The sequence below is a fragment of the Heterocephalus glaber genome, unplaced genomic scaffold (genome assembly GCF_053883595.1).
Source record: "Heterocephalus glaber isolate CG9 unplaced genomic scaffold, H.glaber_assembly_v1.0 deba00001577, whole genome shotgun sequence".
NCBI lineage: Eukaryota > Metazoa > Chordata > Mammalia > Rodentia > Bathyergidae > Heterocephalus > Heterocephalus glaber.
This window is the reverse complement of record NW_028258358.1, coordinates 27,785,323-27,853,717: the sequence shown is the minus strand read 5'-3', so window position 1 is coordinate 27,853,717 and position 68,395 is coordinate 27,785,323. Positions and strand designations below refer to the sequence as shown.

Sequence of the window (68,395 nt, the reverse complement as noted above, 5' to 3'; positions counted from 1 at the left end):
TAAAACATGTTATATTTAAAATTATTCTAAGATCAACTAATCATAAAGTATTTAATGAGCATACATATTCAAAGCAGCTATATAGGACTAGGCTATTGTTCCTACACATAACTTCTACTAAAATTCCACACTCATTAAAGGCTCTTAAAATTTTTGGCAAGACTAGTACAAGGAAAGCGTTACTAATTTAAGCATCAAAAGATTAGCTTACTCCTCATGGAAGAATCAGACAGTTTAAGGTAGGTTTGTGAACTGTAGACCAAAGTATTAGGTCACTGGCTTGGTCTATTTGGTGGGGAACGCAGCACTGTTTGAAATGGCGTAAAAGACCATCATTGGAGCTAATGGCAATGGGAAGGGGCTAGACAAGGTATTGAGATGCGTGTGGACTATAGAGGTTCAACGAGGAGGACTGACTTGTATGGAGTAGTAAGATCTGATTTCCATAGAAAAGTTCCTTGAAGGGCTTGAACCACAGCGATCTCGTTTACATTGAACTGTTCACAGGAAGACAAACGTTAGAAAGCTGAAGAACATCAATCACATAAGAGGAAGCAAACAAATAGAAGCAAAGAAAGGTAAGTAGGAGACACATGGTAAAGGTTTTTGGTGATTGAGACTTAACATAGGAGAAAGGAAAATGGACACTATATGAAGATAAATTGAAAGAATTAGAGTGATAAGCTGTTTGATTCAAACACAAGATGAGACATGAATATATTTAAGATTTGTGTCTCATTGGGTAAATAGGGCATATTTACTAGATAGGTCTTCATATTTCATACAGCAGTTTCACACCCCCAGGTTAGAAGATTGTCATAATAGTCTTCCCAGGCATAAAATGAATGTAACCGCACAGTCTTCAAGATACAGAAAGAAAAAGACTTTGTCTGGAGCAGACATAGTTGGTAGTGCCACAGCCCCTGTCCATCAGTGTCCAAGTCATCCTCACTTCTTCCTTGCTCACCAAAGGCTGACTGTGTCACCACTGTGCCCACCGCCAAAGGATGAGTCATAACTGGTTTCAATCTGTGTTGTCACTCCCTGTCCTTTGCCATTGAATATTGTAGGGGTGAGTGTAAGAACCATTGCTGACTAATGTTATTTGAGAAGCTTTCTAAGAAATAGTTTTTCCCTGATTAAAAAAGCAGAAGGATCTTTTTGCCTGAGCCTCTCTCACCTTCTTAAAGCTAGATGACCATCTTGCCAATCGGAAAGAAGACACTGCCAACAGGGAGACGATAACAGGGGAAGGCAGACAGGAACCTAGAGGCTTGGTTTCTTTTTTTTTGGTACCGGGGATTGAACTCTGGACCTTGTGCTTGCAAGGCAGGTGCTGGAACCACCGAGCTAAATCCCCGGCCCAAGGCTTGGTTTCTTATCTGAGTTACCAAACTAGGCCTGCACTTCTTGTTAAGTTACCAATAGATATCCTACAGTTCATACAACTCTCATTTGGTTATTCTCTTATTTACAAATGAAAACTCTCTCAGCATGCTCACCAAACTAAAGGATGAGCAAAAGAAACTGAAAGCAAGAAACAGATGAGTTGCAAATGTAAGAAAAGAACAAAAATTAGGTACCACTATGGAATCCAAGTTAGAAGACTTCCAAACATGAAACAAATTGCAGTGAACATCAAAGACAAGACAGAAAATGATGCTTTGGACCGTGATAAAGAGACTCACGTACTGGAAATTGGGAGAGAAACATTTTAGTAGAGTACTTGGACGAGTGCCAGACCACGTGGAATTGTGCGTGCAATGGGTGGAAAGAATATGGAAACGTCAGGTTGAAGTGATTGCAGTGAAGTCACTGTGTGCAGAAGGGGCAGATGGATAGCCCGGCATGTTTCCACCGGAAGCTTCTCAGACTTCAGGGATATCTTGTGAGATATGAAAAGAGCTTCAAACTCAATATGATATCACTTGTTAGGTTAATTTTAGATTTCCTTCTCTTATCCACATTCTGCATGTTTTCTACAGGAAATCTCAGGGTTTGTTTTTTTTTTTAATCATGAAAAAAATTATTTTGAAATGTATGTCATACTTTTATAGTATAAATATAAAACTTGTGTCACAGTTTCCGAAAGTAAAGGTTCTTATTGTTATCTCATGCATGAAAAACAAATGTTTGTTAATAGTTTTCTGAACAAAATTGAAATAATATTTTTCTGAACAACTTTGGGACATGACATTTTTTGTTAATTTTTAAAAAGCCTTGAGTTGCAATAGAAACAAAAAAGACAATTACAGGATTTACTATTCTTTTGCTCAGCTCTGCTCACTCATGAATGAGAAACTGGATAATTTTAGTTCTTTATGCTTTTTAGATCAAAGTAGGACAAATAAGTTCAAATGAAACCTTATGAAAACAAGAGAACAGACTTCAAGTGTCTATTCCACATTTCAGCTTGGCACAAATCAAAATTGCTTAGTTAACCTGCCTCTTGAAAAAACAGAGCCTGTAATGAAATTGCTGTCAGAAATTTAGCAGCAGCAGCTCCACCAGGAGCCTGGATAATGGGAAGGTTGCTGAGTTACAGAGGAAGAAAAGGTAAAGTCTGGTGAATAATGACCAGAAATGATGAAAATATTTCATTTTGTTTGATGACTTACATCTAACTAACTCCTAATAGTTGACTTAACGTTCTTTGAGGAACAAACTTATACTTACTGCTGATGTAAACCAATCAAAATCATATCTTTAGGGCAGCTGAGAACCAATGTGCTTTCTTAATCACTGGGAGGAAAACTAATCCTGAAGGACAACAGCTCCTTCTTGTCTCAGAAGTATTCCTCTAATACTCAAGCCAGTGCTGTTTTGCTTCAGAGAAGGAAATCTTGTGAACTGCTTAATCTTAGTCATGACAAGATTTAGCCAAGAGAACTGAAAGGACTCTATTTAATTATGTTTAGTTTTCATATATGCTGGAAACTTATACAATGAGAGTATTTCACATATTCATAAGCACTACTCATTTATTTGAAATACTGCTATCAATTGTGAAGAAGGTATAAACAGAATATATTGAGACATTCTAGTAATTTAAAACATCATGTTCAATTTTTCATATTTATTACTGATCTGTGAGTCTACCCTCCATTGATTCTAAGTGTTTTTTATGCCTAAAAATGCATTAGCTTATTAAGTACATTAAATATTAAATAACAAAATTTTTACTTTCAAAACCTAGTATTAAGTCCACATCATGGAAAAATCTCATCAAATGTAATACTTGCTAAGCATCATTTTATAACATCGTTAGAAAATCTTATTGCATAGCAAGAAAAGTTTCATTTTGATTTGATATCTCACAATATTAATAGATGTCTTTGACAATATCACAAAAAATAAAACTCACGCTTTGAAGTCTTTCCAAATCAGATATGCAAATATGAGTGACACAAATTACACTTCTACTGCAGATTAAAACAACTTGCATTTTTGTAGTTCATAAAAGGAGATCATTTAACCTTGTCTCACTCATTATAAATTCAGATATTAATGTTATAAGAGATGATTCTCCAGCTAAGCAATAAATTTGCCATACCTTGATTATTGGAATCATACATCTTGGCAATCAAGTTCTTTTGTTTCCGAGAAAGATGAATGGAGCTTTGCATAGTTTTCAGATCATCTGGCACCAGAAACAATGACATTCCTTAAGGCAAGCTCTTCTCATGTTGCTTTCATCAATAGAACACATTTTCCCTTTACTGAAATCATTTCTCAGATTATAAAGGCCCTGGGTTAATTAGCTGTCATTAATAATTTCAACATTAAATAAGCAGTATGACAGACTTGCTTTCTGGAAAAAACTGATGATTAGCCCACAAAATACTGCTGCTATTAACTATTTTACTGTATGCAGGAGTCTGCTCTTTTAACTATTTTTTGTGAAACATAAGTGTAGAAGGTACTTGCTCTGAAAAAGCAGCATGATAAGTAATTTTCTGATTAAGCTATTCTCTAAACTCTTTACATAAAAAGCACATGAAAACAAAGTTACTTAGAAAAATAAATTTTAAAATTGTTTGAAGTGTTTTATTAGAATCAAAATCAGAAGAAATCTGAAGAAATGTTGATACTAATGTAATTAAACCTTTCTGTCTGTGATTATATACTTAATATAAAATTACTTTTAATGACAAAACAATCTGAAATTCTAAAATTCAATAATCAACCTATACAAAGCTTTTAATTTGGAGAGTTTTATGATAACATCAAAATAAAATTATTAAATTCATTCAACTTTTTGTAAATTATCATGGTACCAAGAAAAAAGTAAGAATTCTAAATGGATTCAGCTTCATGTACTGGGAAATACAAGTCAACCAAACATTTTTCTTTAAGTGCTGCATCATAAACAGTAATTTTTTTCCTTGATGGAAGGTGTTAGAAGCAATGATCTTAAGGCCAACCAGACAGTTACCTTTTCTCTAATTATTGTCTACAACCACACCCATCTTGGTTAAGAGACCACACACAAGTGAATATTGGTGCTAAGAAAGGGTAGGAGAAAACAGCCAGGTTGGTTTTAATTTGCTACTCCGGAAAGAAAAACTGAAAATTCTTAATGGAACCAAGTCAGTGGTGTCAATATGGTCATGTAACAATAGGCTGTAGTAAACCTTACATCCTTTGCCAAAGACTGTGATCATGTTATTTATCACTGCATTTGAAGTCTAAAAACAACTGCTTCTTTATTAATGCATATTACCTTTAAGGCTAGTTACTAGGAGAAAGCTTTAAATAATAATTCTTATTAATCTAGCTCTGACCATTCCCCTTCATGCATGGAAATCAGAAGTACAAAGAAAGTTTGTTTCCTCAACGGACTCATCACCATGAACAAGTACAAGAACCAAGCAATAAAATGCTGTCTACTAAGTCAGGAAAACACTTTTGCCATATGTCCTGTAGCCTATTTTCTGTCAGCTCTCCTATTAGATTAAGATTTATATGCATGACTATTTTTGTTGTTGTTGTGATTGTTGTTTAGATTACTTACAGTGTTGACAAATGCACTCCTTTCCTTCCACACACAGTTTTCTAACCATTGCATGATTACATTAAGCCCAAGACTGCGTAACTTTAAAAGATTAGTGAATGCTAAACAAAAAAATAACAAATCATTAGGTCTGTTGCCTACATAACAAATACCAATATTTTAGATCTGTGCTAAGAAAATAGCATTGACCTTAATCTCTGTATTTATTGGAAAGTCAAAGTCTAAACCAACTTAATTTCATCAAATTTACATAAAATACCTATGCCCAACATCTGCATTCTTTATCAGCCACAAAAAAGTTTCATATAAAACATCATTGGCTTTACTTACAGAATATGGTTTTATTTGTCTTCATGGCCTGAACTTAACTTCCAAGCAATCATTCCTAACACTTGCTTCTATATTAACTTCTCACATTTTATTACATTTCAAGGGGAAATAATTAAGTGTTCGTGAGAGAATAAATCTAGTATATTTTTCAAGTTGCTTGGAGAAAAAAAAATGTCAGCGCTTGTAAGTTGGATGTTCCATGGACTAATGACCAGTTTCCAGGGAGGAGTCTAAAGCAAGTGAGCAGAGAAATGGGCAGAGAATATGCCTTCCTTTTCTCCTGATATTCCTTTGCAATCACAGCCAATGAAGGTTAAGGACATCACTAAGAAATCTGGTGCTGTTTGCTTTTAATTGGTAAACTATCTTCCAAAACTAACATCTCCAGGCTTCACAACCCCCTAGCCATAGAGCCATTAGAGAATGAATGTCTTTACTGTACCAGAGGACTTCAGTGAATAATGAATAGAGCTCTATTTTTCCTGGGGAACAAACATGTACCGGCATGTTCATGGTAATAAACAGTATTGTAAGTATGCAGAACATAGAAGGACACTAAATCTGTCCAGACTTTTACCTTAAATTTAAGTTGATAACTGAGTTTTAAACACCAAAGAGGGTCAGACAACCTTATTTTAAACTTGCAACGTGCTGCCTGGTTTATATGCTGTATTCACAAGATTGAAATGATAATTTAATTCAAAAATTGAATATATGAAAGCTCATGTTACAGTCTCTAAGGAGCATGAAAGGCTTACACAAATTCGAGAGGAAAAGAAAAGAACATTTTAACATGGTATTTTAAAAACTAGATTTTCATCTTTATTTTAAACTTGATGAAAGCATAGTTGAATCAAGATTCTCCCTGGCACACATAAAAAATAGTTTGTACTGTACAAAGAATAATCAAATTTAGATATATGTGCAAGAAATATTTCATAAAATAAGTAATGAAAAGTAAGATCTAAGACCTTTAAATGATAATGACCTTGCATTGTGTTTAAAACTATTTGGCTTTTCCTTTAGACAGATCATGAAAGGGCTTAATGTATTTTGTAAATTACTTTCATAATGATTTCACTTACAAAGAATATAATTTGCTAGACTATTTTCATAATGAATGAGAGCTTAATGAATCACACATATTTCACCATTCAATAGAAATGTAGGGCATCACAACATTGAATTGAAATGTTCATTAGGAGAAGGCTTTGGACTTTGACAAGATGATTTCTAGGTTTTTGTTGTTTGGGGGTTTTTTTCAAAGTTTTTTGGTGAAACATCTTCATGTTCAAGTTTACTTAAAGGATTAGTTAGCCATCATACAAAATTATTATGCACTGCAATTGGTAGCAGCTCAAATGGAAAATTTTATATTTGTGTAATGGGCATGCATTTTCACAGGCTACAAACTCAAGTGTAAGGAATGAAACTTTATTTTCCTGTAATGGAACTTAATTTCTATTTCAAGTCTCTCTTCTGCTCAGTAGGAGAAAAGTTAATCTTGCCAATTCCACGTAAATTTAGTTACATAAAAATTTTCAGATGAATCTCTTTTCCCAGAGAGAGTTCTCTGTTTCTATGGGAGTGGGGTAGGCACTGGGTAAATAGCCACAGTTCTTTCAAATACAAAAGGATCGCTTTCCAGTCCCTGGATACCTGGTCTATACCATGTCTCAGGCTGTGCTGTCCATATTCTCAAGTGGAATCCCTACACACACGTCAGTGCGTCCGTGCGTATGAACATCCAGTAGTTGCATTGTTCTCTCAATCTATCTCTGCCCCCTTGTTGACTGCTGTGGGAGAGTTGGGTTGCCCTTTTGCAGCTCTCTGAAGGTTCGTCACTCTGTTTCACAGCTCCCACACCCATACAAGGAACAGCATTAAGGCTACAAAGTAGGAATGTCTTCAGATCAAAGCATGAGAATACGTATGTCTACCCCCGGAAGCTCCATTTCTATCAGGGTTCCGATCATAGAACAGAAGGAAAACTCTACTTGCTTCCTCCAATGTCCTCTTTCCCTTCAGCCCTTATGTCTGCTGTGGGACAAGGAAGTGGCCCTAACCTCCTACAGTTTACATTCTTTCTAATTTGCTTTTTTCCTGTAAAACTAATCTTGCTTCTTTAGATCTTAGACCTTTCGGAGATCCCTTCTGCTTGCAGAACACACCTAGCTGTTACAAATCAAAAACCAGGGGTGAGACTCTCCATTGAGCTTAGGATGCTACTTAGAAACTTTAAATATCAGGTTGTTGCTTTGTTTTGTTCTGTTGGTATTTTTGTTCTGGTGCTTGGAATCAAACCCAGGGCCTCATGCCAGCTAGGCAAGTGCTCTGCCCCTGAGCTCTAGGCTGCAACCCTGAGAACTGACTTCTTTGTTACCTCAGTTGACAATTTGTATCCTATGTCTCCCTATGTGGACAATGGTTCTGAAGGACATGGTAGTATGTATTTATAAAACTTTAAACACATTTAAAACTACTTTCCTATAGAATAAGACTACAAATAATTATGCACTCTGCTCTAATAATTAACAAAACCTGGTCTCCGGATTTCACCAACTAAAAGACTTTAGCAGCAACCTTCAAGACACTCCGGTGAGTTAAGTGGAAATAAATAGGAAAAATAAATGCCAAGCTCCCTCATTAGATACTAGAATTGTGTCTATCTTGTATTTTTCTGCTTCAAAGAGGCATGAGCTTGATATTCACCTCCATCACCCAAGAAATGTAAATTAATATGAATCATTGAAGGTAGTTTTTTTCCATCCCAATCTGTCACTTCTATGGGTGTGACAGGGCCTACTGAAGGTATTTAGGGAAATTGCCTCAGGAAGAATTAAATCAGCTCTTTATGTTTGAGGTTCACCAGGACTGATTTGGCACAGATATGTTTTTATTGACCTATCAGGAGCAATTCTACATAATTTTAGGGAAAAATCATTTGGTTAGCCTAGTTCTCCTGCCTATAGCACAGCTATGGAATTCCCAGACGTAATTCCATTTTGGCCTCCGGTCACAACTGAGACCTCAATGATCCGGTGATGCTGTCTGTGATTCTCCAGGACAAGAAACATCCTGGGAGCTGAAAACATCCTGGGAGGAACAAACATCTACTCAGTTCCTCCTTGCTCTTGGATTGTTACATCTTGTTTACCCGGATGTACTGAACTCTCTGCAAGTCATTTGTTACATTTGTTTCTCCCAGTGTACTGAGTACGGAATAAAAGGTGCGGTAAACTGAAGGCTTTTTGTCTTTGCTGCCCAGAACAGCACTGATCAGACCCAAAGCTCAGCTTCTATTCAGTCTCATTTTTCTACCTTTCCTGTAATTCGCCCTGTACTGCCATGGCTCGCAGGAGACTAGGACTTACTGCAGAGGTTCTCCTAACGTCCCCTTTCACTGTTCCCTACATTGACCTTTACACAATCTGAAAAAGTGTCATCATTTACAATGGAAGGTCACATGAAAGAAATCTAAATGTTGTGCTTTTCTTAGAAGTTTGAACTATGTGGCAGACCCAACATTTGTATAGAGCTGACTTTTCCTGCCTCACCTTCATTTTCTGATTTTGTGAGGCCTGACCACCCTAGAAAGGAGAACACTTTCAGATCCCAGAGCTCTGAAAAAAGAACAGTGGGTTGAATGTGGTGATGTATACAGTGGATCAGACTCTGAGCCACTCAGGTGAGGACTCTGGTCACCTGCCACCTCTGCTTTCATCCGGGTCTCCAAGAGATCAAGGCCTACTCTAAACTCCTTGGTCTCTTGTGTCAAAGATGGATTTTTTTTCATTAAACCAGGCATGGTAGCACATGCCTGTAATCCCAGAAGTAAGGGAAACTGAGGCAGGAGGATTGTAGGTACAAGTCCTATTTGGGCAACTTAGAACCTGTCTCAAAATGAATGGATGAATGAATGAATGGATAGGGCCTAGATGCAGCTTAGTGGTGGAACATGCCTGGGTTATTCCTTAGAACGCTTCTAAAAAAGATCAATTCTCATATCTTAGTTCCAGACCACTCTGCTCTGCTCAGAAGTAGCCCTGCCATCAACATGCCCCAACATGGCCTGCAAAGGGGCAGATACTCGTGGGCCATTGAGTTGTATGGGACTCAGTTACTGCAGGCACAGAACCATGCTATCGTGGTGCTCCCAGTGGGGGACAGAATGAGTGGCTCCAATAAATTATAAACAGCAAAGTCAGGACCCCAGAATGAGCACACAAGTGTAAGTCTTGAGCAACTCATAGCATCTGGTCAATTTACTTAAGTGTACACGTGTGTGTGTGCGCGCACGCACATGCACATGCTTGCGCGTTCTTGTGCGTACATATAGATCCTTATGCACATGTGAGTATAAATTTGGACAGCCTCTTAAATAGGGAACATGCCGTAAGGCCTACGCACAGCCAGGTCCAGGCGTGAGAGTCCATGAGAGCAGGCCAGTCCTAACCATCTGTGAAACTGATGGAGGACTTAAAACCTACAGAAAAGGTGATTCCAAAACCCAGAGGGCTTTGTAGTTTTTAGGTAGTGAACAGGACAGGAGTTCTGCTTGTCAGCCTATGGGCAACACTCTGTGGGTCTCTGTGGATTTCCATGTGTTCTCTTGCCTGAGTGCTCAACAACATTCCTGGGAATGTTATAGCAGGGCTGGAAGCTTCCTCCTCCCATTGTTTCTGTTCCATAATTTGTTACTACTGTGATGTCTCTAAATCCATTGTTTATTCAATTATGCAAAAGCATTGTACTAGAAATTTATTATGAAATTAGAAAAACCCAGGCCAGATTTCTGCCCTCATAGCCTTCAGTCTGGAGTTCTATTGAGTTAAGTTCCTTTAGAATTAAAATTATTTGAAGACAAATTGAATATGTAAGGTATAGTATAGTAGAAGGCGTCAAAAGGGCAAACCAGTAGAGAGATCATGGCTTAAAATTTTTTAATCTCAGGCAGGAATGCTTAAAAATCTTGGTTTTACTATTATTTCTTTAAGAAATTTCTCACTGATTTTTAAAATGTATTTATTATATATTAAATGTAAATATACACCATATCATCATCTGTGTCTTAGGAATTGACAATTGGCTTCTTTATATGATTTTCATAAAGGTAATCAAAGCAGGGTTCTGGCTCCATTTAGAATACATTTTCCTTGAAAGACCATTGACTCAGAAAACTGAGAGAACAAGACAGTAGAATTTGTTTTTGTTTGTAGCACTCCTTAGAAAAGATTTTACCTGTAATTGGCATTCAATTAAGTTTTGAGAAACCAATAAATTTGAGAATACATAAGAAGATCAGTTTAATGGATTTTGCTTGCCCTCCTTAACATTCACCATCTGCTTCATGGGCCCCTGAACCTTACTAACATTAATATAAATGTGTTGAACATTTTTCAGTACATTTTAAGGAAAATTTATATTTTTCCATAATGTCATTTAGTATTTTAATTGGCCATAAAGAGCAGAATAAACATTCATTTCTTAAGTGTTAACCTTGCAAAAGAATCTAAAATTGTCAGTATCCTTTATGTTGTGAATTCTGATATGATTATGACCTTTCAAGAAAATGAAATTTAGATTAGAACAAGAAAACTTAAATTTTCAGAAGAGTATTAAGGGTCATCTGGAGAGCTCCAATTTTGCAAATGAATTAATGTGCACTATTAGAATTCATTTGCAAAGAATCAGATATTTGTTGGGAAATGGGAAAAGTCACACATACATGATGCTAATAGCAGTATTTTCATGTATGTAGAGGCAATAATTTTTTAAAATCTTGCTCACAGTAGTCAGAAAAAGAGAGGTAATTGTAAATAGTAGGTCTCTTTTGGTTTTAAATTCTTGCTCCAGAATTAGTAGCTCTGTTTTTTCCTCTGGATAATAGGTTTAAACATGATAAAGAGGGCCGGGGATTTAGCTCAGTGGTTTCGCTGCCTGTCTTGAAAATGCAAGGACCCAAGTTCAATCCCTGGTACCAAAAAAAAAAAAAAAAAATTATAAAGAATGTTCATTACCCCATGAACTTTTGGTACATGATAGCACCTTTAAACTTACATAAACAGCAAATACTGTTATGTTGTATCATTCAAAACAATTATGATATATTTATGATAAATCTTATACACTAAAATCACAATATTCTACAACTTGTAAAAATTTTACATACAAAATGTACATATTATAAGTGTACTTACAAGTTTTTCATAAAATCCATATCCATCTAATAGAAGCTAAACTTGATACCTTGATAAAGTTACCTTGAAATATGCTGTTATTATATGAACTTGGGTATTTTTTGTTCTTAAATAAAGATTTGTTTCACTTATTTTTAACTGCTCAATGATATTCTACCAAATACTGTATTTTACTTTTCTACTACCTAGATAATAGACTTAAATATTGGTTCAAAATGTTTTTTCTCACAATTGGAAAAATCAATTTTATGTTGCTTGTTTCTAACAATGTTGGTACCATTCTTAACATTATCAATGACCTTTTCTTACTAGCATTTATTTTATTTGTACTTGGGGGGGGGGGGTTACCAGGGATTGAACTCAGGACTTTGGGTTTGTGAGGCAGGCAGCAGCACCACTGAGCTAAATCCTGGCCCTTATTTGTACTTTTTATAAACTATAAAAGTGATGCATATGTTGCCACTTTAAAATATTGTGTTAGATAATGTGGTCTCTGAATTTTTCATCCTCAGAAGAAAACAGAACTTTTATTTATTCAGCATTAGGATAAATATTTCTAATATCTCACCTTAATATTTGACCATTGTGGTAGACAGAATAATACTTTCCCCAGATAGTCAAATCTCAATCCCAGGAACCTGTGACTATAATGCGTTATGTGTCAAAAGGCACTTGGCAGATGTGATTAAATTAAGGCTCTTCAGATGAGATTACACTGGATTATCTTGGTAGGCTCAAGGTTATCAATCCCAAAGGTCCTTACAAGCAGGAATCAGGAGGTCCAGAGTCAAAGAATACAGTCAAAGTGAAATGATTGCCACAAAGAAGCCACGATTTAAGAATGCAGGTGCTTTTCAGAAGCAGGATCACACAGAGAATGGAATTTTCCCTAGAGGTTTTAGGAGTATACTTTTGCTAACACCTTAATTTTAGCCTTATGTAACTCACTTTGACCTTTCAATCTTCAGAACTATACGTAAATTTGAAGTAAACTATTCATACACTTAAATTGTTTTCAGCCTCAAAGTTTTCGATAATTTGTTACCGCAGCAATGGAAAACGTATACAATTCACTGAATTCCAGAAAATAACAACATTAAAAGCTGCTTTGAAAATGCAAAAATTGAACACTTTCTAAACTATCAATATCGTGATTGAATATTTTCTAATTATACCTGTTTTTACATGTTATGTACCTGATGAAAATTAGTAACAATAATGAATGACAAAGTAACAATGAGAGAACCAAAATCAAAGGCTAAAGTCCATAGACACTAACATTTCTTTCTAAGAATTAGTTTTCTGAGGGGCGGGGATTTAGCTCAGTGGTTCTGCAGCCTGCCTCTGCAAGCTAAAGGACCCGAGTTCGATCTCCGGTACAAAAAAAAAAAGAACTAGTTCTGTGGTTAGCTAATAGTGGATAGTTTCCTCTCTTGTGCTCTTCTGTGAAGCTGATGATTTTGATAAATGATCTTTCAAGGAGAGAAAGAAGGAAAGCAAGAAAAAGGGGGAGGCGAGACACCAAACATGTTGGTACACGTGAATGAGAGCAGAGTATGCAAACTTGCGTTCATTAAAAAAAACCCCTACTTCCTCAATAATGAAGATTAATCCATTCAGATATCAGAGTCCTCATGATCTAACCACTCTTAAAGGTCTCATCTCTCAATCCTGTTGCTCTGGGGATTAAGTTTCTAACTTGTGAACCCCAAAGACACATTAAAGCCATAGCATAGGTACTACTTTCCAAAGCAGATGTTCACAAGTATTACTAACATAGACTGCTTTTGCAATGAGATGAAATATTGGTTGACTATTTACCGGGGGGGTTCCCCTTGGTTGTAAATATGGACAGTGGATGTGCCTAACAAATCTAGGATTCTTTGTGTATACAACAGCCAACAGGATCTTTGCATTACCATTGTGTCCTTCCTCAGGGGTCTGTTAGAGATTCTCTAGGCTCCCCCTCATCACAGAGAGACCTCACTTTCTTGAAAAATCTCATACAGACAAGGTTAGTGTTATTCCTTCTATTTATCTGATTAATCACCACACAACCAAAGTCCTTATTATGTTGATCTTTCAGTTTTCATAGACATGCATGTGTTCTCAAACTTCAAGGAGTATTGTAAAGAGAAAGAGATATTGATTCTCTTTTTTAAAAGTTTTCCCCCTCATCTCTACTGTGCCATTAACATTAGGCAAACACAAAGCCATTGCTACCAACTGGTACATTCTTAACCCTCTACCAGGCAATCTAGTCAACAGTTCCTTACCTCCAAAAGGTATTTATCAAGTATGGTGCTATCCTAAGTGTGAAGCTAGAGCAATGGATAAAGTCTTGCTGCCATTCTGCTGCCTTGGCAAGAACTTATGGTCCAGTTCTCATATAAAGAGGGAGGGATAGAAGATAACATTGATTGTATAAATTGAATTTTCCTGCTTTTATTTTTTAAACCTTAATTTGCAGGAATTGAACCCCAAACCTCCTGCATGCTAGACAAGGGCTCTACCTCTAAGCCACACCCCCAGTTCTCTGATATGTTTTATGTTCTTTCAAATTAAAACTCTATGAGGTAAACATTATAAATTGCAAATTTAAAATTAAAACCAATGAGGTAAACATTATAAATTGCTCTTCTACATCATGTTTGAAAGAACCACAATTCATGTATAAAATGTCAAGAACAGCATCCTGGATCTAGCAAACATTTTACCTTTTGTCTATTTTATCTTATGATTATTTCAACTACCATATTTAGAATAAGCATAGATATCTAAGGATTTTAGAAGTTGGTCTCTGATGTCCTATATTTATATTTTCACGAACATAAATAATGCAAAAATACAAATGTAATGTATACCATGTTTTGATTTCTTACCCTTACTAAACTGTAGTGGTAAATATTTTTGTAAGCTTTGTATAATGTTTATAAAACTCCTAAGAGCAGTACAATTATATCAATCAATATGTTTAAAATAAAATTTCAGAAAAAATTATCCCTGTCTTCAGTAAATTATAGGAATATCAATAACAAGGAACATGTATGATTGAATGATACCGTTATAGTCATTACATACTAGCTTTTATTATTGCAGTTGTTTTGACTACTATTTATTTTCCCCAGTAGTACAGCAACATCAGTGAAATAATGACTTCCATTATAGTGACAACTAATAGTATTTGAAATAAAAATTTCATATTTGAGTCCTGTTAGACCATTAAATCAGAGCTGGCAAATAGCTTTTCTTTCATGCTTAACTCCAACTGATTTGAGGATGACTCTGAGGTCATTTCCAACCTGAGAGGAAAAAAAGTGCATTGCTAGGTCAATAATATCTAACACTGGGATCTAATTTTCTAGATAGAAAAGACAGAAAAAAGGTGACCGATGGAATTCATGCCATGTATTTGCCCTCTGTACTCTAGAAGGCTAGTTAAATAATGCTACAGACATTCTCTTCTAATGCAAAAATCAGTTTATCTATTAAAACAGAACAAACTGATTACTATATGTCTTATTATAAAAACAGAAATTAATTTTCATATCGTAAAAAGTACTAGAAAGAGAATTTGATATCAAAGGTTTCATTGATAAACATTACTTTAATGAAATGTGCTTTATATTTCAATGTCATATTCTAAATTAATGATAGAAGATCTAAGAAATAAAAGACCAGTCATAACTACATTTTTAGCAAACTCTCATTGTTTTTTTTTAATCAAACTTTTGTAAAACCAGGGAGGGGAAAGCTGGCTCATATTTTAAGAATCAGCAGTATCATAAACCATCTCTATCGACTTAACCTTTTTATAATAAAAACGCCACTATAATAAAATTATTGCTAGGTTGTGCTTTTATTACTACAATCTCCATCATGAGTTCTCAGTTAAAAGTATTCTGGGGGAGGTAGAAAAATGTCATTTACGTCAAACCATGATTCTCCGACTGCCAAAAAACGCATACGGTTTGTGATAGTTGCCTATTACTTTTGCAAAGTTTGAGGTAGAAGCTTACATTTTATAATAAGTTAAAAATAGTGATATATTACAGTATAAAGTTATAGAAATAACCATCATAAATTGTGAAGAGTCTAATATCCACCCCAAACTTCTATAAAAAATATATCATATCTCTCAAAAAAAATGAAAATAATAATGGTATTAATTCAGTCTTGGTATCTATTCTTAAAAATAATCATACTATAATTCAATGATTAAATTTGAGTCCATTAATTTATATTATGCTACTTCTAAAATTTAGATAAATATAAGGTATAGTGAAAATGTACAGTGAGTGGTTAAATTTTAAAAGTGTATTGCAGTAAAAGATGCTTTACCAATAATCCCATCAAAAGTACCCCCTACTCACCATCCAAACAGACTCATTCCATTGATCTCGCCACTTTCTGAAGCAGTTCCAGAAATTCTCCCCCATCTCTTTAGGAGAAGGGATAAAAAATGCGACAATGTTGCTGCTGAGAGCCATCCAACAGAAGGGCAGGCCTGTGAAAACATGACGGAGTGACCTTATCCACCTTATTGATTGGATGTAGCACTGTGTGATTTCTGGACCTTCCCAAAAGTCAAAGCAACCATTAAGAGTAAATGTTTTGAATGGATTCAGGATATTGAGGCAGCCATGACAGTGCAATCAAAGACACTCATGAAAAAAGACCCAGATCTGCTTCAGCAAGTGGCAAAAACTGGGGGATAATAGTTTTTGAAGCAAGAGGGAGAATTTTGAAGGGGATTAATGGCAATGTGTCTTTTACTGTAATTTTTTAAAATTTAAACATTCTCTGTATTTTTCAACCACACCTTCTATCTTCTGAGTTAAAATCTAGAGCTTTGTTTATTTATTCATTTGTTTTTTGTGGCTCTGCTAAACTGCCCCAGGCTTTAATGAAGCCCCTTTGAAAGTCATTTAAGGGGAGCTTTCATTACATGCATCTGCACCTATCACAGGCCATGAAGAGCGTATATTCATAGCCAGATTCCACCCACTACTCCAAATCGACCTGGGTGGTTACTCTGGGCTAAGGCAACACTCCACAATGACAAGAAGTATCCCACTCAGGCCTTAGGCAGGCAAATCACCAAGGGTAAAAAGTGACTCTCATCCTAATACAGATTCTCAGAATCGATTGCCCATCTGGAATGACTCTTATATTGACATTTCTTCTCCACCGTCACCAACACTGCTGTATCTCATTGATACAGAATACCACTCGTCCTATGGGAACATCATCATTTTCTGTGTGCACATGATAAAGTCATCTCTGGTAGGAGGAATTAACTGTAAGGTTATTCATTGCTTTCAAACAGAAGTACCAATGTTATTTCAAAATCTAGTTTTCGTACACCTCTCTAGTGTCATTTTTCTTGGCTGAAATCTCACAGCTGAACTATTTGGAACTTTCAACACACCCTGAATACTTGTAGTGTCTCATGACGTTAGGTCTTATTCAACTTTACCTTTCTTCCATCTTTTCCTTTTTCATAGTTTTAACAAGTATTTTCTCATTATCTTTCTTGCCTTGCTTCCCTGGGTCAATATTTTGCTTTCTTTTTTTGGTTCTGTTAGGAAAAACTGTGAAACACTTTAAACGGGCAAACTAAAACTAATATGTGACTCTCAGTAGAAATGCTAGCATTATCTAGCAGGTCCTTTGGAGAGATGTCTATCTAAGGCAACCGAGTATCTTTGACTACATTATTTTACAACTCTGTAAACTTAGAAAGCGTATGGCATTGCAAATGATTATTGTCCATAGAAGTACAAATAAATGTATTCAAGAGAGATACAATTGATTTTTGCCTTGAAAAAGATGATTTCAAACATTATATTTTATTGTCCTATAGGGTATTAAACCATTTGATATCTAACAGCAAATTCAAATCTTTAAGAGCAGTTCTTTTCTGTGGACATAAAATTCTTAATTGGTTTGAGCAAATATACGAAAGATAAAATACAAATAGAAAAGGCTTGTGGGTGAGACCCCCTGATATTGCATATTTATTAGAAAGTTCATTTCTCTTTGTTTCTGCATCGATGATATATATGATATGTGTTGCATGTATGCTATACACCATACATATCTCTATATCCACACATAAAATTTGGATTCTACTTTGAACCAGCTTTAAAATATTACCAGTCCATTATTACATAAGCTAAATAAAATACCTGTCTGAGAGTCATGGATTCATAGTTTTGAAAATTACATTTCATCAATTTTGGAAACCTGCAGAGATAAACTCAATGGATTACTCTGAAAAGCCAGGAGATGTGTACTTCATGGGCTATTTAAATCCAATTTTTTTGAACTTAATTGAGTAAATCTCCAGGTGACAAAATTTAAACTTTCCTGATACTGTTTCTCTAATTCTCCCTCTCTAATAATTGTGTGCATGTAGTTTGCACAGTATAATAATTTATTCCACCTTGGTGACAACAATGATTAGAAAATTGATTTTATGGTGCAACTTTTTAATGATAAGTGTCATATAGGTAACAAATATATTCTCAGATGAGTGAGAAATGGCAGGAAGGCTCGTGTGCATTTTCTACTTGTGTCCATTTGTGTGCTCAAATTAATTAGAATTTTGTGTTCACTGATAATAAGAACTGTGCTTATATACCTGAATTAGTGAGTTTTTGTGTTTCCGTGTTTGCTTTTGACTTTTGCCAGTAGTAAACCGAAGTGTAATGTTGTGTGTTATTTTATCTGTGTGTTTATGTGCCTCAAACTGAGAAACACTTTGACTTCCCATTGTGTGCTACATGGAATGCTTGTATATTTCTGGTGGATTTTCATAAAGTAATTTTAATCTTTATTAAATGAAGAATTCTGTTTAATTGCTTGTTTGGCTGATTTTCTGCCTTGACTGAATCAGAAGGGTCTATGACTTTGATTATCTTTGATGGCTGTATTATAACTCTGAAAATAGTAGAAAACTAATAATAGTGAAAAGTATTCTTGTCTACTGAAATAAAAACAGGTTTTTCCATTAAAGATTTAATTGATATCTACCTGATAGAAACATTTAGTCAAAAGATTGTATATTTCCAGTTAGCTTTGCATCTGTAAATAGTATCTTCCCAATATTCTTAAAAGTGTTTCAGATCAATATCTACATCTATACCTATCTGCTCCTCACCAAGCTTTAACATCTTACACAAAGACACTAGTCAATGAAATCAACAAAATATTCGACGTGCTCATTTTAGATTCCAGTGAATCATGGTTTTAATTTTTGAAAAGTCATATAGTGGGCCGGGGATTTAGCTCAGTGGTTTCGCCGCCTGCTGCGCAAGCTCAAGGACCTGAGTTCGATCTCCTGTATCAAAAAAGAAAAAAAAAAGTCATGTAGTATCAGCTCGCTCTGCAGTGTCTTCATTCTTCTGCACTACACGATGATTTCTCTGTTCCTTCCCATCAGACTATCAGTGTCTTCACAGGTTATGTGATTCTCATATAGAAAATAAAATGTCTTTCTGTGGTTGGTAGTAGGTAGTAAAATATACACTTTTTTATTAAAGAAAAATTACATGACCTTGTAAGGCATTAGGTGAAGAAAAGACATGTGAGAAACTTGGGATGATTAACATTTTTAGTCATTTACTGTCTTTTATTAGGGAGTTGACTATAAGTAGACATTCTCATTTATTTTTAAAATCAGAATTTATGCAAAAATGATTGAAATCTTAAATATCTGAACATCCTTCAACCACTATCTCATTAGTAAATTTCATTATGGAGAGTTTGTAAAGGTTTTTATCTTTTCTTGTTGTTTAATCTGTGACATAATTCTCTAAGCACAATATCAAATTTTCTTGCTCTTAAAATAGTTTTAAATTTATTAGTTTTAATCACCTATATTTTAAATATTGAAAAATATATAATAGCTGAAAGTGGACAATCCCTTTCTTTTTTAAAATTTATTTGAAAGTATGTTTTTACTTTAACCCTCTGAAGTCACTTTAATAATAAATACTTTTCATCAATGTATTTATTTCTCAGAAACGTGCAGAATACTACATTTCTGATAAAATTTCATTTCTATATACTTGATATTTTTCTTGAACTTCAGTGTTTTACTATAGAGATTATTTCATCAAAGTTATTAAAACTAATTTGAAATTTTTATATTTTACTATTGAGTGACTGCATAGTGCTCTATGTACACTACCTTTTTCTGAGACTATGGTAAATTATCTAATTTAAAAGTTATTTTTTCTATTAAAAAACATCAAAAATTATAAAAGATATGCACAAAGCTGTGAAAATATCCCATATAAAATTATCTACGATGACATATCTAACTCATAAAATTAATGAAAAATTGTCTGTCATTCCCATAGAAGATGGAGCATTTATAGATCAAACATGTAACTTGAAGATTCTGGCTGAAGAATCTTACTTTGTTCTCATTTGGAATAATTCTTGGAAAAGTCCTAGAGCATCTTTATAGTTGCTACGTGTGTTTTATGGCAGTACCTTTCTAGTTCTTCAAACTGAATGTTTTCTGTTAGGTTTTGGACAATTAAGGAGAAAAATTCCCAAGGTAACAAAATTTTTTCCTTAAAATAAATAAGATGTTTTCAACTTACCACTTTTCAAAGTTGATATTCTTTTTCCTTTTGGTACCGGGGATCCAACTTGGGACCTTGCCCTTGCAAGGCAGGCAGCAGAACCACTGAGCTAAATTCCCGGCCCATCAAAGTTGATATTCTTTTTTTTTTTCCCATTAAGTTTATTGGTACATATTTGGTATAAAATACAGTTACATTCATCATTGGGATCTTGTACCATTACATGAGTATCTTGGTTCTTATTTTTTTTCCCCTTCCCTTGCCCTCCCTTCACCCCTTCCACCCTTCCCTAATTGCAAAGACCTTGTTTCCATTTTTTTTCCTCTTTTCATATTTTTTCCTTTCCCTTTTTTCCCTTCCCCTACCCCTCCCAATTCCCCTGGTCTTTTAGACCTTTTCTTCCTGTTACACAATATCAGTTATACATTTTTTAAATTACAATATTAAGATCTAGGAGACATTACCACAGATTTTACATCTCCAAATCAGTGGCATTTCTTTATCAATTTCTGGCTTTATCAATTTCACTGTCTTGCTTTGCTTAGGGCAATGCTAACTTCTACCACTGAATAAAGGCATCTTCTTTCTTGGTAGGGAAAAAGGCCAAGAATTTTGTTTTAGTTTCAAACTAGAGAACTGAGGAAGCAAAATGACATTAAAAGACATCATTTCTTTTTTAAATTTTTTATTTTATGAAAAAATAAAATTTCATAGCCAAATAATCAGAGAATAACAATAGTTATTACACTTTGTATCATTACCTTCAAAGTAGAGTACAAGAAAGAAGACAAAACTTTTTAAATGTTTGTCTCTCCCACTTGACAATAAGCTCCATAAAAAGTGTAAAGAATTTGGTTTGTCCACCATTGTATTTCTATGATTTGGTAGAGTACTTGGTACATAATAGTTTCTCAATGATATTTTTTGAATGATTAAATGAACATTATCTAAATAAAAAATGAGTCCAAAGCAAAAACAAAATTAAAAAAAATAAATTAGGTAGAGAATACTGCTTATTACACAAGAGCTCATATACTATTTAATGTCAAAAATCCATTAGGAAGTAAAATTAAATTCAACTCATGAAGTTTTGTCTATGAACATTGAAATGAGCCAGCATTAGATATGACTAAATATGATCCAATTTTAGCAATCTTTAACATGATCATTGAGCTTTCTAAACATACATGGATCCTAAAAAGAAAGCCATTCCAGCTGTAGATTTCTTGGGGGGAGAGTTCAGATATTTTAAAAGTATAAAAGAAAGTCAGGCAATTCATCCATCTCATGAAATATTCTAAAATCAACTCTTTTGAATACTTTTGATAAGTTTTCATTGCACAGAATGCTGATTTAAAAATAAGATGGTGATTCCACAAGAAAGTAAACTGCACTCCTTTTTGGGAATGCACACGTTCAGAAATACAAATACCAGATTGGTGTTTCAAATTCATTTTTATAGACATCAGTTTCTAAAAAACTGAAATAGACACTATATATGTGTGGCATTTGAGCATAAAATAAACAATCAGGGTTTGTTTTATAAATTTATCAGTCTAGACAATAAAATTCACAATTTTTCATCAACATATTAAACAAGAACAGTGACTTTCCATATTTCCCTATGCAGTTACTAATTCTGAGCTCTTCATTTTTTTTTTTTTTTTTTTTTTTTTTTGGTACTGGGGATCGAACTCGGGTCCTTGTGCTTCTGCAGCAGGCAGCGAAACCACTGAGCTAAATCCCCAGCCCCTTTTTGTTCTTGTTTGTTGACTCATATTTCTATCTGGTATCATATCCATTTCTCTGCCCAGCTTTTTCTTCTCTGGCATTGTCCCTGCAAATACTAGTTGTCTTGGTTGTCCTAAGACTCCCTCTCCTGCATTTGGGCATGCATTAAGCTCTGTACATGTTGCTCCTCCTTGCAGGGCAGCCTGTAAACTCTCCAGAGTCAGTGAGCTGGGGCAGTCTGTGGACTGACCTTCTTCTTGCACAGATCGCTACTCTTTGTTATCTAAAATAAAAGGCTTGAAACTCTTATTCTGCATGTCATATTCTGGGTGCTTTAGTATTATTTTTAACTTTTTCAAATAGGGTAAATTTAGTTCTTGTAACTCCATATTGGTCAGAAGTGGAAATTTCTGTCAACATCATTTATTTTTTTTATTTTTTATTTTTTTTGCTTAAATTCTTTTATTGGTACATTTTAGGTATACAATACGTTTACATTTCTCATTGGGTGCTTGTACCTGTACATGATGGATCTTGGTTCTTATTTTTCCCCATTACCTGTGCGCCCTTCACCCCTCCACCCTTCCCTATTTACCTGTCAATATCTTTTAAAAATCACATTCACTTTTCCTGAGTGTAATATAAAATCAGTACATTTTACGTCCCACAACCCTCAGAAATTATCAGGAATAGAACAAAAATAATAGTTTGTGAGTTATTAATTTAGATTTCTATCTTCATTGAGTTTTGTGGTGGCAGACGATGTGATAAGGATTCAGGTAAAAATGACTTATTGCAATGACTTATTAGAATGAGTTGCCAGAAAAACTGGTGGGAAAGTTAGAGAAGCAAAGGAAGTCAACAAGAATGCAACATTAAGCAAAGTTCTGAGAGGAACTTTGGCTCAATTCCATAGGAGAACCACAGAGAAAACATGGCCATTATTTTAGTCAGGCATCTGTAGAGAAAAACAACCAACTGAAGATTGGATGATTATAAGAAAGTGACTTACATGTTTATAGAGGCCAAGAATTCCCTAGGTCTGCACTTAGCAAACCAGAAGACCAGGAGGGCTGATGTTATAGTTATCTGTTCCAATCCCGAGGGCACAAGACGCAGAAGAGCTGATGGTATGAGTTCCAGTCTGTGGCAGACTTGAAGGTGGGAGAAAATGTGCTAGGTTGAAGACAAACAGAGAGAGCAAATATTTGGTTGTATTCACACCTTCAACAAGTTGTATGAAGCCTGTCTACATGGGGGAAGCCAGTCTACTATATACAGAGCACCAATTGAAATAACAGCCAAATATCTATACACCCAGATCCCAGTGAAACTGAGACAGAAACGTGACCATCCAGCCATGCTTCGAAATCCCTTAATGCGTGGGTCGTATATTTATATCCCTCATCTTTCCATCACTGATAATCATTGCCCAGGTAGAAGGTGCATTCTTAATCAATTTGTGTGACTGCTTCTTTGTAGGCAAGTTACATTCTGGCAGCCTGAGGAGGGTAGAAACTGGTGTTGAATCCTGGGATTGAAAGTAAGCTTGTAGCTGGTGTGCACAAAAAATGAAAAAGAAAGAAACATGAAATCATCTGAGGGGATGTGAGCAGAACAATTGGAGCATCAACTACCCCAGGTTTCTTGAACTCTAACCTGCATATGAATCACCTAAGTATTTTATTTAAAATAAACATTCAAATTCAATATCTCCAGGCAGGACTTCTTGGCACTGTTGGTCCGCCAACACACCCCTCTATTCCTGAAAGGGCTGAAAAGAAATGAGAGAGGGTTTTGATTTTTCTCACCTTTCTCTACTTTGGGTTCTTTTCAGAATCCTTTAGGCTACTTGATAAACATCACTGTAACAGCAACATAAAAGGAAAGGCAAACTATTAGATCAGTGATAGCTGAAGATTTCTGACCAACACCCAAAGTAAGAATGTACACTAACCTAGTACACATGTATTTACACAAACTTCTACATTCATGAGCTGAAACAAAAGTGACAAGAATAATACTTTTATAGTACCCTGCTGCTTCTTCTTTTCTTTTTTTGTTTTTGGTACCGGGGATCGAACTCAGGTCCTTGCGCTTGCAAGGCAGGCGGTGGAACCACTGAGCTAAATGCCTGGCTACTACCCTTCTTCTGATTCTATTACTCTATACATTCTATTTCATTGCACATGACTAGTTGTCAAACCATCGTGGTGGGAGCAGAATTGAGATTCCTATAGATAATATATTTTGTTCCATTTATGAAAAATTGTGTTCACTGATTTGTGATCTGTCTGAGCGTTGTGAGTACTTTGAGGTACTTTGGGTTATAGAAATCCTTCCAGCCTGTTCTTATAAAATATTTACACGACATCCATTTGGTGTGGAAGCTGAGTGCTGCCTGAAAGACTATGGAGAAGGAGGACAGATGATGCTGTGTTCCAGCAGCATTTCTGTGCTTGGCAAAACAAAAGCTCTGAAGCTAACTGGACCAACGTTTCTGAGATGACAACTGGGAACCACTCATTGTCATCTGTGAATACACCTGGAGCCTATTGGTGAAACAAGATTAAAAAACAGGTAATAAGGAACCATCTTGGGAAGGGCTCCTCAAACTACATTAACATATTTTTGGACCTAATATTGGTGTTTTGAGAAGACATTGAAAAATAGGAAGGAATAGAACGATAGAAACACATTTGTGGTGCAGAAAGTTTGTCTGATAAGAACACCTGGAAGAGGTTTTTTTTTTTTCCTTTTTACTGCTCTCTGTTCAGTGCTTTAAATTGTACTTGACTTATATTAGGTAGTAAAAATGTTGAATAAATATTGAACTTAAAATTTTTGAAAAATGTTCTGTGGTAAGAGCACTTAACATGAGATCTCCTGTCTGAATCAACTCTTAGAATGGTGCGGTAACAGTGGGCATAATGTTGTACTGCAGATCTCCAGAATTTAAACATAGTGCTTGACTGAAGCTTTATTGGTGTTGGTTAGTTGCTCTCAAGTGCCTCCTACCCCAGCTTCTGAGGTAGCTCCAGTCTGACTCTGTGAATTTGATACTTTGAGATACAAAAATATATGTGGACTTCTGTAGTATTTGTCTTTCTGGCTAAAATTTGACTTAGCATAAATTCCTCAAGACTCATGAGATTTTTACTGAGTGAATTGGAGGAAAGGACCCAAGTGGAAGGTTGATGTGATAAACTAAGCGACTGATGATGGTGACCTGGACTAGGTTAGAGAATTAAGCTACACAGGAGGATTCCAAAGGTAGTTATGGAGGAAGGAGACTTTGCATAACGTGCGCAGAAATTACATATTAATATTTAAAACGACAAATATGCATTGAAATTAAATTAAACTCACATTGGTGCATGCCTTAATAATTAAAAGTAATAATAAGAGAGAGGGAATGTGGGGAAGGGTGTGTTCCAGAGCTTCTTTCCTCCCCCCAGGGGGCACCCCGCTTACACAGATGCAGTGCCAAGTGGGATTGCATACACGTGACTCCCCAGGCATGATCCAGAACACACCAGGAGAGTAAATAAGCATTTAGCGCTGAAGAGATAAACATCATATCAACTACAGCTTTTAAGCCTCCTGCTCTTTCCTGCATTTTATGGGTTATCCAAACTGTCGCTTTTTTTAATAAGCCTAACAGTGGATTCAGCTAAGTAGACAAGGAGGATTTAAAAGATAAAACCAGATTGGCATTCAGCACTTCTTTCTCCGGAGCCCACAATTAATCAAAAGGAGACAGAATGTTAATTTTTCCGAAATCTTGTTTGGTTGGATGACCTTGATGAAAACAAGTAGGTGAATTTAGAAATTAGTTTAATTGGCTGTTATTACCGTTCTACTATTTCCCTCGAATAATTTACAGGTCATTCAAGTTGGTTCACTAATGGAGCAGATAGATAAGGTATGCAGGGCTACAGTCACCACTGTAGTGCAATAATTTCCCCCAAAGCCACCTCATAAATTGCATATCCTAATATGGAATTGTATTTAACATTCTCAAACATTAACAACACTCAATAATGTAGAAAATGAGGCTATCAGTGAACTATTTGCATAATATTCTTTCTGCAACTAAGTGTAACATCGGTATTTTCAAAGAAAAAAATTCCTAATCCTTTAGAAATGAACCAAACTACTTTGATAAAATTAAGACAATATTTTGGGATACTACAGGAAATGCATGTTGTCTGGTTTATTATGTTCAGTGGACAGTAATTTGATTGTGAATAATGCATAGATTCTTAGTTTCATTATGAGGCAGCAATTTTTGGTCAAGTTTTTAATATCTTCATCCCTGAATTTCAAATTTTGGGAAACAGATTAACAATAAACTAACTACTCTTGCTAGTCAGCAACCTCCAGCCTTCCCACCTTCCATATATATTGAGCAGGCAGGGGTTATAGATCTCATTTGACCTCAACTGTGGAAGGATACCACAATCAAGCACCTTATTAGCATCTCTACTTTCTTTAAAAGAAATTATCAGCTTGAATTTACCATATTGCTTAGACTATTTACATGGAGATTAGCCTGCAGGAAAGGAATTTAAAAAGGAGAAAATTCTGCTTAGGGAGAGAAATAGAGCCCCAGAAAGAAGATAGAAATGTGGGTGGATTCTCTCACTGCCTGGGTCCAACAGCCTTGTTTCCAGACTCTGGGGCTCAGGTGATTTATTTAATGAAGGTCAGTAGGAGAACACATTAAATGCTTTAACTTGAAAAATAAAACAGGGAACCTGTGTGTGCCGCTAAAATAAAACAACAGTCTGAAAAGGGAACATTTCACACAGCCAATAATTTTGTCTACCTGCCACCGACTAATGAATTGTTTTGTTTTCACTGGAATGACTGGTGGCTTGTGCTTTAGCCACAACAAATACAAAGCATTGACATCATGAACAGACTTTGATCCTGGCAAGTGGAACTGTGCTTTTAGAATCGAAGGTGCTGAGTAAATATTTGCTGAATGAACAAAAAATCTTATATGTGACCTTCCCATTCTCGTGGTCCACCCATTCACTGCCCCTAAGCTAAGCTTGGCTCTCAGTACTGTCTAGAAAGCTATTGTTTTTCTCCAGCTCCTTGTCATGTTTTTTTGCCTCAATAAATAGTTTGAACCTCTCTCAATCTCTTCAAAAGCTGACCCTACCCATTCATCTCTCACACATATCCTCTCTTCCAGGTTCATTCATTTTCAGGTTCATCACCTGTCAATTTACCACACCCGCCCTTATTTCTTCTCAGGCTGTGAAGACAGGTCTCTCTCCCTTCTCTGCTCCCCCTCTGTCTCTCTTTGGGCCTTTGTCTCTGCCTCCCTCTCTCTCTCTCTCCCTCTCTTTTTTTTCTGTCCTTCTTTCTCTCCTCCAGCCTCCATTCCTTTTTTTAACTTTTCCTTCATTGCAGTCTGAAGAAATCCTCTCTCATGAGAGAATAGAAATTGCCTTTACCCTGTGTGTTCTCTTTAGCTCATTCTTTTCCTTCCTTTTTTCACCAAGGACCATGCCAGCCACACTCAGGATTTCATCTACTCATTTATGGCTGGAGAATTCTAATTTCAACTTCTGAAGTCCAATTGCTCCCTTGAGATTTATATGTCCAAATATCTGCTTGTCGTATCACCCTGTTTCATTCATTTGTTCAACATGTATTTCTTGCATGTCTACTTTGTGTCAAGAATGGCTTAGTGATAAGGACAGAATGTTAAGTGAAAACAGATAGATCTCTATCTTTATGAAGCTTTACAGTTTAAAAATCATGTAATGAAATAATCCCACCAACAAATTCCAGATGTAAAGAACACAGTGAGAGAAAAGAGAGAACATTTTGAATTTAGGACTTGAAACTCCCTAAGATGTTTCTTGTTCAGCATTGTCTCTCAGGAATGCTTCTGCTATTCTGCCAAGTTCCTCCTATGATGCACAGGAGCTGGGGTTGTTCCCTGCCTGAAGATGATGCCTATCTTCAAGTTCTGCTCATTGTACACCTCAAATAGTTTTGTGCTTTAATCCATTCTCTCACAACTGTCAAGGGGACTTACACACATCTCCAAGCAGACCCTGTCATCTACTATTTTGGTCAAGTATTTTCTGATTTGGATATATTTTTCTAATGTGTATTGTTTGTTAAAATGAATTGCTTCTCACCACTTTGGGTTTTAAGTGGCAGAATCAACTACATTGTATAAATACATTTACAGAAATCTTTCCTTAAGGAAGGTTTTATTCATTTCATACTGTTCATTTCTTGTGTAAATTACTGACTCTGAAATATTTTTAGGTGAAAACGTGAACACAAATGTACCTAATATTTCAGCAATGATGCTTAGAGAAAAGACTTACAGGTATCTTAAACATGTCCTCTATCTAAAAGTTGTCAGGAAGACAAATGGGTTATAATACATTTTACCTTTTTCCTTAACTTTGTCATGGGAGCAAGCACATGCATGACATTTCCCCGAGGTGAGACCAGGTTCTGGGTAGGATTGCTTACCAGGGCCCAGCCTCTGGAGGTATGGCCTAGAACTGAACATGGCCTAAGCTTTATGCCTGGAGACTGTGTTTGAATTTCCCTTTGCAGAAGCCTAATGTTCAAATTTATTTTCCCCGTGAACCATTTCAGTATCACCATTTCTCCATCATATTTTGTAGTGTCACTTAGATTTCAGCTTGAATGGGTTATAGCCTCCAGCTAACTATACAAACTGGGAAGCAATACCTACCACGTGGGGCTGTTGTTAAGAATAAATCTGACACCATAGTAAGGCTTAAAATATTCTTTTATTAAATTATTAATATTACTAATATAAAACAAACATATATATACCTAATACATTACAGAATCTCAATAGCAATCTTTATATTATTTATTAACATTCTTGTCTTGAAGATAATCATATTTCAATTTTAATGTATGAGAGATATTTCTATTAAATCTATTAATATTAGAGACATTATCTATGAGATACTACTTTTTTATTTTGAGGCATAGATTTTATGACAGCTTCAAGTAAAATGTTTTATTTTTTTACTATTTAATCTGTTTTATTGGTACATTTTAGGAATACAATATAATGACATTTGTCATTGGAAATTTGCACCTTTACATAATCTCTCTTGGTTCTTATTTTTTTACCCATTAGCCTGACCTCCTTTCAACCCCTCCATCCCTCCCTATTTACAAAGACTTTGTTTCCATTTTTTCATTTTCTCATATTTATTCCATTCCCTTCTTTCCTTTCCCCTTCCCCTCCCCCTTCCCCTATCCCCTCTGCCCCTTTACTTCATATTTCACATTATCTATTATACCTTAAATTCCTTCTTTAAAGTTTCAGTTTCTCACACTAGAGAAACTATTCGGGATTTACACATGTGTGTCCTATTTATTTCACTTAAAGAGTATCACCTCAATGTGCATCCATTTAGCTATAAAGGTCTCTAATTTCTCATTTTTTATAGCTGAGTAGTACTCCATTTAATTAAAAAACCAAATTTTCTTTATGCAGTCTCCAGTTGATGGGCATTTGGGCTGCTTCCAAGTTGTAGGTATTACAAATTGTGCTGCTATGAACATGGGTACACATATTATATCACTGTGATATGTTTCTTTTAATTCTTTGGGAAAGACACCCAGCAGTGGAATAGCTGGGTCAAATGGGACTTTCAGTCCTAGTTCTTTGAGGTATCTCCATACTGATTTCCACAGTGGTTGCACCAGTCTACACTCCCACCAGCAGTGGAGCAGTGTTCCTCTTTCCCCACAGCCCAGCCAGCATTTGTTATTGGTTGATTTCATGATAGCAGCCATTCTTTCTGGGCTGAGGTGAAATCTGAGAGTTGTTTTCATTTGCATCTCTCGAATGACCAGTGATGTTGAACATTTTTTCATGTATTTATTTGCTATTTCTACTTCTTTGTCTGAGAAATGTCTGTTCATTTCAGATGCCCATTTTTGGATTAGGTTTTTAAATTTGAGAGGTCTGATTTTTTTAAGTTCTTTATAGATTCAAGATAGTAAACCTTTGTCTGAGGAAAAGCAGGTGAAAATTTTTTCCCACATTGTGGGTTGTCTCTTCACACTGTTGGTGGTTTCTCTTGCTATGCACAAGGTTTTTAAGAAGAAGAGATCTCACTTATTGATTGTTTGTGCTAGTCCATGGGCAACTGAGGTTTTGTTCATAAAATCTTTTCCTACACCAATGTCTTCAAGAGTTCTACTAACTTCTGTTCCAGCCAGTTCAGCGTTTCTGTTTTAATATTTAGATTTTTAATCCATTTTGATTTTAGTTTAGTGCATGGTGAGAGATACAGGGCTAGTTTTAATCTTTGGCAAGTTGAAGCCTAATTTTTCCAGCACCATTTATTAAAGAGGCTATCTTTCCTCCAGTCAGGGTGTTTGGCTCCTTTGTCAAAGATGAGGTGGCTGAGTATGTCTGGAATTGGTTCTGCATCTTCTTATCTGTTCCACTGGTCCTCAGGTCTGTTTCTTTGCCAGTACCATGCTGTTTTTATCACAGTAGCATTGTAATATAGTTTCAAGTTGGAAGTTGTGATACCCCCGCCATGTCTCTGTTGCCTAGAATTGCTTTTGCTAGTCTAGGTCTCTTCTTGTTCCAAATGAATTTTTGGATTGTTTTCTCAAGGTCCCTGAAGTATGGTGCTGGAATTTCAATTGGGATTGCATTGAATCTATATAGCAGTTTTGGAAGTATGGCCAATTTCACAATGTTGGTTCTTCCTACCCAGGACCAAGGGATGTCTTTCCATTTTCTGATATCATCTTCAATCTCTCTTTTCAGAGTGCTATAGTTTTCAGAGAAGAGGTCTTTGATTTCTTTTGTTAGGTAGATTCCTAGGTATTTCAGTCCTTTGGATGCTATTGTGAAAGGAATTGTTTGCCCTATTTCTCTCTCAGTGAATCTGTTGTTCGTGTAGAGGAAAGCTATTGATTTATGTGTGTTGACCTTGTATCCAGCTACTTTACTGAATTTGGTTATTAAGTCTAGGAGACTTTTGGTGGAGTTCTTGGGGTCTTCTCTATAGAGTGTCATGTCATCTGCAAATAATGACAAATTGACTTCTTCATTTCCTATCTTTATTTCTTTCATTTCTTTCTCTTGTCTAATTGTTGTGGCTAATGTTTCCAAAACTATGTTGAACAGGAGTGGTGATAGTGGACATCCTTGTCTTGTTCCTGATTTTAGTGTGAAGGATTTCAGTATTTGACCATTTTGTATGATATTTACTGTTGGTTTTTCATAAATGGCTTTTGTCAGATTGAGGTAGAGATGGTCTATTCCAATTTTTTGTAGGGTTTTTATCATAAATGCATGTTGTATTTTGTCAAATGCTTTTTCTACATCTGTTGAGATGATCATATGGTTTTTGTCTTTGGCTCTATTGATATAGTGTATTACATTTATTGATTTGTATATGTCGAACCATCCCTGCATCCCTGGGATGAATCCCACTTGGTCAGGGTATAGCATCTTCTTGATGATCTTCTGCATTCCATTTGCCAGTATTTTATTAAGGATTTTTGTATCTATGTTCATTAGTGAGTGAGATTGGCCTATTGTTCTTTTTCAGTTGGATCTTTCTCTGCTTTAGGGGTCAAGGTGATGCTTGCTTCCAGGAATGAATTCGGGAGTATTGCTTCCCTTTCAATTTCATTGATGAGTTTAAACAGTAGTGGCAGTAATTCCTCTCAAACTGTCTTGTAGAATTCAGCAGTGAAGCCATCAGGACCTGGAATTTTCTTAGTGGGTAAGTTTTTAATTACATTTTCAATTTCATTGATTGATATGTAAAATCAAATAAGCACTAATACAATAGTAGTGGGAGGCCTCAATACCCCACTGTCACAAATTGATAGATCAACTACACAAAACATAAGCAATGAAATACCAGAACTCAAACTCTTGAACAAATTAACTTAACAGATGTTTACAGAGTGTTCCACCCCACAAAATCAGAATACACATTCTTTTCAGCTGCACATAGGTTGTTCTCCAAAGTAGACCACATACTCGCTCATAGAACATGTTTAAGTAAGTGCAAAGGAATTGAAGTTATTCCCTGTATATTATTAGACCACAGCGTGATGAAATTGGAGATCAATAGCAAAAGAAACCGCAAAAATTACATGAACACATGGAAATTGAACAACATACTTTGAATAACCAGTGGCTCAGAGAGGAAATTAAAGAAGAAATCAGACAGTTCCTACAATTCAATGACAATGACAGTAAAACATTGGAATCTATGGGACACAATGAAAGCAGTCTTACGAGGGAAATTCATAGCAGTGAATACTCATATTAGGAAAACAGAGCAAGCCCAATTAAAGAACCTGATGCAGAACCTAAGCTTCTAGAAAAAGAAGAGCAGGACAAACCCAAAGCTCATACAAGGGAGAAAATTATGAAGATCAGAGCAGAAATCAATGCAATGGAGACTAAGTGAACGATACAAAAAAATCAGTGAAGCCAAGAGTTGGTTCTTCGAAAGAATCAACAAAATTGACAAACCCTTAGTCAACCTTATCAGAAAAAGGAATGAAAAGGCCCAAATCCATGCAATTAGGAATGAAAAGGGTGAAGTTACAATGGATCCATCAGAAATCCAAAGGATCATCAATACCTACTTTGAGAACCTATACGCCAATAAGGTGGAAAACACAGAAGAAATGGACAGATTCCTAGATATATATCAAAAACCAAAGTTGAACGAAGAAGACCTAAAATTTCTAAACAACCCATTATGAGATGGAACAACCTATTATTGATGAGAGAAGTAAAACCTAGGATGTTATGAGCATGTCTACCAACTGAAATATTAGGATAAATTGTGATGAATCCATTGATATGTTGGCCATAATGTATTTCAAAATAGTCTATATTAAACTGGGTAATGTAATAATATATTGATGTGGCTAAATTTAAATTTGTATTGTTGCCAAGTAATTAACCAATGACCTACATTAAAATGAGAACCAAGCTGTAGATTCTCTCCGTAATGCTTTTGATATTCCAAATCTGATAGTAGAATAAGTGATGTTAGGAATAATTTTAATCTATGACATATTGATAGTAAAGAACTAGAAAGTATAATTGACCTAGCTGGAAAAAATTCAGTCTCTAGTTTACAAGACAGCAGGATTTATGAATTGGCCTAAGGAGAAAAAATCCAACAGTATGGGGAATGTTCCACATCAAAAATTGTGATAAGATGAATAATGCTGAATTTTTCTGAAAGATGTCCACATTACAGTCCCCAACATTTGAATGTACAACCTTGTATGACAAAAGATGCTTTCCAGATGTGATTAGGTTAACGATCTTGAGGTAGACTATCCTGAATTAGCCAGGTGAACTGAATGTGGTCACAATAGTTCTCAAGAGAGGGAGACAAGAGGAGTTGTTATCAAACATAAGACTAAATGACCTCCTGGAAGGAGAGTTTGTAGTCCTAGAAGTGGTCACAAGATAGGGATTTCAGTAGCCACTAGAAGCTTAAAAAGATAAGCATATGGCTTCTCTCCTTAGAGCCTATTAAAAGAAAAAAAAAAAACTTGCCCAATGGACACCTTTAACTCTGTCAGATTTATTTCAAACTTTTAGCCTCCAGAACTATAAATGGATAGGTCCGTATAGTTTAAACCTGTTATTTTGTGATAATCTGTTATAGCATCAACAACAAACAAACTTATGCTTGCTCTTTAAATAATGTGCTTTGAATTGATCTCATCAGCACTCATCTCCGCATTGTCTCTTAGTCAAGTGAGATGGATTGTGCCCACAGTGAGAAGGGCAGAGGCTGCAGAGAAATTATGTAAAAGGGAAAAAAATGACAATGATTGTCAGGACTAGACTGACTATCACCCTGGTTTTTTTCACACTTATTTTTTTATTTTTAAAGAGAATAACAGATGCTTAGCTCAGGAAAATCACATCTGAGAGCAAATGCAAAATGAGCCCTGAAAACAAATGTGACATTGTTCCCTATTTTTCTTCGGTCACATCCATTGAACCTACAGCCAATGTGAGACACTTGTATGAATATGGCTGTGTGGTCAGAAGGGTGCTTTCATGCAAATACGTCTAATTTTAATTCTTAACAGAAGTACGGAGTATTTTTAGTGGCCAGCATATGACTGGAAAATGAAACAAGTGAGCAGCAAATGAAACAATTAAAAGCAATAAAGATTATAATATTTAAAGGAACAACGTGTCCTGTGTCAGATTACCTGGCTCTGTGAGGTAGATAGAGATAAGGTGGAGATACTGGGAAATGTCTGCATCAGCACAGCCCAGTTTTGCTAGTTCCATTATAGGGAGCCTGAGTTCATTGCTGGGAACTAGTTAGGGTTTGCCTTAAACAGCCAGGTTAGGTTAGTAACATCCTTTTAGCAGAGTTTGTAAAGCCAGTGGAGCTTTTGTGTGGAGGGTGGGAAAGAGGTCTACACTGAGTTACTGTGCCAGTGTTACTCATGGAGAAAAGAGCAAAATGAACTTCTGAAAAGACTGGCGATGGTATGATTCTAAATGTTACCTAGTCAGGGGCCATGCTACATGCCTGCAACCCCTGATTCTCAGGAGTCTGAGGCAGGAGGATTTCAAGTTAAAGCATCTGGGCAACATAGTGAGGTGTTGTCTCAAAATGTTTTTATTTAAAAAGGATGGAGGTATAGCCCAGTGATAGAATACTGGCCTAGCATGAGAGAGGCTCTGGTTTTAATCCTCAGAACTGCAGAAAAGACCACATTCCATTTCTTACATGGTGGTGAGGAGAATTTGATAGACTCATTGAAAACAACTTAAAGTATCTGGCTGGTCAAATGTAAAGAAATAAATAAATAGGTTTTTAAAAAATTAATGAATGACATAGAAAATCAGGAAGTATCATGGTTGAAATCCAAAATGTCTCCTAAATGGCTTATTATGTTGAGGCTTGGTTGCCAGTTGATGAGCTTTTGAGTAGTGACCAGATTATGAGAGCTTTCATCTCATCAACTGATGAGTTCATAGCTTTCTATGCTTATTGGGAGGTGGGACCTAATTGGATGAGGTAGGTCACCAGGGGCAAGGATTTGAAGGGTATAATCTGTCCCCAGCCAGGCCTTCCCCCTTCTCCCCCTTCCTAGTTGCCATGAGTTAAGGATCTTTGTTCCACTGAACACTTCTGCCATGATATCCTGCCTCACCTAAGGCCCACAACAATGAAAGCAGCTAACCATGGACTGAAGTCTCTAAAACCATGAGCCAAGATAAATCTCTCCTCCATTAGGTTGATTTTCTCAGGTATTTATTATAGTAGTGGAAAGCTGACTAACACAGTCAAGAATATTCAGAGCATCACAGTTGGCTTTTCTCTTAAGGGTATTTGCTAAATAGGGAGAGTTGAGCTTTGGTCATCATCCCTGTAGAGGACAAGGTGGGCCAGATACAGGGCAAGTGGACAACTCAAAAATTTATAAACTCTCAAAAGCTATTAAGACCATAAAGCTTCTCTCTCTCTCTCTCTCTCTCTCTCTCTCTCTCTCTCTCTCTCTCTCTCTCTCTATATATATATATATATATATATATATATATAGTTAGTACAAGTCAAGTAGAATTATCACCCCTGAGCTCAGAAACATTAAATATTAGGTATGGAATATAAAATAAGTAGTTTAATATGTTTAAAATGGAAGATACGTAGACATTCATTGCACTATTATTGTTAAAAATTTTATCCTTTCTGATGTTTGAAATTTTTAAATAAAAAAAAGAAAACCAGCCCTAGATGTAATCTTTATTTACATAGAAAGGATTAATATAAAACTGAACAGCAACGAGTTCCGTAAAAGAAATAGTAAAAGTATTTACCCAAGCACCAGTGTACATAATTGATACTTTCCATACAAATAAATGTCCTAACAGTAAGGTATGGAAAAGGAAAGACCTGGAAGGATGTTCAAAGAAAATATGTTTTAATTAATAAATAAGTGTAATAAACCTGCTATATATGAAATCAATGTACAAAATAAGTCGAATCCCAAGACTTCTGATTCTTAGACTAGCATGCAAGGAGCTCAAATTCATTGTTGTATCCAACAACAATTAACAAGCTAAGCAAACAGAAAAATTAACATCTTTTCTTAGTTTTGTCAGAGGGATGAAATCACAAGGCAAACTGCTGTCCCCCAAATTGGAGAGACAAGCAGAGAGATTGCAAAAAGCACAACTTACCTGAACAGAAATCTATGAACAGAAATCTGTGAGAATAAAGCATAACCTCAAAGCAAATTTGACCTAAGCATAGCCTACTAGGTTTTACCACAGTCTAACTGACTTGGGAAAAAAGACATACCCAACTTCAGGCAGCCCCAGAAATCTTGTGCCACCTCATAGAGTGAAACAAGCAAAAGCAGATTGAGGTAACAGCTCATGAGAAGACAGACCTGGGCCAGGGATTTAGCTCAGTGGTTCCACTGCCTGCCTCACAAGCGCAAGGTCCTGAGTTCGTTCCCAGGTACCAAAAAACAAAGCAAAAGAAAAAAGACTGAGACCTAATCATAAAACTATAGAGTTCTTTTACAGCCCCACACCTTGTTACTGAGAACATCATATCTGCCTTTTGATAAAAATATTAGCCATTATTAAAGGGATAAAAATAATTTTGAGGAGACAGGGTGAGCTTCAGATATATATATATATATATATATATATATATGTATCTCAGAAAAGTTAGAATTATCAGACCTTGAATTTAAAACATCTGATAAATATACTAAAGGATTGAGTGGAAAAAGTAGACAATATTCAACAACAGACAGGTAATATGATCAGAGACATGGAAATTTTAAAAAATAATAAAAAATGCTAAAATCAAAACAGTAACAGAAATTTAAGAATGCTTTTGATGGGGTATTTTAGGGGAAAAAAATCTCCAAATTAAAGGATGAAATATGGCAATTTTCAAAACTGAAAAGCATAGAGAAAAATACAAAAAACAACAAAAACCTAGAACAAATCATTTTTGGGAAAACTGCCTAAGGTATAACATTTGAGTAATAGAATACTAGAACGAACGGAACAGAAGTTATATTTGAAGCAAGGATGATTGCGAATTTCCCCAATATCGATGTTGTATACTAAACCTGAGGAATCTCAGAGAACACTACTGTGGTGGATATATGTCATTACACATGTGTCAAAACCCATAGGCTATAGAAAACTAAGTGTGAAGCCTACAGTACACTATGGACTGGAGAATAATGATGTGTCAAGGTGAGTTGATTGTAACAAATGTACCATTTGGGTGGTGAGAATATTTATAATGGAGGAGTGTGTGTGTGTGTGTGTGTGTGCGTGTGTGTGTGTGTGTGTTGGAGGGACTGGTGAGAAGAAAGCATATGGGAGCTCTAATTTCTACCCAATTTTGCTATCAATCTAAAACTGCTCTAAAAATAAAGTCTATTTTTAAAAATTGAATTTCAACTTTACAACGATTTAGATTGTCTATTTTCAAATGATGGTACCACTTACAATATCTTTAAAAGTACAACAAACTGGCTAGCAGCATATCTAACAAAACCTTTTCAAGAAAAAAACCCTAAAAACAAAGAGGCATAAGGTAACTTTTAAAGGTGATGGATGTGTGGTTATGGAACAAATGCACACATATGTAAATTGACAAAAACCATTGTGCAAAAGAGTTTGGCATAGTCTGGCCAATGTGAAATGAATATGTTGAGTGAGTGATGAATTCCTTTCCTATCTCAAGAGACAGACTTTCCCACATCTACCTAAACATACAGACCGTTGCTATTTTTGAAAGAGAAAATTATAAACAACCCAATTAATTCACATTACAATTAGTAAATACGAAAAAACAAAAAAAATTAGTAAATACCTTGTAGTATATTTACGTGATGAAATACTAGAGAAGTGAAGACGAATGAGTTATAATCTGGAGCAAAAATAAGATTGATTCTTTTTTTTTTTTCTTTTTTGGTACAGGGGATCGAACTTGGGTTCTTGCACCTTCAGGGCAGGCAGCAGAGCCACTAAGCTAAATCCCTGGCCCTAGATTGGTTTTTAACAACACAATGCTACAGAAGGATTTACATAGTGCACATAGAATAATATAAAGTTCAAATCCATACATAATTAACTAATATATATTTAGGGATAAAATTCTATATTAAAGTAAATGTATAGTAACATAAATTCTGAATAATGGTTACTTATGAGGAAGTGGGCAATTACTTGATTATCTCCTGAAATCTATAGAACTTCAAATATGATGATTACTTTATCTTAATTAAAATAGGTTGGGAGCTGAGGTGTTTGGGTTATTTTTTTCCCTTATGCATATTTACTAAAATTATTTTGATCCTCCTCAACATTTAATTTGAATTTATAAAAGAAAAAACTACTAAGAAGAGTTCAATTAGAGACATTTTGATATATATTTTCATATCTTTCTGAGGATTATTTTAAAAGTTCCACATAATGATTTAATAAGATGTATACTATATAAAAATGCCAATGATCTTTTATAATAGTACTTTTCTGGGAAAAGTCTATGCTTCTCTTAGCAGTTTTCCTTTATAGATACCTATTCTGTCTCTTCTTAATTTCTACCAAATTTGGAGCATAAATTAATTTGTTGACTCAATCTTAATTGCTTACTAGTATAAAAAGTGAATTTTTAAAAAGTGTAGAATTTGGGAGCCAGGGATTTGGCTCATTGGTTCTGCCGCCTGCCTCACAAGCACAAGGTCCCAAATTTGATCCCCAGTACCAAAAAAAAAAAAGTGTAGAATTTGGTAGTTATTTGCTATAATTGAAATAATAACTAAAATCAAGTAGTTAGACCCTTTAGGACGCAATTAGTTTTTTGAAAGCCGTATTTCTTAGGAAAGTCTACAGACTATTGCCAATGAACACTGTTGATTTTCTATGGCAATCAGTATACTTAGCACCTAGACTTGGCTTCTAATTAAGATTTCCTGCTAAAAGAAATTTAAATTTTTTTCAATCAGTGGTTGATTTCCAGTTTATAGCAAGAAACTGCTTGTTGAGTCAGGAACATTTTGTGTCAGAAAGTAAGGAAAGGCTAGAACATCAATGAGGACATATGCAAAAGATGTCAGAGTCATCCTGAAATAACTCCTCTGGCTATGTTTGGGACAATTCAACATTATAGGAATAATGGTGGTATTGAATGTAATATCCGGAATTAACTAATCCGTGAGTCCATAGTCATGGTAAAACAGACGAACTGTAACAGTTGGATCTGAAGTGTCTCCTGAAGACTCGTGTGCTGAAGACCTGGTTGCCAGATGGAGGTACTTTTGGGAGGCAGAAATGTTGACCCGCCAATAATGACAAGCTATCTCTAATTTCAGCCAATAAGGTCTCCTAGAAATGATGCTGTGTGGTTCCGTGGCAGGGTTAGAAAAGGCTCACACACCTTCTCCTCCTTGCTTACGGGGCACTCATGCTTGAAATTCTGAGTGGCCCCTTCTGCCTGCCCAGAGGTTCCTAGGAAGTGAGGAAACAAAGTGCAGGAAGAGTTCCGGCCAGGATGCGGGTCTGCGTAATCCTCATCTCCCAGTTGCCTCAGCCCACGCCCAGATATGTGGGGAGGTGGCCTGGAGCTGTTTCCCATCCCCACCCAGTGAGATAATTCCAGCCTTCCCAGCGGGGCTTTCCGATATGCTGAGACAGAGATACGCCATCTCTCATGTTGCTGTTCTGAATTTCCAAACTGTGGAATCTGTGAACATAATAAAATGGTTATATTTTGGAATGCTACACAGCAATTGTAACTGGAAATGTGAGATAAGAGATGATTTCTTTTACTTGGTCCTGCTGCAATCTGGCATTACTGTTTGCTTTCTGTGGTAGATTCCAAATTTTGATTTATTTTGTGAAGTCTTTGTGGTTTCTTCCCGGATAGTTTTTCCTCTGCCACTTCATTGTTCTCGGGACACAGACTCGCTTCATCTGATGAGAGAGGAGGAACAGTCTCTTCATAGATGTCTCTCTAATGCCCCTTCATTTACTCTTGCTTTCTACCAAGCTTCGTAATTTGCAGTCTTCTCCTAGCCTAGAGATGGGTAATGAAATTGTGCTGGCAAAATTATTTCTGTTCAATTCTTTGCAAATCCCATTTAGATTGTCTTGTTTTCTGCTTGTAGAATATTGAGACCCTTATCTTTATCATCTGATTGTTCTCAGATTCAACTCTGAATCTACAAACCATCAGAAATACAAGGTTCCATGAGTATTTAGGTTTAACTCTCATGGGGGACGTTTGAAAATCTATTCTGCTTTTTCTATTTTGCCAAAACTGTGATGCAATAGCTAGTCTGGACAAAATCCTAATAATTCTCTGTAATCATAGTTTCGGTACTTAATAAATATTTGTAGTTCAAAGGACAATTTCAAATTTTTTCTTTCTTTTGTGCATGGTGTGTGTGTGTGTGTGTGTGTGTGTGTGTTACTGAGGATTGAACCCCAGACCTTTGCACTCACCTACCTCTCAGCCTTTTAAAAAATATTCTATATGTCTATTTTTTTCTGTTAGGGGATACTGAGGATTGAATCCAGTGTCTACATATCCGAGCAAACAGTTTTCCTCTGAATTACAGTGGCACCTTTGTTTACAAACTTGATTTGTTTAATGATTTGGGGGAAGATGGCTGTGTTTGTGTTTGTGTGAGGAAGATGACTGAGGTCATGTTTGTCATCAGTGCGGAGTTTCCCAATGAAAGCAAAACTATGTTAAATGCTTTTGTTTGTGAACCAAATTGTTTGCAAACAGCCGTGTTCACGAACTGAGGTATTATTATATATCGCCAGTCTTTTATTATTTATTTAATTTTAACACAGATTTTTACTAAGTCTCTAAATTGCCTAGGGTGGTCTGGAACTTCAGATCCTCTCAGCCTACCAGAGGAGTAGGATTATAAGTGTGCACCACCACACTCAGCTCAAATATTCTTTTAAATATGAATGTTCATATTGTATGTGAGTGTCATGTCCTCACTGTATTTTTTAAGATTTACATAAACTTTCCTAGAATAATTTTAGATTTACAGAAAATCTGCAAAGTTAACTCAGAGTTCCACATACCAGACAGGTGTTGGAAACATCTTCCATTATTATGATGCATTTTCTGTGAGTAAGGGGCCAACTTTTCCTCATTTTTATTCTCTAAGCTCTCATACCTGTTTTAGTTGTCATCATCATTAGTTTTCCCCCCAGTGTCCTTTATCTACTCCGGGTCCTATTTAAAATTACTCTTCACATTTCATTGTCCTTCTTTTTGGGCTCCATTGGATTGTAACGGTGGCTTTTCCGTCTTTCTTTCATTTTCCTGACCTCCAGACTTTTGAAAAATACTGGTCAGATATCTTGCAGAGTGCACCTTGGGTTTGTGTACTACTTTTTCATAGTCAGACTGGGTTAATGAGTTGTGGGGAGAAAGACCACAGCACCTACTGTCCAGGGTACAGGTTGTCAATAAAGCTTCACTGCTAACAGTTACCTGGACCATGTATTTAAGGTAGTGCTGGCCTTTCTATTTCCATTTCTTTGGAAGCAAGTCCCTAAGCGCAGCTCACAATTCAGGGTCCTACCCACTTAGAATTCTGCATGGAAGATTGTCTTTATTTTGATAATTAATTAATAGTTATATCAAGATAGGCTCAATGATGCTTATTTTTCACTTCTAGTTATAATCCAGTACTATTTTACTTATTTCTTTCATGTCTATCATTCCAGCTTTGGCCATTGGCAGCTCTTTTGTCCAGCTTCTGTGTATCTTTAGAAAGCCCAATCTTTGTGGCTTTGAACACTTCTTTATATCTTGGCACAATGTAGTGCTTCATACCCAGATTGCATAGTCTTTGCTCCAAGCCTAAAATCATCCATTTCTTCCAGGAGCCCTGCCTAATTTCTCTCATCGGCCCCAATGTATTTTTATATTTGATCTATGTATGATACATCAAATGCAGACATAATAAATGTAAACACATGCTATTGCTATTATAAAAGTCCTTCTTTTCTTTTTTAGTGTGTATGACAGATGTAATCAGCTGTGACATCATCAGTGGAACTTCCAGCAGAGTGAAGGAAAATTAGGGGACCTCTTCCTCCTCTGAGTCTTCACATTTTAACCCTGTTTGCAAATTACAATCACCTGGAGAGATGTAAAAATACACAGATTTCAGGGCTCTGCCCTAGATCAATTAAATAAAAAAATCTGGATGTAGATGTGGTGCTCAAGTATAAGAAAGTTTTTAAAAAATTCTCTGAGAAATTCTAACTTGTAATGAGATTAGAAATCACTGTATTAAGTTTTAATTCTATTACACTCATGATAGCAACTTTCAACTCAATGTCGTTTTGTTAAGAATAGAGTACTTGAATAATTTTATTCTTCAGAAATTCTCCCAATGGGCCGGGGGTTTAGCTCAGTGGTTCCGCCGCCTGCCTTGCAAGCACAAGGACCCGAATTTGATCCCGGGTACCAAAAAAAAAAAAAAAAAGAAATTCTCCCAAAATGCAAAATGAAAAAATTTAACATGCACATTCAGCTACAAATATTTTACTACTCTGATAAGGCTGAATCACATAGATTCTGAAATATAGATATGTTAATGTAATAAAACTAAAAATTTGAAGTTATAATACACATGCCACAAATTGTATTTTTTGGGAAAGCAACAATATTCAACACTACCGGAAAAAATTACTAATCATATATTGAATATAGCATTTATAACTGATAAAATGATATTTAAGTAAAGAATGAAATACATAATGCTGATTGTATCTGCTTGTCCTGGGTTTCATCATCCAAGAGTTAGAAAATTAAAACTTGTTTAATTGTCTTTTTAAAAATCATTCATTGAGCATTATGTGAGATATTGGGGTAAAAGGAAACAAAAACTTCCCTCCCCTGATGAAACTTAGAAGGTATTGGATTCTAGTGAGAATTTTGCATAGTTTGAGATAAATCACTTTTCATAGTTGAAACAGCTGCATCTCCAGTGGGGTGCACCTTGTCGGGGGAGAAGAGCTTGCCCAGTTTAAGGATAGCCTTTGAAGGGACACTACACAACACTGAACCTTTGCCCAGAGTACCAGGAAGAGCCCTGTGCTGGGAAATATTCCTGCTGCCCTCAGTAAGGAAGCAAAGGAGGATGTGAGGAGTCGACCGCCGTAAGACCTGGGTCTTAACAGGCAGCATTTCTGGTGGCAGTCCACTGGTGAGCATGTAGTCATAAAGTTCCACCTAATTGCAAGAGAGGTGAGGAAATGTTGGCTGGGGTGGCAGGTCTTGTGGTCTGGCAGAAATTGTACATGGACTCCCTCTCTGCAGGAAAGGCTGAACACTCAGTGTCGTACAAGTTAGGCTCTCAGTGAAAGGGCCACGTCAGACAGGCCAGCTGTTCACAGTGCTATGGCTGAAAGTCTACGGAAACAAATTTGCTCTGTGAGGGCAAAATAAAATATAGGCGTGAAGGAGTAGGGTGTAAAGACAGCTCAATGTACCATCCAGCCACGACCCAGATCTATGGGGGAAAGAACTCCCAGAGGGAAACTCAGGTATTGTTAGGAAGGGACCACACAAGCTGTGTGTCCAAACCATCACCCATGTCCCCCATGCTACTTTTAAGGGAGATGGAGAACAAACAATTATGAGATAATAAATAATCATGCAGTAACCAAAAGAGTGTAACAAATTGTATAGTAAGAGAAATGAGAAAGACTGAAGGATTTCTGGAACACTTGAGGGTAAGGAAAGAGAGGATGTAAATTTGAAGTTGAGTCTCAGGGGTTCATCTTGCAAAATAATAATGGGCAAAGACGTAGTCTTGAATAAGATGGATCTAGGGCCCCTATTTAGGAAAAATAATACAAAAATATGACTCCACAATTAATATATGAAAATGAATGTTTTTAAACTGAGGGTACATAATGAATTACTGGAGTCTTTGAGGTTTTAAATGCCTTTCTTTGGGAATCTTTTTAGGCCAAATGACATAAATGCTTTCACAGAACTATTTCCTAATTGCAGTCTGAGTTCCTGCCCCTTCCTTGGACATTTCTAATCAATCAGCAGCTTTCAGAAGCATAGCGATGATGCTCCTTCCACTGACTTCAGGGCATGAAATTCGAGTTTTGGGAACTCTAGTTAAGTGATTTCCTGGAATCCCTGCTACTCTGGATTACAGATGGAGCTGAGGATAGGCACCTGGCAAAAGCCAGTGGGGAAGGGTCTTGTTTTATTCCATTTTGGTGCTGAGGAGCGAACCAGGTTCCTATGTATGGAGATCAAGCATTCAACCACTGAGCTCTATCTCCAGCTGCAGAGAGAAGGATTTTATGTGCTATCCTATGGAGACTGTCTTGTAGAAAATGGGACTTTCAGAGGATTACAGGTGAGAATATTACATGATTAATTTCATATTTTAGAAATCCATCTCCAGAATGTGTAGAGCTAGGTAGAAGGCCGGAGGGATGGCTTTAACAAGTACTAATTGGGAACTGCTTAAAATAACCTGAAAATAAACATTCAACATCAGTATAAAAAGAGTTGAATTAAAGAAGTAGCCACAAAATAATGTGGACAATAACCTACTTAAAGAGGCAAATATTCAATAACCAACAGAATAAATAAAAAGATAGCTCTATAAATACAAATTAAAAGTTAACTTATATATTTGCATTTTAAGTATTTATTGTTGTACTGATACACATTAATACTAATTTTACATTTTACAATCCTGACTTTTTATTTTGTATCTATTTTTATATAGGTGAGAAGAACTTTGAAAGTAGGCTGGGAAAGATACATGAACACAGTTAAAGAAAGGTAAGATTATAATCTTTCTGGCGATTAATTAGGCCATCTAATTAGATCACGTGCTGTTTGATAAGGGGGAGTAAAAGATATTACATAAATATACATAAATATAATTATTTGATTTGATACATAGTATAATATCTTTGCTGTATCTTAATAAGCATGGTAGCATTAATTACAGTTTAGCAAGAGAAAATAAAAATATGGTTTTAGCAATTAACCTTATCCACATGGAAAGGAGATTAATTAGTAGTTTTTCCTTTCTAATCTTTTGAGGAACATAGAAAAGTATAATTACACTGTTTATGCAAATTTGTAACCAAATATGCAAAAGGACAAAATAGTTTGCAAATTAAAGTTCAAATAAGAAATTATTCTAAAATTTACCTTTAAAATACTAAGATAACCAATTAGAGCATGTAAACGACATATTACAAACAAATATGAACATTTTCTCAAGAGAACTAGCTTTTTATTTAGATTTATGAGCATATCTGCTCCCCAAATTGAGTTACTCCATAAGGCTTTAACTTGTGTCTCAAATCTATTTCTCAATTGTAATAAATGTTTCAAATTATTTCAAGATAAAATAATTTTAACAATAATATGTATTTCTTCACAAAAAATAGATTTTATCTGAAAGATCCTGACAATGTGAGGGTAAAAGGACAAGTTAAATCCCCACTATCTGGAGAAAGAAGTGGAAACAAACTTGATAGAGCAGCTGGGTGTGGCAGCACACCCCTGAAAACCCAGCTACTCAGGAGGCTGAGGCAGGAGGAGCTAGCGTTCAAGGCTAGCCTGGGCAACTGAATGAGGTCCTGTCTCAGAATAAAGTAGAGACCTTTAGAGACCATAATGTTAAGTGAAATAAATCAGACACGTAAACTTAAACGACAGATAGTTTCTCTTGTATGTGAAACCCAAAATATAAAGAGCACAATGAAAGATAACAATTACATGTACACGTACCAACTTCCCACAATGGATGTAGTCATTCTGTACTACATTTGTGTACCAATAAAAAAGAAAGAAGGATAACAGGAAATATGGAGATAGATCTTTTGCAAATGAGAGGGAGACCAGGAGAGGCAGGGAGGGGGAGGAAGGGGGAGGAAGGGGATGAAAAAGGAGTTAAGATGTATTATGTACATGGACCAAATCCTCTCGAGGAATGCAATTATTAGGTACTGCAAGCATGAATTAATAAAAACTAAAAATTGAAAACAAAAGGGCTGGAGATGTAGCTGAGAGATTCAATGCTTACTACCACATTGAGGCCCTGGGTTTGCCCCGAAGTACTGCCATTTTGATGCTGTTATAAAATTACCACATGAATTGTATTCTATTCCTTGCCTGTTCATTGTCGTCCACCTCTATTCATGATTTTCTTTCTATAGATTCAGTTACCTGTGGTCAACATGGCCCAAAAAATATGAAATGGAAAATTCCAGGAAAACATTTCATAGCTTTTATACAACTTTTACTGCAGCATATCAATGTAAGTATTCTATTTTATTGTTGATTATTATGATCTCGTTCTATCCCTATTTATTAAATTGAATGTTATCACAGGTAGTATGTATAAGATAAAACAGTGGAATTTGATATTATCCACAATATTCAGGCATCCCCTGGTGGTCTGGGAACTTGTCCTTGTAGATATAAAGGACTACTGGATCCTGGTTTCTGATTCATTATTTTCTCAAACACGTTCAAGACAGCGGGGAAATCACCTCTCCCTTGTCAGAATTTTGAGGTTCTGTGCTCTCTCTCTCTTACTGATCTGTTTTCCTCTGCTTCTTTTATTGTGAAAGAAACAAAATACACAGTCTATTTGCAGAAAAAACAATTTCTCTTTTGACAGTTTAGAGACTCTCAAGGTAAAATTTCTGCTCACTCTTTGAGTGACATAATTAGCATGTGTAGTTACTGATTTATTTAATGAACATACTTCTATTTGATATTTACTATGTGACGAGATCTAACACAGGCCCTTTGGATGCGGGCTGGTAAAATATAGTTCCCTCTCTCAATGAGAATGTGTGCATACAAGTAATTTACAGGGTATGAAAAATTCTGTAACAGAGACATAGAGAATGGAATGCACATAGGCAAAAGCAAATTATTTCGGGGAAAAATGCCACAGAATGCTTGATGGAAGAAAAAACAGAAAGAGAAAATGTGCTTAGTAGTTAGGAGAACTTGTTCAAGATCCCACAGATGCATGGTGTGTCTATGAATAGGGATATGTGTGAGATGAAGACCCATGGGAAAGTAAAAGTAGTGTGGATTCACCAATCACCCTTGACAGTGCTTTCTAGCTACTTCTTCATTACCTCATGATAGTTTACACAGCAGTGCTGTCAGCTTGGAATAATGCAGTACCCTCCCTATACCCTATAGGTCTCCATGCAGACAAACTTGACTTCCCCATTCTTTCTCTCTATTGCAGTCAAAGCAATTACTACATAAAACGCTACAGATTATGTCATTTTGCACTTTAATCTCTTTAATGATTTGTTATTGTCCTTAGGATTAAAACCAAGATGACTGACTGGGTCCTCCACAATATTTGTTATCCATTCCTTCCATCCACATGGTCACCCACACAACACAAGCTGCATCTTCCTGGGCTCCTTATTTATTTATTTTCTTTTGTAATCATGTATTTCTAATACACTGGATAAGTGAGTTGGTCACTGGTTAGTTAGAGTGATGGCTGCTTTTCCTGTCTTACTTTACTTATTCCTTTATCTATTTAAGGTACAAACTGGCCCTAAAGTAAGAGTTTTTTCCAGGGACTTATACCTTGGGAATAGCCTCAGATATCACAGCTTGGGCATGGATAAAATGCTGCTAGATGCTGAAGTTATATTAAAAACGAATCTTTTACTGAAAAAAAGACAATGACAAATCCAAACTATAAAAGTATTGCCCTTCCTCCATTCACCTTATAGTCCATTAGGAAGGTACTTCACTATTTACACATATTTTGACTAGTTCTTGGATACTTGCTATACACGTATTTAAAGTGGAATTACTTTCAAAATTATAGTTCTACATTATTCTAAGGCATAAACCTTTTTATTTGTGAAGGAAAGATGATGATAGAAATATTTATTGCTTAGGACAATTTAATGGCATGCTTTTATGATGCTTTATCTCTAAAGATCCTGAATTATCAGTGTATTTGCCTGGAAGTCTGCATATAATGCAAGTAATTATATTATATTATATGTTTAGATATTTGTTCAGTCTTGTTGGCACTATAAGATTTCTAAGTTAACTGCCTGAATCAAGGCTGGATTTTTTCTTCTATGCTCCTAAAATCGAAGGTGTCTTAATTTAATAAATACAACTCCAAGTGAATATCATTGTATCAGTTCTCTGCTGATATAGTAACAAATCACCCCAAAACTCAGTGGCCTAGTTTCCTAGACCTGGCATAACAAAATACCACAGAATGTATGATTAAATGACAGAAATTTATTTTCTCTCAATTCTGTAGACTGAAGGTCCGACGTCAAAGTTCACAGGCTTGGCTACCCCTGAAGCCTTTCTCCTCGGCTTGGAAATAGCCACTACTCACTGTGTCCTCAGAGGCTGGGTCCTGTGCTGTGAGCACTTCAGGTGTCTCTGTTCTTACAAGGACAGCATTCAGGTTTGATTGGGGCCAAGCTACGAGCCAGCCACCTTTTAACCTAGTTATCTCCCCACACCTCATCTGCAATACACTGGGAAACGGAGTTCGAACAGCAACATAGGAATTTGGGGATTGGGGAACACAGTGCAGCCCAGTGATTATTTATTATCTCTTAAAGTTGAGGTGGCATGGGAATTTGGACGAAGGGGCGACAGAGTTCCTGCTTCCCAAAGTCCGGAGACTCAGCTGATGGCCTGGAGGCTGGCGACAGAGCCCAGAAGACCTGTTTATTTATTTATTTTTTACTTAAATTCTTTTATTGGTACATTTTAGGTATACAGTGTGTTTACATTTATCATTGGGTGCTTGTTCCTGTACATGATGTATCTTGGGTCTTATTTTTTCCCCATTCGCTGTCCTCCCTTCCCTATTCACAAAGACATTGTTTCCATTTTTTCCTTTTCTCATAATTTTTCCTTTCCCTTCTTTCCTTTTCCTTTCCCCTCCCACTTCCCCTACCCCTTTGGACCTCTTCTTATTATTTCAAATTATCAATTATTGGTTTTAATCATTTTAATTCTTATTTACACTTTTAGTTTCTCACACCAGAGGAACTATTCAGTATTTACACATGTGTGTCCTATTTATTTCACTTAAGGGTATGTCCTCACTATGCATCCATTTAGCTACAAATGTCTCTAGTTTCTCATTCTTTATTTCTGAGTAGCACTCCATTTTGAAAAAAAACACATCTTCTTTATCCAGTTTCCAGTTGATGGGCACTTGGGCTGTTTCCAAGCTTTAGCTATTAAAAACTGTGCCGCTATGAACATGGGTGCACATATATCGCTGTGGTATGATTATTTTAATTCTTTTGGGAAGATCCCCAGCAGTGGAATAGCTGGGTCAAATGGGACCTCTAGCCCTAGTTCTTTGAGGTATCTCCATACTGATTTCCACAGTGGTTGCACCAGTCTGCACTCCCACCAACAATGGAGAAGAGTTCCTTTCTCCCCACACCCCCGCCAGCATTTGTTATTGGCTGATTTCTTGATAGCAGCCCTCGGAAGACCTGTTTATGCGTGGTCTGCTTATGGATGCTGCTTGTGGGGTGTGACCTGCAGTGGAGCTGTTCCCCCCTCAGTCTCCCCAAGTTCCTTCCACTTCCAGTTGGCCTGGCTGCTGTGTTCTCAAGAGAGGAAACAGAGATGAAGCCAGGGAGAAGCAATCTCTTTTTGGATGATCTGGTCTCAGAAGACAGGCAGCATCTTGTCTACTGTCTACCGTTAGATAAGACAGTTAAAAATGTGTGCCAAGATTTAAGGGGAGAGGGCAGAGACCCCACCTGTAGTGGGAAGAATGTCAGTGGTAGTGTAAGGAAGGCATGTGAGATGTGAGAGAGATTTCTATTTCTTTATATCAATATGTAGATATTACATATGTAAGAATTATGTTTATCAGTTGTATAATATGTACATATGCTAATAAATGGTGTATTTTACAAATCCAGTTTGTGTGTGTTATTTCTATGGAGAACACAATCTATCACAGTCATATTCATTTAAAAATACATAATATTCACATAACCTCTGTAGTAGGTATTGTCTTGCAATATCACTACCTGCTTGTTCCTCTACCTACATCTTGGACAAAGACAAATGCTATGTGATCTCACTTACATGTGGAATCTAAGGTTGAACTCAGGGAAACTGAGGGAAAGTTTGGCTACTGGATGTTGACAGTGTGGGGAAAATGGAGAAATTTTGATCAAAAGTATAAATGTGAGATTATAAAATATATTCTTCGGAACTAATGTACAGCATCAGGGCTATAATTTTAAACAGTATATACTTGAAATTTGCTAAGGAAATAGTTCTTAAGTATTCTCCATACACTGTACCCACCCTAACGTGTGACTATGTGAAGTGATGAACCTGTCAGTTACCTTGATTGTGGTAATCATAGAGAAATGTATATGCATACCAGAACATCAAATTGTGTGCCTTAAATATATAGAATCATACTACAATAAAGCTGCAGAAAGAAAACCCAGAAGAATTATCAAGAAAGCCTGAGGCTTCCATGGAAAAAAAATAAAAATATGAAGGAGAAAGTTGGGCACAGAGACATTCCATATAATGTGAAGACTGGAGTCCCGCTGCCCTGAGCCAAGAGCCAAGGAGCTATCAGAAATTCAGAGCAGCCAGGAATAGATCTTTTTCTAGTCCCTTCCAAGGGAGCACAATTCTGCCAAAACCTTGATCTCAGACTTCCAGCCTCCAGAAAGGGGAGATGATAAACTTCTTCCATCACAGAGCTCTCTGGTTTGTGGGACGTTGTTATAATAGGTCTAGGAAACTAACAGATGTCACACTTGGGACACTCTGGCAACCTGGCTTTTCCTCGGTGGAAAAAGCTCTGAAAAGACAAAACTGCAGCCGATGTGAATGATAGGCAGCACAAGCTGGAGAGCAAGCCTGAAAGCATGCCAGGGCCCACTGCTTAGGGCCACATATTGCCCTGCCCTTCAAGCATTCCATTAGTTTTATATCACAAAAAACTTTCTCTCAATTATTGAAGCAATTCAAGTTAGATTTCTGTCACTTGCAAGTCAGTCCTAATATTCCCATTTTGCATTTTCCAATTAATCTGATAAACGTGGCTTGTGTTATTGGAGAAGTTGATGTCATTCCAAAGCCGTTTTCACCTTCAGATGGGAAAGGAGACCACATTTTCAAGCATGAATAAACTGTGCCACACATGTCAAAAGGACCTTACAGGAGTATGGCTAATGCAGTTCCACAAAAGAAATATTTCTTATTCCTCACCACGTGGGTCCAAAGAGATCAGAAGGGATCACACTGGTAAGGCAGCACACTGTCACTTTGTTCCTCCCCTCTCCAGGTCCTCCCCTTTTCTTTTTTTAAAATAAAATTTCTCATGTACATCAATAAGGAGTGTGTGTGTGTGTGTGTGTGTGTGTGTGTGTGTGTTGGACATTAGTACATTGATGCTACCTTCTGGGCTAAGCACCAACTATGTTGTTATAGAAATTAAAGTATGGCTTTACTTTTATAAACTTGGACCAGAAAAAAAAACTTCATCAGTTTAGGAATAAGAAATGTACATACATAGGCTAATTAATTATTTAAAAATACATATGTATGTACATAATTAAAAGTAAATATGGTACAGCTTGGGCAATCTTTAAGATAGGGGTTATCTATGTAATTACTTTTTCTCCTTACATGCCATATTATAGCTAAAATAGAGTAATTGTTTAAATTGTAAAATAAATTTGATTTTGATGAAAATGACTCAAATATGTAGATTAATATAGTTACATCTCTACAACATTGAATATATATATAGCTATAGTGTTTTTATATAGTTTAGAAAAAATGTACCCTATTGAATTCTCTTTCTATATTTATTTTGTTGAGAATTTTGAATTTTCTACTTAGATTAACAATAGAGCTATGCCATATTATTGTTTATTCCTTTGACATAGTTTCATAGAGCAGTTATTTAGTGCTAGGCTGGGTTGTCAGACTAAGAGCAAAATGGCCAACAGCACAAATAAATATCCCTTTTCTCATGGGGCGTAGTCCTAGTAGGAGGGAAGAAATACAATATAAAGAAACATAATATTGATAAAGGAAAGAGATTGGGAAAGGCAGAAAGATATATTGTCTACAAATATTGATGTCTTGCTTTTCCTTTTATTTCTCTCCTTATTTTTTGGCTCATCAAATTTCATTGGCTAATATGTCCTAAATCATGTCCAGTGTTACTTGTAATAACAGGAATAATAATTTTTATTGACTTTAATGAAGTATGACATTACCTCCTGGTTTGAGACACATTTTTTTAAATTTAGAATGGGATATTTTTATGTTTCTATCCTTGTTTTGATACAAATATTTATTTTTATAGTAATTTGTTAATATTCAGGTACCATTATGTTTTAATTGCACTTTCTTTTTTGGTACTGGGGATCGAACTTGGGACCTTGCGCTTGAGAGGCAGTTGGCTGAACCATTGAGCTAAATCCCCAGCCCGATTATGTTTTAATTGCAAGCTGAGAAAGGCATGAGTCTATGGCTTGCTCTCCAGGAGTGTGAAAAGTTAATGGTCTTTGTTATCTCTGCCACAACTCTCAGGAACTTACTGATATGTCCTTAAGAATTTTGGAAATCACCAAACACTCCTTATAAGCTGTAATTTTCTTTTTGATTCTATTAAAAATTATCCACTAAAAATTTTAATAGAAAGGGTGTATGGATAAGGAATGAGATTGACCTGAATTCAAGGGACATTAATCACTTTGACTGATGTCCACTGGATCTCTACTACCTGCCAGCCTGTCTCTGTGCTAGGTATGTGCTGTACATCGGTCAACAGAACAGAAAAAAACGTCCTAATCTTGCTCCATGGATCTAAGGGGAGACAAAAAGTAAAGCTTAAATTTGACTAAAGGGGAAACACTTAGCTCTAATATGATATAACCTATGTAACCTACTTTGAGCAAGTAACAATGTATCAACTTTCTTATTTTTAAGCCTCCCAAATGGGTTACACCATGCTTTATAGTCCTGATCTTCTAGGTTGAATTTTCCGATTATATTCTCATTCTATAGAATATAAACAAGAGCTCCACTAAACAACTTCTACTAGTTAGATGTTGTAAATGTGATTTCATCTCGGAAACATGAATTTCCTAGTTAATATTTTGAATTCTGTAATTCACTTGACTCTTGAGGGAACATCAAGAAAGCTCTTAGCATTGTTGGCACTCTCTACATTGAAGCTCAGAACAAAGTCTCATGTTCATTTCTGGATTATTAAGCTCAAATTTTTACTCCAATAACTTTGTCATTTGAATATTTTTTTAGCTTTAGCAACAGATGATGTATTTATCAGTCATGTTACTTAAATTTTCTTTTTCTACAACTTTAAAATATTTTCTACATTTTTTTCTTTGAAAATAAACCAATTATAGTTGTAGATAAATGTACTACAGATAAGTAACACCCATTTATTACTGAGATGTACCTTCAACCTTGACTTTGAATTGTGATGTTGAATATGTATTTTTCTCATGGAACTTTATGCATGTTATGAGGTTTTACAGTATTTCTATCTTCCTTTACTATGTCCTTGCAAGTAGTATGGTGTCAAATGCCTACTTTATTAAATTTTACATTGTAGACCTGAGAGTTGAATTTTTCTAATGATAAATACTATTGTTGGCATGCGATGCTCTGGGTTTTTGTTGTTGTTGTTGTTGTTGTTAGGGGCTAGAAATTCAATTTCCTTTTCTCTAGAATGGAAGATTGTAGTCGGTATTACATATTTTGAATATTATTTTTATTCCCTGAAAAAGAAACCATGAACTTTGCTTAAAGTGTTGTGTACATTACTTCTGCATACATTATAGTGCCTTTGATAGTCCATTGGCGTATTACTGATTGTTGGATAGAATTTCAGTGAAAGTAGTGACTCCCTATTACAGTAAACCTGCACATTAGTCCAGGGACACGGTGGCCTTGCAATTTCTCTCCAAGAAGTGGCTCCCCTTAGTAAAGGAACTTGTTAGAGATGGAAAGAGGACTGGGTAGGTGGATTTGGGAGAATGGGTAAAGATGGAAAAAGTCTTGAAAGAATGTAACATAGGACATTGTATTTTTTACTCAGACGGTTGTTTCTTTTCTTCATTTTCATTAAGGCTACAGTTCGCCAGTAAGCGATACTCTATGCTTTTAGAATTTGACTGTCTTTCAGAAAATAGTTTCCTTAAACCTATGCTTTGGTTTAGGGCATTGATGATTTATCTCCTAATTATAATATGATGTACTTGCCAGATTTGTTTTAAAGATTTTTCAAACATTGAAGGTTAGGTAGATGCTTATTTTGTGCATGGCTCACCTTTTGTCTTAACATTTGGGGAGTTGCCCTTGGCCCATCCATCTTGATTCAAAGAAGTCACCATGTTTGTTCATATTCTACAGGCAAACACAGCTCTGGGCTTAAAGATTTCAGCCCAGTGATTCTACTCTTTTGAACAGAGAAGATATATACTTTGGCCACTGGACCTCCGAAAAGCAGAGCCTGCAGCTCTGTGGCAGGGGTGGCAGGGGTGGCTCATGGCCACCAAGCACAAGGGCAAGCTGAGAAGGAGGATCCAGGGGTCTAATTTCAGTTGGCTTTGAGTCAAGGCAATGTACTTCTATTGTTTTCTTGTGCATTATTTTCCTTTCAGCAAAATCCATATTTTTGCTTAAGTTTATTTTCTATTTCATATGAGTCCATACCGTTTTTCATGTTCTTTTAGTGGAGAAATCTCTAGTTATCCACGTTACCCTTCAAACAGAACTCCTTTAAGTATCATTCACAACTGCATGTTCTTTATTATCTTTATAATGCAGTTCCTAAAGTAGGAACAGTAATCTTTACGCAAGTTAAACATACAATATAATGATTTTTAAAATTCATGATTATTTGGCTAATTCAAAATATGGCCATATTCACCCCTCCCACCAAATAATTCTTTAGGCATTAAGATAAATTAGGAGATGCCAGGGGGAATAGAAACAAGATACAATATTAATGACCTATAATATCAATAACCTTTTTTAGAAGAACCACTCTATAGATTATTTTGATAGTGACGCATCTTTATCTCTTCTCAGAATCGTTCTTTCTTGACAGTCTCCAAATTTCACTCTATGCTGGAAAATCAGGAGATGGACAGGTTCTGGTTTTGTTATCTAAAGTTACAGATAACACAATGCTGAGTAACTGGAGGGATTTAACTAGATAATGCATCCATCGCTGTTTCCCAAGCTGATTGGTGTATGCAATTTCTAGTTCCAAATCTAATTACTTTAGAGTTCATATAATGAGCTAGATTGCAACATGAATTCAGCAAATTCTTACAGTCCCCTTGAGAGGTCTTTGACAAAGCCTCAGTAATATAGAGATTGACTCATTTTCCACTGTGCAGGCAGATTGTGGTGTTCTGAAAGCTGATGTGCAGCCAGCACATCAGGAAGGTCTGAATCATGATTTTTTTTCCCTTTAAATTTTTTTAAAGATTATCTGACTCTTTTGCAACCTCCTCATAGACCTTTCTAGTAACTGACAATGTGGTGGATCTGAAGGTCCCTTAGCTAGCATCAGATGCTGTGCTGTAGTCTTGCTCTGCCCTTCTGCCTCTATGACTGAAAGGAGCCACTGAGAGTGTTTGCTCATTTAGAAACTGAGGATGAAACACTCGCCTCACAGAATTGTTGTAAGGATTAAGGGAAAAGGAGCTGGTATGAAATTCTCTGTGGAACTGGGGAATGGTTTCTGATGATGCTTTTGTTTTTGTAGCAGGCAATCATAAATAAATCGACTGTGAATAGTTAAGAACATGAAATCTGGATAAGTCATCGGAGGTGGAATTCTGTCTCTATCACTTACTGTACTACACTTTGTGTTTATTTGACATGTTCTGCTCTAGAATATTAATATCTGCAGCGTAGAGAAAAGAGAGTTTTTTCCCTTTCATCACAGTATCTGACCTACAGGAGCTTTTAATGTATCTTTGTTGAAAGCATACAGGGAATAATGAAGTTATATTAGTTGCTGATAACCTTTGTGCAAATAAGAGCAATTTTGGTTTCAATCCCCCCTTTCATATGCATCTTTCTTCAGAGGACAGCTTTCTCTAATTTGGGAAAATAAGTAGGATTTCAGTCTTACTGTCTCTGTGGCATTTACCTTTAGTGCACCTCATGAACTTGTGGTTCTTCTCTGGTGTTCCCAGGATTGCTGTGTGCTGACCACCTGCTAATAGACAACTACAGCATCAGACAGTAGACCTTTGGCTTACATATTTCTCGTCTTCACAGAAAAGGCAGAAAGGAAGGAAAGGGAACTGTGCCTCATTTCTCCCTTTACATCTAGCCTCATTATATTAGACTCACAGTTTCGTTCTTGAACAATGTCTCCTTTCTCAAAAGTCCCACTGGGAAAGCATAGAAGTATAGGAGGACCACTGTGAGCATGATTAACTTCCTTCTCCTCCTCAGTCTCACTTCTGCTCCAAATGCCAACTTCTAGAGGTCTCTCTTTGTAAATATCTGTCTATGGGACTCTCATCCCTGTTCACAAGGCAGAATCTTGGTTCTGGGATCCAACATTTCACACCAACATTTCATTGTATATAAATATGGGATGGTGTGGGGAGGGTTCTCCAGTAATTCCATGTAGGATTTTTAGCAAAACTAGGTTTTAGGACTTCAATTGTGATGCCTCTCTGGCATACTCCAGTGCTACAAGATAAGGAATGGTGTTTTAATGTTTCCTCTTGGAGTTCTCCTATGTGTTGTGCATCTCTTTTAATATTTCCACAACCGGAAGTGTAGGTTCACCTGTTTGCTCATCTGTTAAGCGTGCTTCTTAGAGCAGAGCAAGCATGGCAGTATTTCCTAGGATACCCATCATTTTTCTTTTCAAGAAGGAGGGAAGTAATATCTAATTCCATGTTGAGAATGTAAATATTTATATCAACAGCAAAACATTGTATTTGGCACAACATCATTTGATTCCTTTCTTACACTCCAAAAGATTTATATTGCTTTTAATGGAAGTTTCTGAAGTACAGAAATGGCTTTTAAGATTTGGGTGAGGAGTGAATTTCTGATTAGAGTAGGGTGGAAATATTTAGTTCTCCTACACGGGGATGTGGTTGGATGAAGCATGTCCTGCTGGTGGTGGTAATTCTCCTTGCTCTATGTGTACAATGCTCCTGGTCAAAGACTAGGTGGTCTAAATAGCACAACATTGTTGTATTTTAATAACTTCTAATTGTACTTTGGGGGAGAATGTGCTATGACTGGATAATATTTTTAACTATTAAATTCTGTTTAAGGAACCTTAGCATACTTTTGCTTCCTCTATTTTCATTTTACCATCTAAGAAACTTGACTTGCATTTCATTGTTTCAAATGAGGAATGCATAGGACTAAATGCATTCATCAGCTAGAGTTCACGGCTTCTTACTCCATGAAGTACAGTACTTATTAAAAGAATTGAATTTGCATGGTAGAAAAAGAGCTTCTTCTGAAGTTGGAATGAAAGTCCTAGACAGGAGAGAAGAAATGTTAGTGTGTCTCATAGCAGCTCCTAGTCCTTCTTCACAGATCTCTCAGGGAAGCTTATGATAACTTTTGTAACAATTATATGACAACAGAGGGCACACACCTTAGCTATGTCATTTAAGAAAGACTTAGCTGTGATTGTCTTTAACACACTGTTGTGGAGGTTCAGATGCAAAGTTAATTTTATATAAAGAAGCAGTGATAGAGCTGTGATATTCCTGGCATGTAAGAGTGAGGTAATTGTGAATTGGCTTATCATTTACTAATTCCGTGACCTTGAGTAAGTTTCTTAACCTCTCTAAGCCTCATGATCTCACCTGTAAAGCAGGGATAATAAACTCACCTTAAAGGATTGTTTTAAGAACTAATGTCAATGAACTAATGTTTGTCAAGCATCAGCTGGGGATCATTAAATGGCATCTATTGTTATGTTTATTGTTTATATATGTAGCAAAGTAACAGTTATATTTATAAAGTATTTTGATGAAAGGCACATTTGATCCTATGTGAACCTCTCATTACTCTGCTGCCACTCTGCCTGAATACCTATTTACATTTTACTCTGATTTGTAAGATATAAACACAATTTCATTGCATGAGCAGATGATTGCTGGAGTGAATGTCTCAAGTTTATAAGATTGACCCAGTGTTTAAGGCAAGAGCCCTAGTAATACTTGCCACTTCTTTAAATTTTGAAGATTTATTCATACTAAATTCTAATTTATTGCATGTACATTTCAAATAAATTTATGAGAAATTCATTTAAAAACACGAAAATGTCAACATAGACTTTTAATTATTGTGCTTACCACATACTTGAAATGTTACAAAATATCAGGATTATATGAGCTAAACAAATCAAAAGCATCTTTAGGGAATAACTGTATCTAGCAGTATAAGTCTCATTATTCCCTTAATGATTCCTTGTTCCATAAATGCTAATGGATGATGATACAATACCATTTTGTAGATTTAATTTTCTCAGTATTTCTCCTTTGAGAGTTTATGTGAACAGTATGTTTTAAAGATTCTTTGTTTTAAACTTAAAACTTCTACTTAAAATAAATTTTTCTTTGTGAGGATGGTATCCTAACCATTAAGGCACACCTAAAATGGACTTCTTAGCCTCAAGTTGATGGGTGGGATCTCAGGGTGGGCAAGAGCTCTTGCATCCTTCCAACTATAGTAACTCCTTTAGTTTATCCCAATCTTCTTTGCATATGTTATTATTATTGTTTATGTCTGCATGAAAAGTATAGCTTGTCAAATAAATAATAAATCATAATTAAGTTTAATGCATTTAAAACTTCATTTAACCCATGAAAAACTCATTTTCTGACCCTGAAATTTATAGAAATGTTACTTCTGTAATTCTTTTGTTTAGATTCATACACCTGTAGTGGCATTTTTCTAGGAGAAATACAACAATAAAAATTTAATTGTGAGGAACACCTAGTCTGAGCGTGAACAAATTAACAAAGAAAACAAAATAAGAACAGGGTAATCTCAGGGGCATATATAAAATTTAAAAACCTTTCATATTAAATCTTATTGAATAATTAATTTAATCTTATTTATTATTAATATAAGAATGCTTTCTCTTAAAAATCTTTCCTTTGAATTAATTATTTTAGAACAGTTGCATTGGACATCACAGAGCATACTCATAATGGCATTTTTTACATTGATTTGCATCATATCTTGACTTTCTTTTTCTGCGGAAAGAAAGTTTTATTTCAAATGGAAGAAATGGTAAAACAACATGAGAGTTTGTAAAGGATGAAGATGAGTGAATTATGAGGGTTTTTTGGATTGGTTATAATTCTGTAAGAGAGACTCAAATGACAATACTTTCAATAAGATGGAGATACTTCTCTCAGAGAGGCCAGCGGAAGTCCGGTGACCCTGAATGAAAAGGATTTAGGCTCTTTAATCATGCAGAATTCCAGTGTCCTTCAGAAAGTTGTCCCACCTCATGGTCCAAGATATCTGTCCCAACTTTGGCCAGAATTCCATATCTGCACCGTGGAAAAGAACGAATGGGAAAGAAACAGCATTTTATTTTTATGGGCTAACCTTCAATTTTCATACATCACTTCCATTCAAATTTCATTTGACTAAATGAAAAGCTTATCTTAGTTCCTTAAAAAGAAAGTTTGTGTTATTACCTGTTTGTTTTTTGTAAGAAACTTTTTGGTTTCTGCCTTGTACTGAGTACCTACTGTGAAGATAACAACACACAGTGTAATAACAATTGTTATTCTCCTGTTATTTGGTAACGAAAATGTGTTTTATTTTTTCATTAAAAATTTTCATTGGCCAGAACTTAAGAACATGGTGATACTAGCTTCAGGAAAGGATGTCAAATGTAATCTAGCTAAAAAATATTATCATCATGGAAATGGAAAAGGAATATTAAAAATCAATTAATAGTCTGTGCAGCAAAGGATTATCATTGAAACATTAATAAATAATCATATGTGATACACAGATGGACATGTTTATTGTAAGCCCGAAAATAGTTTGGTTTTACTGGAGGACCAAAGGGAATACATAAATGTTACATTGATAATGTTTCGCTTGGGTATCCTTCCAGAAAATAATTGTTTTCCATCCCAACATCTATTTTTGCATAATGAGATAACAATAATTAAGGCAGTCATCTCTGCAAGGACTTTACCTTCTATTAGGAAAAAGATAAAAATTTATTAATATGTGCTAAATGTAATAACGTAAACATGCAGAGTTTATTGATGTAATAGTGAGTAAATCAATTAAGGTAGTGCCAAGATTTTATCAACAATTTGATCCTGAGCTGGGTCTGGATGGATGGATATTTCCATCTATTAAACTTTGGTTTACAAGGAATCATTTCTCTTCCCTCTAGCCAGAAGATCAGGCAGTGAGTTGGAGATCTTAGTTTTGTGCAGTATTGGTGATGGCTCTGAGTGCATCTACACTGAAGATGGCAGCCCTGCTGGCTCCCCTGTCTGTATTCAGCCCAAGGCTGGTGTCTTGCATTTACTAGCTTTGGGATCTTCATTACTCTTTGTGGTTTTCCTACCTTGACAACTTTTTTTTAAAAAAATAGTTTTTTAATTAAATTTTTTTCCAAACTACTTGACCTACTTGGGTCATCTATTTCTTGTTTGAAATCTGATGGGTGCAACATATAATTATGAAAATTATACAACATATAATTTCAAAAAGAGGGAAAATACACAATAAAAATAAGGGATTAAAAGTCTTTTATTCTAAATTATATGCATAATAGCACAAATATAAAGAACAATGAGTAATGCACTTAGAATACAATAGGACACAATAGTAAAATAATTAACTGAAACTCTGATCTAGTCAATGTCTTTTTATTGACACAATAAAGACAATAAGAATTGGATTTCATCATACAAATACTCGCAATACATACATAAAATTTTGAATTTATATTTATGTCCAATGCACTGAGCATATAAATTTAAACAATCATAAAATTCTTCAAATTATTAGAGTTTTGCAAGCTATTTTCAATTGTAAGAAATTTCTGATTTCAGTTCAGCAGATCAAGAAATAAAATGACAAAAAATACTAATTCATTCTAAATACTACTTAATAGTCAGTGTTTTATTATAGATGAGATGAAACTAAAATATGACAACAGCCCTGTCAATTGATTATGATTGTGGCATTTAAAACATAGATTACAGTGCTAAATCAATTCCCAGAGGTAAATTTATTGTGAAATATCTTCAATGTACAAATAGAAAAAATAAAAATAAATAGCATTAGCAAGAAGAATGAAGAGAATTTTTTAAAAGTATAAGAGAAATATAAAGAAAAAATAAGTAATAAAATAGAAATGCATATTAATGAATAACTCCAAGAGTTGATTCTTCTTAAATGTATGGAATAGCAAATAAAATGACACATTCTGATAAGTCTAATTGACTCAGCGAGGAAATGAAGAAATATATTTGCAAAAGGAACACATAATAATAAATCAGAAAATAATTGAAACATTTTTGAGTCCAGTATTGAATTTAAAAGGTTGTATTATCTTATGATTAATAAAAATATTTTAAGAGATAATAGTTAAGTGTGTGAAAACATCTAGTTTTATTATAAAAATGTGAATTACCAAAATTGAATTTGAGAAACAAATCTGCCAAGATAAAGACAGTAGAAGTTTGAAAAATTATAATATATAAACAATTTCTAGATTATTTCTAGAGGAAAATAGTCTGTTGAAAGACCAAAAAGGCAACCAGATTATACAAAATGAAACAATCAAAATATCACAAATATTAAAAGGTTAAATTGCTCCTTCCTGTGATAGAAAAACTTAAGATCCTGGCTGAAATTGAGCATATTTTTTCTTCTCTTGACAAGACATAAAGAGAGAAATCTCATTTCGGAAAATAATACTGATGATTTCCATCATACTTTGTATGTTTGATTTCTGCTTCTGGACGTGATGAAGTCACCGAGAACAGACTCACCCTTCTTCTGGGAAGCCGATTGTAGCAGATCACTCCCACCTTGTTGAGTCCTGCAGGCCCAGACTGGATTTCAGGGAGGCTGAGATGATCAAAATTTTCCACACAGGTTTCTTTAGAGGAGCCAACTCTTGACATTTTAGAATACCAAACATGCACAAATTCCTTCAGACACTTGAAAATTATGAAACGTTTAATGAGCTCAACATTACTTTGACAGTAAAAACTAAGAGGAACATTAATGACTCACACATGTTATAGTTATTTAATTATGAAAAATGATGCACACTTCTAACTAAAATAATAACAAAGTGAATTCAGTGACATATAATGAGGATTCTATATCATATGAACAACTGGCTATTTTTTCAAGAATGCAAATTTTTCAATAATAAATATTTCTTATACTATTTTCTAAATATCCTTTCTATTAAAAGTTATGGGGGAAAATATTAAAGTTACTGATAATTTTGTAGAATTGTTTTAAATAAAATTTAATAATTGTTTACAAAAAATTTAAAAATTAAAAGTAGAAGGTAATTTCATAAATATAATAAAGGATATCTAAAAAACAAACCAAAACCCCTCATGTAAATATCATACATAATGATGTTGATAATTTTGTTCTTTGGAAGTAAAGTAATCCTTAATATTTTAAGGATTAAATTAATTAATTAAATTAATCCTTAATTATTGTACTAAAAGATTAAGAAAATACCATTAAATAGAAGAATAAAAGCCCTAAAAAAGAAAAGAAATGGACAATTTTTCCTTTTAACAAAGAAAGAAATGGACAATTTTTGACTGGATGAAAAGGAAAACCTTTCATTTCTTAAACTAGTCCTTGAGGAGAGTGAATACAAAAGAAAATAAGATATTTCAACCAAAATAAATAAAAATGGCCATAATTCATAAAATTCAGTAAGGACATGCATCTACTTGTATAAAAATGGGCAATGAATTTGAACAAGCAGTTTGTGAAAAAGAATATCCACATATGCAATAAATACACAGCAAAGAACCTATTATTACTTTTACTAATAGTAATTGGTAAATATCAATTAAAAGCATAGAATGAGATTTCAGTAGAGACCACCAGCATGGGTAACATTTTGAAAACTCTGAAAAATGCCTATATGAGCAAGGATATAGAACAATAGGACTGTTCATTTAGCTTTGGTGAAAGTCTAAATCGGGTTACCATACACACACACACAATAGCACCTCTGTGAGGTTATGTGGATGCTAATTAGTTTGTGTTATTTCCTAATGTACATAAAAATATAACATTGAACATTTATATAGTTTTTGTCAATTGTACCTTAATAAATGCAGGATGGGATACTTAAAATAAAATGGAAAACTTCCAAATTTAAAAAAATACACACACACAAAATAAGTTTCTCTGTGAGAATAAAGGATTAATAAAATTAATAAATACTCCCTTCCACGGGAATTGTTAGTAGTTTATTAGACTTGGTTATCAGAACATTATACCCTTTTACAGTTTCCTATCATTTGGTTTCTCAAAGAAATATTTATTTATAAGATTGTAAAATTAACATTGAAGAGATAAAAACAGTGTAGTATTCTCACATTTTATGCATTATTTTATATTCACATTTTTATAGGAAAATAATTAAAATTAATAATTTTCACTCATATTAAATATTTTCTATTATGAAGATTTAGCTCTTAGAAGTACTGTAAATGAGTGTATTTTATTTTACATTTTGAACCTCAAAAAATGTAATTATCCATCTTTACAAGAATGTAAAATACTCATATTTCCTTTTTCTAATCACTTCAGTTTGGAATCTTTAATCTCTCCCTTTATTGTATCCTAGTAATTAAAAGTTGAGAAAAGTCCAACAAGCTATTTAAACCCAAGTGTCATGAAATTTTTGGCCAGTAGCCATATAGAATGATCTTGGTGTTCATCAGTGTGATTAAATCAATAAGTTCTGAGTTCATCAATAACTGGAAATTGCCTCATTGTAGTATATCTAAAAATGCAGGATAAAATATAATAAACCTATATTTAAATAAACACCTAGGCTACCAAGTGAGATAAATCAACAGATGACAAAAATGAAGAGAACAAAAGTAAAACACCAAGCATAAGAATCAGTGCGGTCAGTTTTCCACGGAGATGTGCTGTTTTTCTGAAAGGAAATTTGTAATGTTAAGGAACAGATGATAAGTCTTTGCTGTCTTAAGTGAAGGAACATGGGATAGAAATTAGACCTGACATAAGCAAGTGTTTGGAAGGTTGCATCCTCAGATATAGAAAGCAAGAAATCTAATAGCATTGAAACAGGGAAGGGAAATTTGCTTATATTGGCTTTGACTCAGGTAGAACAAACAAAAAAAGTAATCAGTGCATTTTTTATTAAAAAGAAAATAAGATTTGAGATAAAAATTTTAATATGATTACTGTAAAATGATAAAAGTAATCTTTTGAAATTTGGAAAGTGCAATGATTGTATACTCCTAAGTATTTATCAACATGCTATCAAAATACACAAGAAATAAATTGAGAAATTTATAGCAGAAACTGACAAATCAGCAAGTAAAATGAGAGCTTGTACTTTTTACATATTCCTTTCAGTTGCTTTACTGATAAAGAGGTAAAAAGTAAACAAGTAGAATATTTTAAACAAAATATCAAGTTTATTTTAATAGATATATAAAACTAAACAGAAAATATTCATTCTCAAGCATACACAATGTTTACAAATACTGTGTATGTATGAGGCAGCAGACTAAATATCAATAAATTTTAAAGAACTGATGTCATAGACCCTTTTTTGCAGATCACAATTCTGTTCAACTTGAAATTGGTAACAAAAAGTGAAAACAATGAAGAGATATTTTATATTTTGACATTTAAAGTTCCATTTCCAAATACTTCACTGACAAAAACTAGAAGATATTAACAATGATATGAGATTGCATATAAATTAAAACATTTTATACATACTTTATCTTATCTATAAGTTCTATATTAACTGTAGAAAATTAGATTCTTGCCAATAGATCCACTGCAGAGTAAGTGAAAAAAGTTGCTTTCAAAATAAATAATTAAATAAATTATAGTGGAGCATGAAGTAAATAAGTTATATAATGGAGCACTAACTGAATCAATTATTTAGTGGAGCACCAACTTCCAATACAACAAAGCAGAACAAAAAAGAAAAAAAGAGAAAAAAACCAATTAGAGTAATGTTAAATGTAAAAAGTAAAACCATGATATCTTAAAAGACATTATAGTCCTGTCTTTTGGGTGGAAATAATGAGACGCAAGTGTAAAGCACAAAGGAAAAGAATGAGAAACACATCAACAGTATAATAAAGAACTTCCGAGCCTCAGAACATTTCATACTTATAGTGAAACAATAAGCCACCGGGCTGGGGTTATAGATCAGTGGCACCGTGCCTGCCTCACAAGCGAAAGGTCCTGCAACAAATATTTTTAAAAGGGCTTAATATATACACTACACACAAAAGTTCTAAGAGTCAATTTAAAAACAACCATAACAGCACAAGTCCCTAAAAAAATTAAGGATCTCCTGCTTCCTACATTACCAAAGGAAGCAAAGGAGTTAAGCAAGGTTAATTCATAGATAAGGTTTGTTTACATTGGTAATTTTATGGCAATGCAACTAAACTTCAATTGTTGTTATAAAAAAAGATTTCCAAAACAAGGACAATTTCTACAAAATAGAAATGGGAGTGGCTGATAAACATATCTGTATTAGGATTATTCAGAGACAGAACTAATAGGATACCAGTATGAACACACAAGCTTTATTAGGGAATTGCCTCACACAATTATAGCGCCAAGAAGCCCCACAATTGGTTCGTGGATACTGGAGATCGCAGATCCTGGAGTGCTGGTAGTGTGGTTCCGTTTGAGTGCTGAGGCCTCAGAACAAGGAGAGCTGGTGGTGTAACTTTGTGTGGTTTTTGTTTGTTTGTTTGTTTGTTTGGTACCGGGGATCCAACTCGGGTCCTTGCGCTTGAGAGGCAGGCGTTGGAACAACTGAGCTAAATCCCCAGCCCTTGAGTGGTGTAACTTTGGACAGAAGCCTGAGACTTCTGGAAGGGAGCCTTTGGTATAATTTCAAGCACCAGAGAACCTGGACTTCTGATGCCTGAGACAGGAGATGAACATCTCAGCTCTTCAGGCTGGGAATCTGCCTTCAGTATTTGTTGTCTCTGGTTCCCAACTCATTGGATGGTACTGCCCACAGTGAGGGTTAGTCTTTGCCACCTCTACTCAGACTTACATGTTAGCCTCCTTAGAAAAAACCCCTCAGAAACACATCCAAAATAAGGTTTTCCCAGGTTTTTAGGTATTCCTTAAGCCAATCAAGTTGACACCAAAAATTAACCATTACAATACCATATCATGGTGCCTCACTGACCACATCATAACATGATAATATTTAATATGCACAAGAATGGAAACTGAATGTTTGCCCGTGTCAAAAATTGCCAAGGCAAGTAGCTGTCTTTTGTGCCCAAAGAGATACTACTTGGAGAAGGTCAGGCAGGTTATTTAAGAATATCTGTATATTTCTTAAATAGAACAATAGGACCGCAGGTGTTTTCTTTAAATAAGTAAGTGTTCACTATGCCTTACATGTGTATTTTAAATATTACTTTGTATTTATTCAATATTTAATACAAAATATAGAAGAGAGAAGATATTAACAAATCTCCAAGGGTTTCATGGGAATAATATAATCCTTTAACATTCTAGATTCAAGTAAATCAAATAAATAAGATAAATGAGAGTATCTCCCAAGAAATAATAGGGAAATGATTACATCGCTTACACTCTTTCTGGAGTAATTTGATTTTTTCACTACTAGCTGCTCTTTAGTTATCAAAAGAGAACAAAACCAGGCAGAAGTTTTTTTTCATGGGGTCACCAACATCTCTTCTGTTTTCTCCTCTCCTGCGATTTCAAATTTTAAAATGCAAACTGTTAATCTACAGGGATTTTAGACATGGAGCGCTGACATACAAGAATGAATGGCTGAAAGGATGCCAGGAGATAGCATAAATTACTTCCAGGTGACAAAGGAAGGCTATTTCATTGAAATTCACGGCTGTATCTCATAATGTCATTTAATATTGTTGACTGATTTTTTTTTACCAAAACAAAACATATTTGTAGCTTGGAGAGGTGATATTTTGGTAAATATGAAAATCTTTACAGCCTAGTAAATTTACTGGATTTGGACACTGTTTCCAGTGTTAATGAGATGCTAGCAAGAACAAATTAATTAACTTTTTAAATTTACTTTTTTAGTTGACAAATAATCACATCAGCTTATGGGATATAATGTAATCTTTTGATATATATTTTAGAATGATTACATCAAACTTTAACATATCTATCACTTTACATACATGTTATAATCAGACATTAAAAAATCTAATCTCGGCCGGGATTTAGCTCAGTGGTTTCGGGGCCTGCTGCACTAGCGCAAGGACTTGAGTTCGATCTCTGGTACCAAAAAAAAAAAAAAAAGTCTAATCTCTTAGCAGTTTTGAAATATATAATACATTATCTGTGGTCACCATGCTATGCAGTAGATTCTGAATACATCTTCCTCCTATCTAACTGAAATTTTGCACCTTTCAACAAACATCGCTCCATCTCCTCATTTACTCCAAAACTTCCAATCAGCCTCTGTAAGTTTGACTTGTGTAGATTCCACATATAAGTGATATCCTGCAGCACTTATGTACCTGTACCTGGTTTATTTCGTGCAGGACAATGTTCTCCAGGTTCTTACATATTGTTGCAAATTACAGAATTTCCTTCTTTGTAAAAGTTGGATGGTATTCCATTGTGTATATTTGCCACATTTTCTTTAGCAGTTTATCCATGGATGGACACTTAAGTTCTTATCATTTCTTGGCTATTGTGAGTAATGCTGCAGGAAACACGGGAATGCAGATATCTTCTCATGTACAGACTTCATGTACTTTAGATAAATACTCATAACTGTGATTGTGGATTCAAATAGTAATTTTTTCTTTTTAGTTTTTATTAATACATGTTTTCATTACGTAATGATTGCATTCCTTGCAAGGAGATGGTACAAGTACATAACCCAACTTCTTTTTTTATCCACTTCTCCTCCTTTCCCTCCCCCCTCCACCTCTTGATCCCCTTCCAAACTGAAAAAAAAATTATCTTCCTGCTTCCTATTATATATCTTTTATTTTGCTTTTAACTTATATTGTGGGTTTCTCATGTAAGAGAAACCATGCACTATTTAAATGTATATGTCTGATTTATTTCACTTAACATTAT

General features: G+C 35.3%; 1 long non-coding RNA gene across 1 annotated transcript; it reads left to right on the top strand.

Annotated features, from left to right (window-relative positions):
- Positions 1-23,955: 23,955 nt before the first annotated feature.
- LOC147823535 (uncharacterized) lies at positions 23,956-49,928 on the top strand. The gene is made up of 4 exons (XR_015443726.1): positions 23,956-24,455; positions 44,721-44,776; positions 46,168-46,268; positions 48,279-49,928. It is a non-coding gene; the product is annotated as an uncharacterized LOC147823535 (long non-coding RNA).
- Positions 49,929-68,395: the final 18,467 nt, after the last annotated feature.